At 37.6% G+C, this 71,472-nt stretch overlaps 5 protein-coding genes and 4 long non-coding RNA genes across 14 annotated transcripts; 3 read left to right on the plus strand and 6 right to left on the minus strand.

Annotated features, from left to right (window-relative positions):
• Positions 1-4,354: 4,354 nt before the first annotated feature.
• LOC110907712 lies at positions 4,355-7,354 on the plus strand. The gene is made up of 5 exons (XM_022152654.1): positions 4,355-4,435; positions 5,125-5,223; positions 5,396-6,338; positions 6,410-7,255; positions 7,329-7,354. Exons 1-5 carry the CDS (start codon positions 4,355-4,357, stop codon positions 7,352-7,354), a joined length of 1,995 nt encoding a protein of 664 aa, XP_022008346.1.
• A 195-nt stretch (positions 7,355-7,549) lies between these two features.
• Positions 7,550-9,722, minus strand: LOC118486750 (glutathione S-transferase T3-like). Its single transcript, XM_035983453.1, has 2 exons — positions 8,377-9,722; positions 7,550-8,263 (listed from the first exon to the last, which is right to left on the minus strand). Exons 1-2 carry the CDS (start codon positions 8,845-8,847, stop codon positions 7,700-7,702), a joined length of 1,035 nt encoding a protein of 344 aa, XP_035839346.1. The 5' UTR covers positions 8,848-9,722; the 3' UTR covers positions 7,550-7,699.
• A 1,141-nt stretch (positions 9,723-10,863) lies between these two features.
• LOC110904662 lies at positions 10,864-15,009 on the minus strand. Its single transcript, XR_002572691.2, has 2 exons — positions 11,865-15,009; positions 10,864-11,113 (listed from the first exon to the last, which is right to left on the minus strand). It is a non-coding gene; the product is annotated as an uncharacterized LOC110904662 (long non-coding RNA).
• A 743-nt stretch (positions 15,010-15,752) lies between these two features.
• LOC110904661 (ubiquitin-like protein 5) lies at positions 15,753-16,221 on the minus strand. Its single transcript, XM_022150504.2, has one exon. It carries the CDS (start codon positions 16,141-16,143, stop codon positions 15,922-15,924), a length of 222 nt encoding a protein of 73 aa, XP_022006196.1. The 5' UTR covers positions 16,144-16,221; the 3' UTR covers positions 15,753-15,921.
• Positions 16,222-18,329: 2,108 nt separating this feature from the next.
• Positions 18,330-26,030, plus strand: LOC110904663 (phosphoglucomutase). 2 transcript variants are annotated; one of them, XM_022150505.2, is made up of 17 exons: positions 18,339-18,556; positions 20,647-20,856; positions 21,178-21,244; positions 22,286-22,469; positions 22,619-22,671; positions 22,756-22,844; positions 22,946-23,182; positions 23,262-23,326; positions 23,731-23,791; positions 23,867-23,984; positions 24,064-24,145; positions 24,229-24,301; positions 24,441-24,502; positions 25,019-25,114; positions 25,216-25,370; positions 25,458-25,632; positions 25,717-26,030. In XM_022150505.2, the coding sequence occupies exons 1-17, from the start codon at positions 18,550-18,552 to the stop codon at positions 25,822-25,824; spliced, it is 1,842 nt and encodes a 613-aa protein (XP_022006197.1). In that variant the 5' UTR covers positions 18,339-18,549; the 3' UTR covers positions 25,825-26,030. The 2 variants fall into 2 exon arrangements, with proteins under 2 accessions (XP_022006198.1, XP_022006197.1); XM_022150506.2 differs by lacking the exon at positions 20,647-20,856 and having other exon boundaries at positions 18,330-18,556.
• A 28-nt stretch (positions 26,031-26,058) lies between these two features.
• LOC110904664 lies at positions 26,059-30,879 on the minus strand. 2 transcript variants are annotated; one of them, XM_022150508.2, is made up of 4 exons: positions 30,542-30,878; positions 29,438-29,554; positions 29,149-29,350; positions 26,059-26,575 (listed from the first exon to the last, which is right to left on the minus strand). In XM_022150508.2, the coding sequence occupies exons 1-4, from the start codon at positions 30,657-30,659 to the stop codon at positions 26,287-26,289; spliced, it is 726 nt and encodes a 241-aa protein (XP_022006200.1). In that variant the 5' UTR covers positions 30,660-30,878; the 3' UTR covers positions 26,059-26,286. The 2 variants fall into 2 exon arrangements, with proteins under 2 accessions (XP_022006200.1, XP_022006199.1); XM_022150507.2 differs by having other exon boundaries at positions 29,149-29,554; positions 30,542-30,879.
• A 1,851-nt stretch (positions 30,880-32,730) lies between these two features.
• On the minus strand, positions 32,731-36,543 carry LOC110904665. The gene is made up of 3 exons (XR_004879735.1): positions 36,293-36,543; positions 34,280-36,153; positions 32,731-34,071 (listed from the first exon to the last, which is right to left on the minus strand). It is a non-coding gene; the product is annotated as an uncharacterized LOC110904665 (long non-coding RNA).
• Positions 36,544-47,277: 10,734 nt separating this feature from the next.
• On the plus strand, positions 47,278-50,209 carry LOC110904667. 4 transcript variants are annotated; one of them, XR_004879739.1, is made up of 3 exons: positions 47,278-47,436; positions 48,835-49,390; positions 49,517-50,193. It is a non-coding gene; the product is annotated as an uncharacterized LOC110904667 (long non-coding RNA). The 4 variants fall into 4 exon arrangements; XR_004879738.1 differs by having other exon boundaries at positions 48,835-49,264; positions 49,391-50,193; XR_004879736.1 differs by having other exon boundaries at positions 48,835-50,209.
• An 18,463-nt stretch (positions 50,210-68,672) lies between these two features.
• On the minus strand, positions 68,673-70,621 carry LOC110904668. Its single transcript, XR_002572696.2, has 3 exons — positions 70,342-70,621; positions 70,158-70,264; positions 68,673-69,306 (listed from the first exon to the last, which is right to left on the minus strand). It is a non-coding gene; the product is annotated as an uncharacterized LOC110904668 (long non-coding RNA).
• Positions 70,622-71,472: the final 851 nt, after the last annotated feature.

Raw genomic sequence — 71,472 nt, forward strand, 5'->3', positions numbered from 1 at the left:
AGCTCATGAGATTTCACAATACGCTCAGCAATCTACAAGAAACATTCAGAAACATAAGAGAAACAATAAACAAAAAAAAACAAAAGTGAACATGTATAAGAGAAGTTACCAAAGGGACAGCGCGAGAAAAGAGCCATTTGCAGTCAGCAGAAATTTCCTCAGAAAGGAGTTCAGCAGCTTTGCACTCCACAACCTTCTTTTCACCAAATTCCTCCAACCTAGCTATACACTGAACATACTCTTCTTCCTTCTTCTCATATGCAACGCGCGCTTGCTCAGCTTCTTCGCTAATCTTCTTCTTTTCCCCAGATAGCCTGACGATAGCATCGCGCTTAGATTGCATTTCTGCATTAGTACGCTCGCAAGCAGCCGCCCAATCCTTTTGCTTCTGAACATTGACCTGCTTCTCTTGCGCAAGTTTCTGCTCAGCATCCGAAACCCTCCACAATAACCCCTTCTTCTCAGCATTAAATATCTCTCTCTCCTCAGCAAAAGCCTTCTTCTCATTCTCAAACTCAAGAGTCTCTTCCCCCATCGACTTCCATTCGTGGACAATCTCCTGGGAGGTGGCAAAGAAGTTAACCCCAACATGAATGTGATCATCTAAGAGATCAAACCGGTTACGCTTTTTCTGGAACAACCTCTCAGCAGGGGGAAGAGGCAAGTTGAAGAATTCCTGATAGTTGACATGGTCATTCATCCGGGAACCTTGGGTTAAATGCCATCGAGGGGCATGCGGCAAATCATCACACGCCGGGTTATGGGTATCCCAGGACCCGGCTTGAACGTGTTCAAAATCCTGACCATGAGGAACCCCAGAAGTACCACCACTAGGGGCCGGATGACGTCTGGTATAAATGGTCTGACGGTGCGTAGCCTCACTAGACTCCGCATCCGTTTCAACACCTTTACCTCGGCCACCACCAGCATCGTCACCGGCACCACCAGCATCACCACCACCACCCTCCCCTGCCTGCTCTACTCCCACAGGAACTTGTTTCTCTTTCTCAACCGAAACTTCAGGAGGAGTGGACAAACCAAAAGTCCTCGAGGGAGGAGAAGAGGGAGGAGTAATCTGAGAAATATCAAACCTCCGAGCAGCCTTAACCGGCTTCACACCCGCTGCAATACAGACAAAACAATCAGAAAAAAGGCAAAGAAAAGACAACCCAAGCAAACAAACAAAAATTTTGGTACCTCCAGAACCGGAAGCCTCATAAATTTTCTCCAACAAGTTCCCATGAGTAGCAGTGAAAACCCCAAGATCAATCTCAGACTCAGAAGGGGCAGGAGGAGTTTCCTTCTGGAGCCTGGCCTTTTTTGACGGAAGCATAGCAGCAGCCTGCTCATCAAGCTTACGTTTCTTATCTTCAAGAGCTTTTTTCCTCATCATCTCCGTCAACGTAGCGCGGTCTTCAGGATCAGACCCACGATGTTTCTCTCCAGAACCTAAACCAGACAATGTATCAGAAACGACAACGTAATCTAAGACAGGAATGGTAGAGGGTCTTTTACGAGGAGTCTTAGTGGTTTTTCCCTCAACCCTCTTCTCCTTCCCCTCTGGCTTGCCAGCCTTTGTCTTCTTCCTCGTTTCCAACTGAGCAGTAGTCTCAACCGGAACTTCGACATCATCATCAACGGGCTCACTAACGGGCTCATTGATAGCCCCTCGCGCCGGACCTGCACGCGCGTAACGAGAAGTTAGACCTTCAAGAGATCTGCCAGAACTTCCACTCGAGAGAACAACAACTTCCTCTCGGGTGGGATCAATAGCGTCATCTTCATTAGCTTCACCTAGAACAACGTTGGCATAAGCAGCAAAACTCTCGTTTGTAGGATCCAAAAAACGGGGGAATCTGGTCCAACCAGGTTGGTTTCCCATATTCCTGGATCGCTTCAACCATGGCACCAGCGGCCTTCGGGTCCAAAACATTTAACAAGCTGTACCTAACTGTGGAAAACAAGAAGATAAGGAATGACACACACACAAAAAAATAATAATAATACATTATGAAACATTACATACGTTTGCCTTGGTAACCATAAACAGGAATACCCAGAGGGTTCTTCGGGAACCAACGCAAACTCATACCAGCGCCAACCAAAGCCATTTCTTCCAACTGAGAAATAGCAGTAGCTTTGTGCGTCACCTTCTTGTACCACTCCTGCTTTGCAAAATCCACCAACACGTCTATCTTTGGGATCCATTCACTCACTGGCCGGTAATGCATATCCATAGGAATAACACCACGACGGATGTAGAAAAACTTTTGCTTCCAATCATGCAAGCTTTTCAGAGGAGTAGAACAACAGGGGATAACACCACCAGTCCGGGAGTTAAAAGAATAGAAACCGCTGGTGTAAGTCATAGTGTAGAAAACGTTAAACATTTCAAAAGTCGGCTCAACACGGTTAGCTCTGCAAACAAATTCAAAATGGGTAACACGGGGAAGCCCAATAGCGTTGATTTGGGAGATATGGAGCCCATAATTCCTCAACACCTCTGCAGTAAACTTGGTCATCGGGAGTCTGAAGTTACCCTCCCGGAAAAAAGCAGCATACAATGTGAGATAACCGGGAGGTGCGTCCATGGCGGTAGAACCAAGAGTCGAAAACTGGGCACCCCAATCTGGAAGGAAACCCATCTCCCTAACCAAGTTATGGAACTCTTCCTCTTTCCACCCTATCGTGGCTTGATCAGGACCTGGAGGGTTTTTGCCTTTGTTCCTTTTCTTTTTTAACGAAGGATTCGCTCCGGACATATTGAAAAATCAGAAAGATAATATGAATATAGTTAAGAAAAGGAAGAAGCAAGATAAAGGATCAAGAGAGAAAACAAGAGTTCAAATTTTGAAAGTGAAGGAAGTCAAGGAAACCGCCTTATATTTATACCCATCGCATTTAATGTGAGGGTAGTGGGCCGTCAGAAATTCAGAAGGTCATCTAATAAGAAGGAGACACGTCAGCAGGGAGAGAAATCGTCACCTCTATTCACGGGAGCGTGGGCGGCACACACCTGACAAACGTAGAAAAAAGTAACTGACACCACTGAAAAGACGCCTGTTCACCTCCGATAAGACAGGGACATCAGACAGTCACATCAGTTGTCCTTCTCCCAAGACAAGAAACTTCTTTCAGAAGAAAAAACCAACACGCCACGCGCCATGCGCCATGCGTCCAGTTGACTCAAACTTGCTAGCACGCCATGCGCCATGCGTCCAGTTGGCTCAACTTTGCAAGGTACCGACAAACCATACGCCATGCGTCCAGTTGACTCAACCTTGCCAGCACACCATGCGCCATGCGTCCAGTTGGCTCAACTTTGCAAGGTACCAACAAACCATGCGCCATGCGTCCGGCCGGCTCAACATTGCAAAGATAAGCAACACACATCAAACAAAAACCACTCACTTAAAAGTCCAGAATCCCTCCTAGACGATCAACTCAACTAGAAGGCACACTGGACTGGGGGGACTTGAAGAGGTGTGGTCCCAAATCCTTGCCTACATGACAAGGACCACACCACTTTTACATCCTACATGACACACACATCAGCAAGCGAATCCAGAAGCTTCTAGAAGCTTCTGGAATATGGCAAGGTGGCACCAAAGATGCTCCCTCCAACCAAAAGGACAAAACGTGTCACCATTCATCAAGCGCCATGTAGGCCTGTAACAAATCAAGGAGCAGACCGACATCAGCAGTACGACATTCCTAGCATGAGCAAATACAGGCGTGCCACGTGTACCACTACCCTGACCACGGCAGAGGAGACCAAGAGGATATTCCCCTTGGTCGGACAGCTGGCGCCCTATAACAGTTGGCAACACTGCTCCTCCTTCTTCCAGCATCCGGCTATAAATAGGACCCTTCATCATTCAGGTTGAATCATCTTACCCTCTATACTCTCACACTCAACACACACTGTTTATTCCCCTCAGAACAGTACTTATTCTCACGCCGGAGCCTGGTTAAGAGGGAAACCCCCATATTCCCCTCTTAACGAGACTGACGGTGTTGTTTTGCAGGATCGTAGCCATTTCACGAGTAGAGAAGGAGATTGAACCCACAGAAGAGACAATCCCACAGATTAACCTTAGTGTTAACCTGTGTTTCATCACTCCCTTTACTTCTTACACAACCATTGGGTGTCAGCCCAATGGCCACCAGCCCGTATTCTAACCCGGAGGTGGCGGGTTCGAGTCTTGCTCGTTCCCAATGCCCCTACGGTAGCGGATTTACCCCTAGACTCAGGCTTGCTGGGTGGCGGTCTGCGAGGTGGGATCACCTTGGCGGTTGGGAGGACCGTGGAATATCCCCCCCTTACTTCTTACACAACGTCACAATCCTACGAATGGCGAAGAATTCGGATGCTCTTAGAACATTCACATCGGATCACCATATTAATGTGAATGAGTTCTCTATATTATATAGAGTAGTTGCGAGTGGTTGTTAGTGAAAGAAATAAAAAATGTAATGATAAAAGTATACAAAAGTATTAATTTAATTAAAAACAAGAGTGAAAATATAGTGATTTTTAGTGTAATTATAACGTTAGTATTAGATTTTGAAATGAATAAATCTACAGTATTTAAAATAATACAATAAATTGACAGGTGTCTACGAAAACTTCACAAGACACAAGTGACAGGGAAAAGGCTATGAAAATTAAACATGGCATCATGTTTTTTTAAACAAATCACCTTTAACATAATAGGGTGATTAAATTTCATTTTTTTATTCAACAAGACACAAGTGACAGGGAAAGGGTTGTGAAAAATAATTAAACATGGCATCAAGTTTTTTTTTAAACAAGTCACCTTTAACATAACAGGGTGATTAAATTTCATTTCTTATTCAACGACAAACAAGACTATCATTCCACCAAAAAAGACTAGCAGGAAGCCTTAGATTTCAGATGTCATAACACTTGCATAACTTTCTTCAAGTAAAAAGTTTCAAAACATAGAAAACACCATAATTAACACGTTTAATGATTGCAACAACTAAGAAGTGATATTCAACCAATAGAAGATGAGAGATTTGAATACTAAAAAAGTAATGAAAAATCATCCCAGTCTGAGGCTGAAGCTAATATCCTTGTTGAGCCTTTTTCACTTACAGAAATTAAGGAAGCTATTTGGGGTTGCGTTGGGGATCGGGCTCCGGGCCCGGATGGTTTTAATTTCAAGTTTATTAAAAAGCACTGGGATCTCTTTCAAGGTGATTTTCTAAGGGTTTTTCAGGAGTTTTATCATCCCTGTCTGAGGCTGAAGCTAATATCCTTGTTGAGCCTTTTTCACTTACGGAAATTAATGAAGCTATTTGGGGTTGCGTTGGGGATCGGGCTCCGGGCCCGGATGGTTTTAATTTCAAGTTTATTAAAAAGCACTAGGATCTCTTTCAAGGTGATTTTCTAAGGGTTTTTCAAGAGTTTTACAAAAACGGGTCTATTAATAGATGCTGCTCGTCTTCTTTCATTGCCTTAATTCTTAAAATTAAAGATCCTACTTCTCCATCTAATTTCCGCCCTATTAGTCTTATCGGGGTTGTCAACAAAGCAATTTCTAAAGTCCTGGTGAACCGGCTCAAAAAAGTGGTTGGAAAATTAGTGTCGGAAGAGCAGTCTGCTTTCTTGGCCGGGAGAAACATTTCTGATGGCCCACTGATAAAGGCAAAAAAATTTGGTATGATTTTTAAGGTTGACATTAATAAAGCTAATGATTCTCTTAATTGGAAGTATCTTGATTCGGTCTTGGCTCAAATGAATTTCCCGGAGCGGTGGAGGGGCTGGATTATGGCGACTCTTGTATCATCACGGGCATCGGTTCTAGTGAATGGTTCTCCAACTATGGAGTTCGAGTGTACACGTGGGTTGCGTCAAGGAGACCCATTGTCCCCCTTTTTATTCGTTATTGCTATGGAGACGCTCTCCGGTATTATGAAAAAGGCCGTGTCGGATGGTATTTTTAAAGGTTTGCGATGTACCATAAATGGTCCGGTTCTTTCCCACCTTATTTATGCGGATGACGTTGTCTTTCTTGGGGTTTGGTCGGGTGAGAATGCTCTTAATTTACGTAGAATCTTGAGATGCTTTTATTTGGTCTCTGGATTGAAAGTGAATCTTTCTAAGTGTTCCGTGTATGGGGTCGGGGTGGATGATGTAGAGGCACAACTAATGGTGAATATCCTGGGGTGTAAAAAGGGTTCTTTTCCTTTTAAGCATTTGGGATTGATGGTAGGTGCCAATATGAATCTTATTCGAAATTGGAAACCGGTTATAGACGTGTTTAAAAATCGGTTGTCGCTTTGGAAAGCAAAGCATCTTTCTTATGGAGGTAGAATTACTTTGTTAAAGTCGGTTTTGAACTCGTTGCCGACTTATTTTTTCTCATTATATAAAGCCCAGGCAAAAGTCTTGGAGATTTTGGAAAGGTTGAGGAGGGTTTTCTTTTGGGGGGATTGGATGTAAATTCTCACATGAGTTGGATGGCTTGGGAAAAGGTAATAGCTCCTATTGAGTATGGCGGATTAGGATTTGGGTCTCTTCGTGATGCTAATTTAGCTATGCTATCGAAGTGGTGGTGGAGATTCAAGACGGACAAAGATGGGTTATGGAGAAGAGTTGTATGGGCGGTTCACCATAATAATAGATCTTGGGCTCCGGTTCCGGCTAAGGCTTCACTGGCTGGTCCTTGGAAGCATATCGTCGGAATTTGCGAACATCTTAATCAGGTTGGTATAAATCTTCCAGACTCTATTTGGTGTAAAGTGGGTTGTGGATCGAAGGTAGCCTTCTGGCTCGATCTTTGGATCGGAAATCAGCCATTGTATATTAGTTTCCCTCTCTTATTTGCTCTTGAGAAGGATAAAACTTGTAATGTGGCTGATCGTGTTTCGTGGGGTTTAAATATGCTAAATATGTCATGGGATTGGATCCGGCTTGTAATGTCCGAAAGTGAACAGGAGGAACTGATGGATATGTTGCTTCTTCTTTGTGATTTCAATGTCAGAGATGGGCCAGATTCATGGGTTTGGAGACACGATAAATCGGAGGTATTTTCGGTGGCTAGTATCAAAAGAACTTCAGCGTCGGCCTCGAGATCGGTTCCGGAATACTTGTTTTTATGGAATAAGTTCGTTCCGAAAAAGGTGGGGATTGTTCCTTGGCGAGCTTTGTCGGAAAGGCTACCAACTCGGGCTGCTTTGGCAGCAAGGAACATCAACACTGCGGACACCCGGTGCTTGTTTTGTGGTGAGTATGAAGAGACCAGTGAACATCTTTTTGTGTCCTGCCAATTTACTCAATCGATTTGGCTCATTGTTAGACAGTGGTGTAGAATTCCCCCCATAATTGCTTTCAGCTTGAAGGATATTTTAGATTCCTATGTCACTGTGAATAGTAGTAAGGGTGTAAGGGGTGCTCACCTAAGAGGTGAGTCCCCTCTCTTACGCCCAACCAACCAACTAGTGCCACATCAACTCCCCTCTAATACTCCCCTAATACCCCTTTTTGATGGCGGCACTCCCCTCTTAGGTGAGTTCGATTTTTTTTTTTTTTTTTTGTAAAATTATGCATGTTTATAAATTAAATAAAAGACATTTCATTAAATTTAAAAAAAATACATTCAAACTAGAAAATAAAAATCACATTCAAACTAGAAAATAAAAATCACATTAAAACTAGAAAATTAAAATTTTAGAAATCGCATGGCCACCCGTACTTGTTAGCGATTTCGCGCTTTCGGGCGAGGATGAACGGCAACATACTTGGCGGAACATCGTCGTGCGGCTTGAGGAATGTTTTCATATCTCGATCGTAATTGTAGTTTTTCATTGTCTCGCGTTGTTCCGATATGAGCTCGCGAGCCTCCGACTCTCTTTTTTTCCTCAATTCGATCGCCTCCAATTCTACCGCTTGCTTCGCTTCTTTCATGGCGGTGTACACTTTGAATTGTGCCGCCAACTCGGCCGAGCTTCCCTCGGACGATGTAGCTTGACGCTTGTCTCGCCGTTGTGGTCTTTGTGGCGAGGGGTCTTCGTTCATATCCGGTATCGAAGGGTCCACGTCAACGGGCTTTCTTTTATGTGCCGAACCTTCACCTTCCTCACCCAACAATGGGACTTGGGCCCATTTCTCGTGTCTTCGAACGACCTCCCACGCCTCGATGTGTTGAAAACCGTTCGGAAATCTATCTTTAAATTCTTTTAACGCGACTTTCATCACGTCGAGATCCTTACATCCGCTTCCTCGTGTGCGATCCTACATGTTATAAAATAATAAAAATATACAATATTAAATAATAAGTGTTAAAAAAATATGAACTTAGAAAAAAAAATTAAAAATATACAATGTTAAAAAAATATAATTTTTACCGCTTGTTGGTATAGGCCGTTGAAAAAGTTTATTTTCGTCATCATCGGGTTCCATTTAGACCGTACTTGATGAACGGTCCGGTTACTTCCACCGACAGTTTTGTTAAAATGCTCTAAAATCTTACGCCAAAAACTATCGCGGTTTTGTTGATTGCCCTTTTTTTTGTTGGTAGAGCAATGTACCCACGCCTTCGCCAACGCCTCTTCTTGGTCCTTTGTCCATTTTTCGCTCACCATTTTCCCCTTTTTATCCCGAGCGTCATCTTCTTCGTTGCCCGCGTCTTCATCCACATTATATTCATCGTCCTCGTCCTCGCCCTCGTCGCCCAAATTTTGAGTTTCGGGCACTACCTCATCGTCCTCGTCGTCGTAAATAGGTAGAGGACGTTCGACATTTCCTCGTGTAGATGGAACTTGTGGGGAACGAAAAGCATATGGGTCGAAGGCGGGGGATTGAGGAGGAGCGTCCATTGATAACAAATTTTGAAAATAGCCGAAATTGGGTTGTTGGGTGTTGTAAAACGAGGGGTGTGAAGGTTGTTGGAAAAAAAGGGGGTTGTGAAGTGTATCCGAAAGGGGGTTGTGGTTGAGCACTTGCACCGCTCGAACCACCACGAGCCGGTTTCGAGACCCGTCCCTTAGTTTTTTTCTTGGCCTCGCGGGGTTGGTTCTCCATTGCTCGGTGTGAAGGGGGTGTGGTTTGAGAGTATAAAAAATAAAAAGTGAAGTGGGTGTGGTTGGAGAGTATAAAAAATGTGTTAGAATGATATGGTTTGAGTATAAAAAAATGGAGTGAATGAGATGGTTATTTATATATGTTTTAAAAAAGTGATTTTTTTTTTTAAATCGGACCGTTGCACAAAGAGCCGTTCCTCAATTCTCGTGCAAAGTCAGCGGTGAGTCCACACCGTTCTCACCCCCCGATTCGGGTCCCCGCATTGATGGCGGCGGTGTTCCCGATCGGGGACAACCCTCACCGCAACCACTCCCCGCGAACACCCCGTACACCCTAAGAAGAAACAAAAGATTATTAGTGCTATTGTCCAGGTTGTAATTTGGTGTGTTTGGAGGATGCGGAATGAAGTCCTATTCGGTCAAGCTACTCCTAGTATTACGAAGGTTGTTGAAGAATCAAAGTCGATGGCCTATCATTGGATTAAGAATCGATCGGGTTCGTCTCGTTGGTCGTGGAACGAATGGCGGAGTTTTAATTTGGTTATGTAATGCAGTTAGTATTGAACCATTTTGGTCTTGTGGTGATGCGTTTTGTAAATTTGGTGTCTAGCGACTTGATAGTTTGAATAATAAATTTTTTGTTGGCCGTTCAAAAAAAAAAAAAAAAAAAGGGCCTATGATGGATAGCCCTGACTTCAAACAAATCACACAGCCAAATAAGGAATCAAAATTCAAACATAAATAGTTTTTTCTACAGAGTTAATTCTATTGTTAATGACAGCCAGAAGTTCATGATTATGATGCATTTATCTATAATTTTTGTTACATGTATAACATAAGCAGTGAAAACTTAAGAGACAGAAAACTAATAATCATACCCATGGCATTATAGCCTGGTTGTATCTTGGTAGTTGGATAAGACTTATGATCATTAGGTCATTGGTTTGATTCCCACAAAGGGGGTTTTTCCTATATTTATTGGGTTTCCTCCTGAATTGGTGTATAGGCATTATTGCCTAGTGGAGATGGATATGATCGGGTGGTTCTGCTGGTGCACGATGATACTCCAGTGGTCCGTCAGTGACCCAAATTTACCGTTCAAAAAAAAAAAAAAAAAACTAATAATCACTATCAACTTTGTTAGCTCGATAACAAAATTAAGTCGAAACTGAATTTGCTAACTCAATAAAAGCGCATTACATAAAACAGACTTGCAAACAGTATTGCATGTGATAGTTTACTTTGAAGTTTCATCTAAAACTAGGATTTTGACCCGCCACGCGTTGCGGCGGCGTCAAAAGTTAAAGTAACTTGTATCTATATTGTATATTTGACCCGACTCTTTACTTAAAAAAATTACATTATCATTGAATGAAAACGAATTATATCTGACCCGACTTGCTTTCAAATACAGTTTACGAACGTACACAAACTAAGTATAAAACGTATTAGTTTTTACCAGACTCGCTTGAGGAAAACGTTTATGTCAAAACGTGAGCCATTTACATTCGATTTGGGTTGGGATTGTGTTGTAGCTCAAAAGGATCATAAAAAAAAGCTAAAACATGAACGGGTCAAAAGGGTCAGGTTGAAAGTCACCCATTTTAATCAATTAATATTGCAATAATATTGTTTTTTGTAATATCAGTTATTTGTAGAAGCATAAAAAATAAAAAGAAATGGATTAGAAATTGTTTGTGAATCATCCCAACCAAACACCCAGCCAAAAAGCATATAAATACTGCACAGAGACCCAAGGAAACCAAAAAGAAAAGCTGAATGGCCATGGGAAAAAATAGCAGGGACCATACACGTTAAAATAACCGGCATTTCTATTTAAGTTGCACTTAAGATTTGATATTCATTCAAGATCAAAATACTCCATCTTTGCTACGACGATATCAAAACACTACCTTTAATAATTATGGGATTCAACTTTAGATAGCACTGCAATTTCTTGCCCATGACATCCTGTAATGTTTGCAATTTCTCTTGTGGAATCACCTTTATTTATAATTTAATCGCAACATTTTGGTTTCTGTATGAACAAATGTATACAATCCTGAAAGAAAACTGAATCAGTTTGAATGCAGCACAAAAAAATTACAATCTTTAAGGAATTTTAGATCAAAATAACTAAAATTGGGATTTCATAATAGCGGTTACGAATATTACATTTTATTTAATGTCGATCTTCAAATTACGATAATCACTTTTAAACAACATTCAAACAACTTATTAGGCAACATATACTATCAAATATCATACTATCAAATATCATGAACCAATAAAATCCCATCTTCCGGTTGACGCAAACCACCACATTAACATGACATTAAATCAAGAACTTATTTGCCATCATATACTTTGGAATGTGCATCTCCAATCTTTGGGCCAAAAAAATGCTTCCGATCAATCAACCACTTGCTTCAAAACAAAACCCCCCTGCCCGAGTAAAACCCAATTCTGGAACCTACCATCCCCCACTCTCTATCTTCAAACCCTCACTAAGGACTTAACACAACACACATTTAGGACAAACTTTCAAACCCACATCTTTAACTTAAAACCACAAAATATTCAAAGTGTATTTCAGATAAACCTTACATGAAACAAAACCCCAAATATTCAATTTTTATTTCCACTGCAACAAATCCATCAAAATCAAAGAAACCCATTGCAAAGCTTCACTTAAAGAATCACCATATTATAGTAACGTACTATCTCGGGAACTCTTCATAAAAATCCACTAACGCAAACTGTATCTAGACCAGAATCGTGTAAAAAGCAAAAAAGTTAAGCGGCAATCTTACCTAGCCTGAAGCTGTTACAGAGGTTTGGCTGAAGGAAAAAGGCAAGATTAGGAGTTGAGCAGCCGGCGGTGGCGGAATCGAGCCACCAACACCTCCAGTCCCCAGCGGTGCTAGCGGCGGTCCTCCACTGGTTCCAGGCGGAGCAATTGCTCCGTTGTTGTTCCACATCTCCAGTCCGGAGTTGTTCCACATCGTTCGCTCTGTTCCTAAACCCTAACCATAAAACCCTAGGTTTGGAACAACTTGGAACAGTTTACACCGGTGTGATTGATCGTTTGTGTGATGGTTGTGATTGATGAGATGATTGTTTGAAGTGAAATTGGTTGAGATGTAGGGTTTTGGATCTGAGTTATATGTTTCAGTCGAGTGGAAACGAAGGCGGAAATAGAAGTAGGGAGAAATAAGGGGGTGTGTATATGATGAAGGGTGAGGCGGTGTAAAAGTTGAGGAGGTAAAAGACAAAGGTCCACCGACCTTTGTCTTTAATATTATATAAATATGAGGGGAATAACAAGATAGATAGTTATGTTGTTCTAGCTGTAAGGAAGATGATTTATCCTAATCCAACTATTAGCACAGATAAAAACAACACAGGATAACTGGATAACTCCAAGATCCTAACATCAAGAACTAACAAAAACTTGATTAAAAGAATCAACTCAATTGACAATCAACACATTTTCTCTCGCCAACAAAGCAGAATATACACAGAAATCAAGCTGCGGGTATGTTCATAGCCTAAATTGCAATTACATATAATACTTAGTTGTTTTATCAATTAGAAACCTAATGTATCGGCATGATTTCAACCTACACGTTAAAAAGAACCACAATGAAAAGTTGCTAAAATCATGAATCATTTGATCATCAGATGAACCCAGTAAAGAATTTTTGTACTGTCTAGAAAGAAGTGAGCAGACACAACTGTACTGTAAATTCAATAGCATGTCAAACCGATAAAACAACAATCGAAACTAAGAAACGCCTCGGCCTTAAAAAACGAGACCCTCACAAAATCATGGATGATAAGTAAGAAGGAACGTGAACTTTGTGGCCTAGAAGGAGCTGGGTCTGTGATCACCTTTACTTGGATTTCATAGCACTTATAAAACTTTTTTAAAGTAAAAAAATTTCAAAGCATAGAAAACACCATAATTAACACATTTGATGATTGCAATTACCAGGAAGTGATATCCGACCAATAGAAGATTAAGAGATAGTCCTTCAAAGCAATGAAAAAGACCTATGATGGATAGCCTGACCCACAGTTATTAAAGGCGCTAGGCGCACTCAAGGCGCATAGGCCTCCCCTGGGCCTATCCACAAGGGGCAAAAAAAAGCGAGGGTTTGAGAAAAAAGCACACAATGAAAAAAAATTAATTTGTATTAGAAAAATAATAATATTCTTCAAATAAAATAAACAAAATAATTTTCTTCAAATAAAATAAACAAAAGCTATTATATAACATTTGATATCATCTATTAGTACCAAAAGTTCTAAAATATTAGCGTATTGGTGTATAAAAGTAGTTTTCCTTGGATAAAAGTAGAAATCTGTCTAGAATCTTGCCGGAATTTAGAGAATTTGGCTGGAAACTCTCTGGAATCTACGCCTAGAGAATTAAAGCACAATTGCCTCAACTTAAGACGCAATTGCCTCGACTCGCCTGAAAAATGGGCCTAGGCGTAAGAGGCGATGGCTTTTAACAACTATGCCCTGACCTCAAACAAGTCACAAAGCCAGATAAAAAATAACAATTCAAACAAGAATAGTTTAACTACAGAGTAAATTCTATTGTTAAAGAAAGCCATAAGGTCAAAATCTATCTATAATTTTTGTTACATTTACAACATATGTAGTAGAAATTTTGCAGACAAAAACTAGCAGTCTTTTATCAATTTTGTTACTTCTGCTCAATAACAAGATTAAGTCAAAGCTGAAATCGCTAACTACACAATCTATTGTCTTATCGTCGAATGAGCCCCCATCTCAATAAGAGCTCATAACAGATAACACCGACTTACAAACAGTATCATATGTGATAGTAAATAGTTTACCTTAAAGTTTCATCTAAAATCCAAAGAAAATAACAAGATAGAATGATAGATACATATGTCGTTCTAGCTGTAAGGGAGATGATCTATCCTCATATCAACCATTAGTAGGTCAAAACAACCATGGGTAACTCCAATTCATTATACAAAAGAAGAATCATTACTGACAATCAACACATTTACCCGAAGCAAGATACACTGAAATCCAGCAGCAGGTATGTTCATAGCCTAAATTGCTACTACATATAACATTTAGTGGTTTTACCGTTGGAAAGCTAATGTATCAACATAATTTCAAGTTTTCAACCTACAAGTTAAAAGAAATTACAACATGAAGTTGTTGAAGTCGAGAATCATGTGAACAACAAATGAACCCAGCATAATAATTCTGTACTAGAAAGAAGTGAGCAGGCACAAATGTACTGTAAATTCAATAACATGTCAAACTAATTCAGTGCAACTCTTATACCCTATTATGAACACCGAACAACCAACCAATTTGATTAGCTTATCGCTCTAAAGGCCCAATCAAGTCAAAGCTCAAGCATCTACATTTAAGCAACTAAGACAATCTAAACCAGTCAGAGAACATAAAGCATAAGATTATGCAACTGAAGCATTATAGATTGTATGCATAGTTGTTAAAAGCCATCGCCTCTGGCGCCTAGGCTCATTTTTCAGGCGAGGCGAGGCAGTTGCGCCTTAAGTCGAGGAAATTGCGCTTTACTTCTCCAGGTGATGGTTCAGGTGCACGTTCCGACGAGATTCCTAAATCCCGAAAAGATTCTAGCCAGATCCGTACTTTTATCTAATGAAAACTACTGTTTTACACTAATACACTAATATTTTTGAACTTTTGGTACTAAATAAATGATATAAAGTGTTACATGGTAGATTTTGTTTATTTTATTTAAATAATAGTATTCTTTTTCAAATACATAATATATTTTTTATTTTTTTTTTCATTATGCGCTTTATTTTTCTCAGGCCCTTGCTTTTTTGCGCTTTACGCCTAGGCCCTAGGCGAGGCCTATGCGCCTTGAGCACGCCTAGCGCCTTTAATAACTATGATTGTATGGTTATATTTTTATCGCTACCTGGAATGTTTTCATGGAGCCGTGAGCCTCAGCGAGAGCAGCCTCTCTATTCCTTGAGACAGGGGTAAACTGGTAAGTTTGCCCCCATCACACCCTCCCCAAAAGCTATGCTATGAGTGAAATTACAGTGTATGTTTGGTTTGGTTAGATAACTGAAGCATTACATAGTTTTTTGAACGGCTAACTGCTTTCCACGTGTAAACCCACCCTTTCGGAGCTATGTCTACTCGACCACCGCTAGAAAGTGTAGCACACCTCTGATGCGCGGGAACCCCGTGGAATGGGTAAATCCTCGCCCCCGAGATGAATCACGAGCCGAGCCTTCACCCGGATGTCTCACCCTGCAGCGGCCAGGGATCGAACCAGCGCCTCTAATGGAGACAGCCAGCCAACCCACCAGCTGAGCTAGAGATTGTTATTAGCCACATTCAAGAAACATACAGTCCAGTTACATACATACTTAATACTTTACCAAATATTAACATATATATTTGCCATAGTTCCCACCAAAACAGTGTAACTTGAAAGGATAAAATGGAATAAGTGTTAAAAAATAAGATCAAGTGATCAGCAAATGAACCAAGTTTTAATCTTTTGTACCATTCAAGATGAATAAACCCCACACAAATAATCATAACCTGAACGGTTAAAAGAGCAAACACATGGTGACTCAAAATTAATTACTTTAAGCAGTCAAAAAAATAAAAAATAAAATAAGAAATAAACTAAGAACACATAGCGTTAAAACTCAGCAACCAAATTATAAAAAAAGCTAAATTTCAATTACAAGCATATATCATAACAACTGTTGCACAATTCAAAATTTATTCATTCATACACGATCAGATAATTATTATCATTCATCAAATCAAACTTACGTAACCGGCATCATAATAACTACAGACTCAATTGTAGTAGAGTTCAAGACCCATGCCATCGTGAATCTCGTAGTCCTTAAGGGTGATATGATCCTTGTAGATGTTGTACCACTTCTGGATCCTAATCTTGTCAGCACGGGTACCGGTCTGCGCTGCAACGAGCTTCTTCAAGTCGCCGATGGTGTCGTCGTCGTTGCACTTCACACGGACCTTCTTCCCCAAACGATCGTTCAACACCACCTCGATCATCTTCGTTGATCTTTGATTGATTTTCTCCTGCAATTCGATTGGGTGTATCGAGCGTATTTTGAAACCCTAATTTCTAATTTTATGACCGTCACATAAATACCAAATTCAAGGCGGTGGAGGGCCTCTCGTTTCATGGAATTCCAGATTCACCCCTTCAACTTTACATTTTCTGATTTGTTATTCTTAAAAAATATTTTGTAAAGTTTTTTTTTTTAATTAAAAAAAACTAGATTATAACAATCCAAACTTTAACATTTTACCTGGATTAATTCCAACTTAAAAAATGTTTACATAAAGTTCAAACTTTGAACATTTTTCTTCAGCCATCGGCTGATCTCATACCAACTGAAACTAAAAGTTAAACTCATTTAATTTTTTTAACGTAGGCTGCTTGTATGACAAAAGAATCAAAGTTTTGATGACATGGGTTGTTTATGTGGCAGTCCACGTCAACAAAGTCAAAAACTAGTTGTATTAACTTTTAGTTAGTTCGAGATTGCTTAAAAAATTATGTTCAAAGCTTGGATTATTTATAAACATTTCCTAACTTGGGATTAAAGCTGACCAATAGGTCCTGAGATTATTAGAATCTAGTTTTACTTCTTTTTATGTATTAACTTAAAAAAGGCACATGTGCGCCAAAAATGTGATTTTTAAAGACTTTTTATAGACATCTATTATATATTAAATATAACATGTAAAAAGTGTGGTATATGAAGAGTAACTTATTAAATTCGTATTTTACGTGACCTTTTTATTTTTCTAACCATTTTCTACTTCTGTCACCTCCTATGATCTTTGCAAGCACATTTCTACTTCCTTCCATTATCCAACAAATTAGCCTCGTCTTTCTATTCCATCTCTTTCGCTCGTAAACCTTAACTCGTATAAAGTTTCTCTACAACAGATAATAAGCTCCGATATTTTTCTTCTCTTAAACAAAACTCATAATTACTAACTAAAAAAGATAGTGATAGGTATGGTTATAATAGTCCAAAATAATAAACTTTCTTATTAGTTGAGACCTATTTCAAATATCTGATACATTTCAAAATATTTGATATATTTTATTGGAAATGTAGTAGGTGATAAATGCAAAACACATGTATCATTGTTATTGTATGTTAAGGTCATTTTATTGCTATAAGGCATTATTACTACTATATTCTTAAAACAAAAGGTCGGTGGAATTAAATTACAAACAACCCTTCAAGTTTTCAATTTGACCAAAACAGCCTATCAACTTTTTAACTTGACTAAAATAGCCTTTGAGAAAAAGACAAAACGGCTTATAAAGTTTTGAACTTAACAAAAAAACCCATAAACTTTTAAAATTGATATTTATACTTCATACGTCCACTAAAACTTTATAAAGTGGTTGTTTTCACCCCCTTAAGCTTCAACTTTTCAAATTCACCCCTAATAATATTCATTCTTAACAAAACAAAAAACTATTTTCCCACGTCGTTATTTTCATGTACGTGTCGGTGTAAATTTATGTTTCGACTTGGACTTCAACTTTTTCGAAAACGAACATGGTCAAATGTAATGCGTTTTCATGTTTATTTTTATATATGTTTTCAGTTGGTCTACATTTTGACATTTTAATATACGTGTCGACATAAATTCACGTTTCAACGTAAACGATATAGATTCAAGTTTCGACATAAGTTTTTTTTCTGGAAACGAGTCAGGTCAAATATAATACGATTTTATGCTCTACGCTTTGACGTAAACTGTGTTCGGAAACGAGTCGGGTCAAATATAATACGTTTTCATTCGACGTTCTAAATTTGAGTTATTGTATGTTTTGACACCGCCAAGTCTAGATGCAAAGGTAAAGGTGGTGTAGTGGCGAGGTGGAATGCTTACTAAATGAACCAACTTGGGTTCGATTCCGTTTCTTTTACAACTGCAAAGCTTTAGAGCAAATACGTCGGGACACACATTTTCATATGATTTATATATCACATAACGTGTCACAAGCTATAAACAACTAAGGCGTAGCCGCCGTAACGCCCGGCATACGGAAACAATCTAGTTACACATTGTTACTAAACATACTTATCATGAAGAAAAAGGGAGTGTTTGGGACTCCTTTTGAAACCTTCGTTTTGACTTTTGCAAATGTGTGATTTGGGCCTGTTTATTCGTACGAATCGGGCCAAGAACTCAAGACCCAGAAGAAAAAGAAAGGGTAGGTGAGGGAGGAGAGGGTTGGAGTCTTGGAGATTCGGAGAATATGACGCACGTGCATCGCACGCTAAAGTGGCTATACACAGTTTAGTTTTGTGTCGCTCGTTTTCTTCCTCTGCTATTGTCTTCTTCTTGTTCCCATCATCAGCTTCTCCGCCCATTTCTCATCTCTCTATATATCACCAACACACAACAACTTCTCTGATTATAATGGCAGGTTAGCTACTTCTCTCTTCTGTGTATATATACGTATATGCTTTTCTGTTTATACAGTTATACATCTGCCCGAAAGGCCGAAATTAATTAGCCAGAACTAGGGCTCGTATAATTCCATCATACTTGAATATTATGGTTTTTGTTTGGTCGATTGATCTGTTAGGTAGGGTAAACGTTTTCGAGATCGGCTGATAGAATTAACGACTTTACTTGTAAATTACTTGGAATACAAAATCAAGGTTTGGTTTGGTTTGGTAACTACATGAAGAAAACGATTATTGTTTACTACACAAATGAATAGCCATTCAGGATTTTGAGTTTTATGTTGTTTTAAGAGTATATTTTTTGTATTGATCTGATTGAAGCATAGTTAATTGGAGTTCTAGGAGAGTAATAACATTACTGTTACATAATTTAGTGTAGCCACAGTGTGTGTGTGTGTGTGTGTGTTGAATTGATTGAATTCAATGTTCTGTGTATCAGTGATGATCAGCTCGATGGTAAAAGTCAAACCATGACTCTTGATCTCACATGAGTACGTTTTGTTATCGACGGAGTTCTAGTATAAGCTATTAAGCTAAATATATATGATGAATTATAGGAAGATCAGTAATAGCTTAGGTGAAGTCTTTTTGGGATTTTCTAGGTTGATATTAAAAAAACTAGGCTGGTTAATAAATAAGCAATGCATGAAGTTGTCTTCTCTGGTTTGTACTTTGTATGTTCTTTTTTGTCGCATTTGATTGCCTTTCTCTTAAGACTATGTGTAATGCTATGCAGTTATAGCGGTCCAAAATCGAATAGCGGTCAAGGTCCGCTATATGATATATAGGTTATAGCGGTGTTATTGCGGTGATATAGCGGTAATTTTTATACCATGCATAATTTATGTATTTTTATATATCTTTGAAAAATATTAATAGTAATATCAAAATTCATAGTAATATCATTCCATTATCAAAAACCTGTTGCAAATCAAATACTAATAGTAACTTTGAAGTATTTAATTTAAGAATTAACACAATCAAACGCTGTTACTGCTATAACTGCCATAGGCCGCCGCTATAGTACCGCTATGGCGGTATTTAGCGCCGCTAATAGCGGAACCGCTATTTGTACCGCTACACACCCTGAGGTCTGCTAACCGCTATAACACCGCTATTGACTGCTTAGGTGTAATGGGCTCACGCCCCACGCCACATCATCACGCGGCATGGGACACCGCCCCTGGGGCGTTTTGGGCGCGAGTGTGGGGCACGCAACTCACACACAAACCATGTTTATTTTATTTTTTTCACCCAATCAAAATCAACCACGACACACTCATTTTTATTTTTGTTTGTTCATATAAGTTGGTTAGTGAAACCATTACACACTTTAGTGAAAGTGGTTAATGAAACCACTCCTGCCTACGTGGCACCACCCTTTTTACTTTTTAGTGGAACCAATACACATAGCCTAATAAAGATTACAGACCAGATGCGTGTTGCAAGATAATATATATCGTGATTATCCTTAAGATTGCATTTGAGTAAAACCTTGTTAGTAGTGGCATTATGTGAGCAGCTGTTTGTCTTGGTTGCTATAGTTCTTTTCCAAAATCATACCTCCCTTCTGTTGTTCTTCAGCTCATGTTTTTCATTCTTCCTCCCTTATCTCTCTGAATTTCGTCGCAAATTGTTCATCTGTTTTCAGTTTAGCTTCTAAAAGACTCTGTAACAAGTCTTTCTCGATCTTATTGTTAGTTTGTTGTATGAGAAAGTACAAAGTTCTTCTCAAATGGTAGTTGGTCACTTATTCATGGTTATTGGACTTGTTGCAATAGAGGGTGATGGGATTTTGATCTTGTAAGACTTGTATTAGATCTTGAACGTAGCTTTATGTTAGTAGCAATTCAGATTTGAGTTTAAACTTTCTTTTCTGATTAAACTTCGGTTCAATGTCAACAAAACTTCAGACATTGGAACTTAACGGAATGTAATTTGAGAAAAATAAAAAAAAACAGACAAACATAACCACTTAACGGAATCTGGCTTTTACTTGGAATACTGTTAATATGAAATCTGATAAAACTCCAAATCTTTTATGCAGAAATGACAGGGAAAATTGTTCAAAATTTACCAAGTGCACAATGCTGCCAACAAAATAGGCAGTTTGGCTCCCTATATAGAAGGGACCAGTGTGCCCGATTTAAAAACAACTCGCTTCTCTTTAAAGGAAGGAAGCTTACATGGACGGGAATCTCGGCCATGCAATTGCATAATATGTCAAACATTAGCAAAAGAGTTGTTTACTGCAATGGTCTGTTCTAGACTCTTACTATCCAGATTAATATCTATTGCAAATATATAGTGTATAGTGGAAATGGCGAGAGGGAGAGACGATTTTGGCATTTCGGAAGATAAACAATAACGATATGAGTGATTATAATGCATCTAGATACTCTTTAGTCCATATTTTAGTTATACATGTACATCTATGTTTGAGAATGAGTAACATAGGATATAAAGATTTAAACTTCAATTTGTGTATTTTAAGAGTTATGATTGTTTTCATGTGTTTTTCCGCTTTTGTTTTTTTCTTTATCCAATAAGTTTGGTTTCTAATAGACTTCTCTTACAGCTTTGCCATCAGCTACTGTAGTACCATCACTTGGAAAAGTAGATTTTCTCAAACTTCAAAATGGCAGGTAAATTGAACACGAAGTTTATTGTATATTTAGGCAATTTAGTTCGCTACTTACTATATTTAGGCCTGTAAACGAACCGAACGAACACGAACATAGGCATGTTTGTGTTCGTTCATTTAAATTTAACCGAACACGAACACGAACATATAATCGAAGTTCGAACGCATTTTTTTGTTCGTGTCTGTTCATTAAGAAATCGGGCATGTTCGTGTTCGTTTTTGTTCGTTCGTTTAAGCCTAAAGGAACAGTTCACGAACATAAACGAACACAAACGAACATAAACAAAAAAAACTGAACATATATGAATAAACATAAATTAACATATCTAAGCAAAACATAAACGAACGCAAATGAACGTAATTGAACAAATATAAACAAACATAATTTAACATTAGTGAACACAAATAAACAAGTCTAATATAGTACAGTTCATCCGAAAACACATCTAAATTAGGGTTCATAGATACTGAAATTATTCGTATCTTCTAAGAATAATGGGTCTTGTTTTTTATATTAGATCTTTGTTCATGATTTGAAGACTTGTAATTTGTGCTTCAAAAGTTGTACGTGTGTCCAAGACTATACACTCATTTTGGGTTTTTTTTATTTATCTTCCAAGATAAATGGGTTCAATTATTTTATAAAAATATTAAGTGATCAGTTACGCTATAAGAAAAATTTTAAAATTTCATTTTTTATTACTAGAAAACTCAATTACTAGTTAGTTATATTTATATAATTAGTTAGAAAATCTAATATTTATATAAATATAACTATTTATGTATCTACTAAAATTTAAGCGAACATAAACGAACATAAATGAACGAATATAAACGAATGTTCACGAACATAAACGAACGAACACAATGTGTGTTCATGTTCGTTCATTTAATTAAACGAACAAATATTTTTGTTCGTGTTCGTTCGTTTATTAAATAAACGAACATAAACGAACTTCCCGCCGAACAAGTTCACGAACAGTTCATGAACGTTCGGTTCGTTTACAGGCCTAACTATATTTACATACATAACTTAACACAGTGATATACGTGGTGTTGCTGTCGATGGTGTTGCTGGAGAACCTATTAATTTAACAGAGCCAGTGACACAAGCCATAGCAGCTGCCTTTGCTGCATGGCTATTAGATAAGAAAAAGGCTGATGCATCTAAACGTCTCAAAATTTCTATCGGTCATGATTCTCGGATTTCTGCACAAAAGTTACAGGTATCAAGTAATCAATCCCTAATTTAATTATAAATGAACTTTTTGTTGGTTTTGATGAACTTTATAACTTCACTTTTTCCATTTATATGCATGTGTAATGCTATATATTTGTGTGTTGTGTTTTTAAAGGCTTGATTTGCTGGTTTCAGGATGCAGCTTCTCGGGGAATTGCTGGCGCGGATTTTGATGTTGTGCATTACGGGTAATATCATTTATTCTGTGATGTTTGCTTTTCATTCAGGATATAATTTACTCAAACTCCTTTAATATATATTCTTGTGTGTAGATTAGCGTCCACACCAGCGATGTTCAATAGTACATTGACCAAAAACGAGGACATTTTATGTCCTGTTGATGGAGCTATTATGATAACAGGTAAAATAACTGGAACCGAGTATTATATAATCTTGAAAGAACATTGTTATGCACCTTACGTTTTAATGTTTTACACATCATACGTTTCTTTCTTTTGACAGCAAGCCATCTTCCTTATAATAGAAATGGATTTAAGTTCTTTACTAATGCGGGAGGGCTAGGGAAAGCTGACATTAAAGACATTCTAGAGCGTGCCGCAAACATATACAACGGTTTTACCCCAGAATCTTTAAAAGAGGCTGAAAAAAAGGCTTCGCTGTCCATCAGTAAAGTTGACTACATGTCTGTATATTCATCTGACCTTGTAACAGCTGTTCGCAAAGCTTCCGGAAACATAGGTACCCATCTTGGTTATTTTATTAATTTTCACGGGGCAGTTTCGTCATCTTGATTTTGTCCCCTGCTTTGGTTTACCAGAAAAGCCGTTGGAAGGATTTCATATAATTGTGGATGCTGGAAATGGAGCTGGTGGTTTTTTTGCTGTAAGTTTTTTTTTTTTTTTAAATCATAAAACATGAGTTGGGGGCTATTTGGCAACTTCTGAATGGGTAAGTGCTAAACCAGTAAGAGGTCTGTCTGAACCATTAAGTGTTGAACCAGTAAGAGGTCTGAACCATTAAGAGCTACTATAATGCTTAACCATTCAGAGACAAATGTCAGACCAATTCAGGTAAGAGGTCTTAACCATTCAGACTCAGTATAATGCTTAACCGTTCAGAGGCAAATGTTTGAATCATTCAGACATCTGCTCGCGAAACAAACAGTCTAAACAATTAAGTGTTGAACCAGTAAGAGGTGAGGTCTGAACTAGTAAGAGCCTCACTAAGAGCTAAACAAACAGCCCCTTATTTGTCAATTAGTTTAATTTTGTTTTTTTTTATTGCAGGGAAAGGTGCTGGAGCCTTTAGGTGCTGTTACTTCTGGCAGTCAATTTCTAGAACCAGATGGTAATAAATTAACTGACTCTAAACTAATTTGGATTTTGTATCGGATTAACTCAACTTACATTGACTGATGTTTAGGTTTATTTCCGAATCATATTCCTAACCCTGAGGATAAGGCAGCAATGAAGGCGATTACACAAGCAGTGCTTGATAACAAGGCTGATTTAGGGATCATATTTGACACGGATGTCGATAGGTTATTAATATTTAAATAATTCTATTATCAGAAATTCTTGGGCATTATGTAATTTTGTCGATGATGGTGTCTGAATCAGATCTGCCGCTGTGGATTCCACTGGTCGTGAGTTTAATCGAAATCGTTTAATTGCGTTAATGTCTGCTATTGTTTTAGAGGAAGTAAGTTTTTTTTAACCTGTCATAATGTATAGTTGCTTTTCATGAATTGAAGTTTAATTAAAGGTTTTCTTTGCTCCTAATAGCACCCTGGAACTACTATTGTCACTGACAGTGTTACTTCAGACGGACTTACGACATTCATTGAGAAAAAACTAGGTAAGAAAATGGGTTCATGTGTTTTATCGGATTATTTAGTGCCTGTTCGATTACTAAATTAAGTTTTCTTGATATTGTTTATAGATAAGTGGATCAATTTAGATTTGACAATGTGCTGATATTTTCCAAATACTTGCAGGGGGGAAACACCATCGGTTCAAACGAGGGTATAAAAATGTCATCGATGAAGCTATCCGTCTGGTATGACTCAACATACAAAAGTTAATGATTTTATCAAAAACAATGATAATTTTTAAAAGTAAAATTCCATTTTTGTTCTTGCAACTTTCGTCCAGCGGTTTGTTTTTCCGCATCTGGATCCAAAAGGGTTAAAATCTTGCCATTTTCATCTGGCTCGTTAACTCCATCCATTTTTCTCCATTAAGTCAGGGATATTTCCGTTATTTTTGTTAACTTAAAGGGCAATTCGGTCTTTTTCACTTTATGTAAAAAGACCGAATACCCCTGAAAAAAGACCGAATTGCCCTTAAAGTTAAAAAAAAGATGGAAATACCCCTAACGGAGAAAAATGGATGGAGTTAACGAGCCGGATGAAAATGGCAAGATTTCAAACCTTTTGGATCCAGATGCGGAAAAACAAACCTTTGATGAAAGTTGCAAAACTGGCCAAACCTCAGGGACAAGAATGGCGTTTTAGTCAATTTTAAAGCATGTTCAGATCAGTCTACTGTCATGCTGACCTGTCTTCTATTACAGAACTCTGTTGGTGAGGAGTCACACTTGGCTATTGAGACCAGTGGCCATGGAGCACTCAAGGAGAATCATTGGCTTGATGACGGTGCATATCTCATGGTAGGTATTCTTTTTTATTGATCTACCAAACATGTTTTTTTTTTTGTCAAACGTTGAGTGATAGTAAAGTTTATTTTGTCTTTATTGTACTTCACTTGCAGGTCAAGCTATTAAACAAGCTTGCATCGGCTAGAGCTTCGGGTCAAACTGGCGGTAGCAAAGTTTTGACTGATTTGGTAGATGAGTTGCAGGAACCAGGTGTTGCTGTTGAGCTTAGATTAAAAATAGATCAAAATCATTCAGATCTCAAAGGAGGGTATGCCAATTTAGTATTTTATAAGTTGCATAATTACCACATACACCTTGAGAAATTTGAAAATTATCAAGTAGTTTTGTTTTACAGATCTTTTCGTGAATACGGTGAAGCAGTGTTGAAACATTTGGAAAATAAAAGTGAATCGGATCCTAAGCTTCAAAAAGCTCCCGTTAACTATGAAGGGATTCGGGTTTCCGGTTATGGTGGTTGGTTTCTTCTGAGACTTTCGCTTCATGACCCTGTTTTGCCCCTTAACATTGAGGTAAATTACAAGTCATGTCATGAATTTTTTTTTTCAAGTTATCCGTATATTAAAAAATCTGAATAAACATATTAAAAATTTTAGGCCCCAAGTAATGAGGATGCGGTAAAACTTGGATTAGCAGTGCTTTCGGCTGTAAATGAGTTCTCAGCTCTGGATGTTTCAGCATTGGCGAAATTTGTACAACAGTAACGAAGCTCGAGTTTTCTTTATTTTCTTTTTTTTTTACAAAATAACTTTTTTGGCGATTTTTTTTTTGTAATAAGGGGTTATTTGTGGTTTGTGTTTTGAAAGCTATATATACTGATAATGTGATAATATATAACCAAACTCAGATATCATAAAACCTATAAATAATTGTCTTTTCCATAATTTTTCATCTCTTGAAAAATGAGACACAATTATCAGGCATAGCTATATACAATATGGTTAGAAACGGTTTATATAGGTCCTGTGTACCAAAAACAATCTTGAAACATATAAGTTAATATGATAATGTACATTCTTCAAAAATATAAGGAAAAAAAAAACAGAATTTCCATTTATCTTACATGAATAAGCAAGTACTAGATTATGAAAATATACAACAGTTGCTATACTTGACTCGCTCGATTAACTTTACCTTTTCAAACATTAGTGGTGCATCAAACGAATCTAACTGGTTCGGTTTTTATGGAGGAGTTTCATCATGAAGTTGAACTGCATATCAGGCGAGGTTCTGGGCTGCGGCCACTTGGCTCCTTCGGGTACCTTGATATCTCTAAAACCCTGACTTCGGTATAAGTTGGTGGCACCCGGGTTGTTTAGGTCACAATGCAACGCAATGGACCGACAACCCCAGCTTATGGCTTGCGCTTCAGCTTTTGCTATCAGCTTTTTAGCTATTCCCTTTCGTCTAAATCTTTCTCTAACTGCGACATTTGACACGTACGCAATGCCAGTCCTGAAAACATGAAATCACATGTGATTAAACAATATAAAACTTGAGTAAATTACAAGTTTTGTCCTTTATGTTTACGTCAAATTATAGGCGCTGTTCTTTTGGCCAAAAGTTTACAGGCGGTGTCCTTAACCTTTCAAAATCTTACATATTTTGTCCTTTAGGCCAAACCTGATTAGAAATCTCAGTTAAAAACTGTCATGGTAATTTCCCTCTCAATCCTTTCTGTTTCGCCATTTATAACCCTCACCAACCCCTTAATGCACATGAGGGTAAAATGGTAATTTCCCTCTCACTCTAAACCTGCGATCAATAACAACCACCGCCATCCCCTCATCTTTAGTTCATCTCTAAGAAACCTGAAAAAGATCCCAAAACTGGAAACTGATGGATGAAATATGTTAAAAACAGGGTTTGTTGGTACAAAAACTCCAATTACGGTCGTAAACGAGATTCGTAAAAACCTATCTCAAATCACCACCACCGCCGTAAACCGCAGTTTCATCAGATTAGGCTTCAATGTCGACTTCTTCTGCTCCTCGTACAGCAGGTCCATGGGGGTTTTCTTTTTAATTCCCTCTTTTTTTTTGTAGGTAACCGGAGCAGTCACGATGCGTTGACTGTAGACGACGCCGTTGGCTATACCGGATTTTTTTTTTACCAAAACAGAGCCTTGTCTGCCCCGTTGATTTTGATCCCAGTTCACTACAATTAGCAATAATGATGAACAGTTCGTATCGTTCTGATGATTAACTCGTATTGAACCGATATCGGAATTTTTTTCCTTACCAAAACGGAGCCTTGTCTGCCATTTGATTTTAAATACAATTCATTACAATCTAAGTAGCACTGGAACGGGTACGGGATCAGGGTACGGGGACGATACGGGAACGAGGAACGGCATAACTCAAAATTTCAAGATACGGGTAAGGCAAACAAAAATATAAAAAAATAAAAATATATTAAACAAATTCCAAAAATACTACATGGGTAATTAATTATCAATAATCAAATCATTTTCAAATTCCGGTTCATCTAGTGAGAGATCGGCAATCGGTAGAGAATTAGAGATAATGAGACTTGAGAGTTTAGAGATTAGAGAAGCCGAATATGATAGGTCTATTTATTTAATAGCCGGTTGTGGAATTTGAAAGGGTTAAAACCCTAAAATTAAATGGAAACGGGCTAGATACTTCTACCGGATACGTCCCCGACATTGGAAACGTTTAGGAAACGTCCCCGACGAGTACCCATGGTGTTTCCGTCCCCGACAAGTACCCGATACGGGTACGGCCACATAAATGGAGTCCCCGTGCTACATAGATTACAATTAATAATAAATAATGAATACAAGCTTTAAATATACATATGTATTCCACATGACAGTTTTTAACTGAGATTTCTAACCAGGTTTGGCCTAAAGGACAAAACGTGCAAGATTTTAAAAGGTTAAGGACACCGCCTGTAAGCTTTTGGCCAAAAAGACAGCGCCTACAATTTGATGTAAACATAAAGGACAAAACCTGTAATTTACTCATAAAACTTGTTACACTTCAAAGAGCTACATAGTTTTCCATTTCAAGCTTAGTACTCGTGATTAAACAATATAAAACTTGTTACACTTCAAAGAGCTATATAGTGTTCCATTTCAAACTTAGTACTTAATAATCAATATACAAATATATAACACATCCATATTATTACTGATGTATTATAACTTTTCTGATTTGTAGTATGTGACCAACATTCAAGATATTCTTGCCATTAGTATTGGTGAAACATTTGATGATTCTGGTCAAAAGAATCATCATTAAGATCCTGCATCGTATAAGATTCAAATTAAAACTAGAGGGGGTTAAAGAAGGCCACAACAGTGTTATGCTAATGGTTATATCGTATGAAAGGAACTATGCAGTTAATGCGGTAAAAGAATCAAATATCGGTCAAGGACCGATATTTGAGATATCGGTTATCGCGGTGGGATATTGGTAATTTTAATATCTTGCAGAACTTATATAGATAGCAATTTAACCCTAACAATTTAGTATACTCTCCTACCATTAACAAATTAACCTTTTGCAACTTGCAAAACACTAACAATTGTAGCAAGTAGGAACTGATTAAGACTTAAAAACTAACAATTAAGAATGGTAGAAGTGTAGAACTATGAAGAAAGGTACTGATATCGGGAAAATTGGTGATACATCACCACATCGGTCAATATCGCCGATAATATCGGTACCGATATTTTGCACCCATATCTCACCAGGGGATCGATAACCAATATATTGGTGATATATCGGCAATATTAACTGCATAGGAAAGAAATACTACCAATAACAAAATTTTAAAGTTTTTTTTTTGGACGGCAAATTTCTTTACTCCTGTCGTCTGTGAGACTTGAACCCAAGACCTCTCCCCCCAAGGTGTTTAAAGGCATTGCCTTTGCCAATGGACCACCACCCCATTGGCACTAAATTTTAAAGTTTAAACTGTCAAATCATGTCATTAATGATAAAAAGAACAACTACTTTGACCACAAAAGGTAAAATCATCATCTTTGAAAAGAAGCTCACCTTCGCTGACGAAGAGGTCCTTTTCTAGGAAGAAAGTCAGCAACGGTGTCTAGAGTCAAAATTCCAGCAACGTATCCCTTATTCAGACTAATCTTTGCACCAAAACCGGCTATTTTAAGATCTTCATCACCGATACAGAAAGTATCATCTTCGGAAGCACCGGTGACAGCAACCAAACATGTTCTTCTACAACCATTTGGTACTGATAATCCAAAAACGAGTGCAAGTAGTCTATCAAGCCTTAAAACAAAGTCTAATGGGAATGAATATTCAGGGAAGAAGGAGCTACAATGTGTTTCCGCAACTTCCCAACAATCCTCGATTCTTGCCTCACGAACAACGATTTCAGGGGATACGATCGGAAATATTTCGACCGCTTGACTCGCTTTGCAAATCCCTGTCGTATCTAGACAAAATAAGACGTTTACAAAAATTTCTAATCAGAAAAGGGTGATCAAAAATCGAAAAGTAAGAAAAACAATCATTAAAAAAGCTAAAGAGGTAGACTTTTGACATTTGAGGTCAAATGGATGACTTTTTAACTAGAAGATTTGGTAAATGATGCTCTAAATTTGGTAGAAAGTTTGTCTTTTTTTCGGGTATCATACAATAAATATAACATTTCTGTTTTCGGAGAAGTTGTAATCCAAGCCAAGATTAACTCTTTGCCCATAACTAATTATTACAGTTTAGTTTTGCTTCATAATATTAGTCATTACTGATGTACTTCAGATACATCTAACAGATAAACCAACAACCATAATCAACCACGTGTCCAATGGAATTACGAATATGCCGTAACCGTAAGCCTGAGGTCACAATAATCAACTCCGGTATCCAAAGTGTTGGTTTCTAGGGCCAAAATAACAAGATACTGAAAAACAGTTGCTTGCAACTAAAATGATGATCCACTAATACTTAAAACAATCTCGGTTATTCGGTTAAGCTATCTATCTATCTTGGTGAAATGTCTCAAATTTCACTGGATGGAGTGATAACATCAGAGGTACAAACAATATCATCATCATCATCATCATCATCATCATCATCATCATCATCATCAAAACCAAAGTTGTACCTCTTTTTAAAAATAAACAGTTTTTGATCCTCAATATCAAACTCTACACACCCCAACATGAATCTATTATTCTTTCAATTCAACACCAATCATTAAACATCTTGCAAAAATTTCAAGCATACCCATAAAATAAATTAGGGGCAACACATGATTCTCGTTCAACCCAATTCACAAAATCATTAAAAACACAATAAAGACACCTGACACCGTTTAAGCTCAAATAAACAAATTTCATCGGATCAGAATAATACCCAATTAGACTATGAACCTATAGATACATAAAAAGATATGTACATATAGAGAGATAGAAAGTACCTGATGATCTGGAGATGTGATGAGAGAGAGAAGATTGGGGAAACCTAGAAGAAGGAGAGAAAAGGGGCAACTTGTTGAAATTGGGAGAGATTGAGATTCCCAAAGGTATGGTCCACATTTCTTGGGATTCTTGAACCCTAGCGACTGATTTCAGTTCAATCGATTGAATAAAGAAGAAAGGGGGTGTGATTACTACTGCTTCTGGGTGGTATCAGACAACATTTGTTATTCTCGTTGTACACTCAACAACTACTGGTGGTTTCTGTGTTGTACCAATCTGTGTGTTCTTTGTTTTCTTCTGTGAGGGGCTATAGAATCTAGGTGGTCAGGTCGGGTCGGGTTATCAGGCCATGTGTTTCCAAAAAGGATATATGTTTTTTTAATGTTATCCTTTTTTCTTTACAAATCAGAATATCTGTGAATATCAAATGTGTACGAGGTATACCAAACACCAACGCTTTTTAAAACCGAGCTGAAAATCTTAAGCTGGCTAGGGATCTCGGTTTGGATTTGAAACCGAGCTGAAAATCTAAGCTCGACTTGGCTTGGTTTGACTCGATTTTTAAAAGAACAATTAATTAATAGCTCTTAAAATCAGTAGTCTATAATATTATTCAGTACTTCAAAAGAACAAATTCAAAATAACTTCAACATAATACATTACAAACTAAAATCAAGTTCAACAACACAAAATAAGTTTTAAATATCAACGAAATACAACATTAGTTCATTAGCATACGATGCGTGCATGTAAATAATAATCAACCTTTAAATATTTCATAGATATTAAATTACATTACTAAATACATGTAAAGAATAATTAGTTTTATGTAATATACTATAAGTGAAAGTGTAAGATACAATTTTCCCTAACGTATGATGCGTATGATAGGAAATTATAACGTGTGTAATTTTTTTATAACATGCGTGATTAGGTTTTGCCCATGCGTGATTTTGATTTTGTGCATGCGTGATTTCTGATTTTGTTCATGCGTGATTATGTGTTTTTGTTCATGCTTGATTTAATATCGTACACATCGCATGTTAAGGAACATTGCACGTTAACGTTCCACTATATTATAATATATATTATAAGTAAAATAATCCGAGCTAAGCCGAGTCGAGCTACCAAGCGAGCCAAACCGAGCCAATCAGGTTCGTTTACGAGCCGGGCTGAGCTAGGCTCACTTTCTAACCGAGCTGAGCCGCTCAGTTTTAAATCAAGCCATTTTGAGCGAGCTTTTTCTGAGCTAAATCCGAACGAATTTCAAGCGAACTACAAACCGCGAGCTTTTTGGACAACCTTATCATGGGCCAAAATATATATTTTTAAACAAAGGTTAATATCATCAGCATCAATATATAAATCAATATAAAAAGTTCTCGGTCACTCCTCAAACATGTTAAAAGAATAACTTCGGAAATTTTGATATATTAAAATTTAAAATTTATAAACTTATCCATTGTACTTATGAACTAGGGTTTCCTCATCGTGAATTGTGGCAGGGAATCTATGTGCGAATGAAACTGTAAAAGCCAGTATTAAGCTATAAAATATAAATATGTAAAACAATCAAAAACGAAATAAAATGTAACAAATAGGAGAAAAAGCAGAGATATATACCTATGATGTAGCTTTGCGACCCGACACCAGAGATTACCAACCCATATTAGCCACTATCGGCACCACTCGCAGTTGTGGCCGACAGGGCTCGCTGACTGAGAAGTTGTGTTTTAATATTACTTATTATTATAGCGGCAGGTGAGACCTGAATTTTAACAAGTTTTACATGTAAACGTATTTTTTAAAAAAAATTAATATTTTTTTTGTGGGTACTAGGTTGGTCCGTCTAGAAATAAAAATTTATATCGTATGTAGTTTTTATATAATAAAAACTAAAGAACAAAAGTTATAAGTGGAAACCAAATTTATTAAGTTAAAGGCGCATAACTGCTTTCCTTTAAAGGTAGCAAGTGATTGAAATGACAAGCTTGTAACTTATATGAAACTAGAATTTAGACCCGCGGGCGTTGCTCTGCGGGCCAGTAAATTTTACATTGTGTGAGCGAGGCGTTTTATTCATATGATTTATTCATACAACTTATTACAAAGAACACGGTGAATAACAATTCAACTTAATGATGATAGATCCTATCCTCAAAAGAATATTACAGGGAAAATGGTGAATAACAATTCAACTTAATCATGTTAGATCATATCCTAAAAAAAATAATCGGTTCTACCCCACGGGTGCTTAACGTATCAAATGAAGTTACAAAACCAACGCAATTAGTTTCTTTTTTACCAACCAAAGCAAGCTTTTATTCACTCAAAGAAGAAAACAAACATAAAGACTTAGGAAGCATTTAATGCATGTAGAGTACAAAACCCAAAGGGGCCCAAAACCGACAGAGTCAACAGGCGATTCTCTCAAACTTGCTCCAATCTTATAGGCTTAAGGTTGCACACTTGTATCTTTTCGCCATCCACGAGTAACTGTCCTCTTTTATCTCATCTACAACACCAGTGGCCCGAGACATTTCTGGATTTAAAGACTTTTTTGTTCCTTCGAATCCAGATTCTCCAAGTAGTCATAAAGAAAAGCGGTGTAAATCATCTCTTTTTTCTTGATCAACATATTTTGATTGAGGCTATGCTGCAACATCTGACCCATAGATTTGAACCTTGGATGGAATTGAAATCCCGAGCCAGACACAAACTTACCAACACGCTTAGTTAATTTTACTTAATATGTATAATTGGTCATTATCACTAATATACTTTTTTTTGGAAGGCCAACAAAATTTTTTATTCACAACTGGTTAGAATGTTACTAACCAAATATTTACAAAAGGTTCCCCAGATCAATCTTGCATGCAACCACTAACAATACAACAAAAAACCAAAGCCAAAACAAACAGATCAATCCTACAGCCACCAATAACACAGCAAAACCCAAAACCAAAACAAACAAAGAAATTACCATCCTACTCTGCGAACATAAAACCCGCGCCAAATTTCCCAGTCGAGCCCCTCTTGCTTTGACCTCGCCTTTACCCATAGAAAACTGAGGGCCTTAATTTCACCCGCAATTTTCTGAACTGACCATCTAATCTGGTGGAATACTAATTCGTTACGTGCTTTCCACACACACCATAGTACCGACAAGCATATGGCGTGTCCGTTTTCTCAAGTGGATCCATCGCTCATGCACAACTAAATATTTCATTAATTAGCCTAAACACTGGTTGTTACAACTTATAACCTTCCAATAATGGCTCATAACACCTCATTAACCCTGAACTTCACTATGAAGACAAAAAACTGCCAAATTACAAATATACTTGCCTATTTTGTTATAAACATGAATCATTGCTTTCAGGTTCACATAATTCACAAAAGAGAGTTATGACAACAAATTCCCTGAATTAAAATTGCAATCACTGAAGTAGTTAAGCAACATACCTGTAGTAGGTATGTTAACTCAGCCCTAGGCTTGTTAAGAAAGAAGAATAGAAGTCCAACCTACCTGCAAAAATGCAATAAAAAATATGAGAAAACAGGAGCTATCCAAGGCGTAATTAAAGGAGCTCGTCCATGTTATATTTCACTGCATAAATGTTGGACCCCCGGCCCGAACCCAGGAAGATATCTTACACCGATATTCTTCACAAAAAGACGATAACTAATAAGAAAGTTAAAAATTTACACGTTTAAGATTTTTAAAAGAGGGATACCTTAGAAAGGGTGCTTCCAATCGGCTGAAGATGAAAGTAATCACAATTGACACACTGGTAAACATATGAAAGCTTTAAAAGTACATTCTTCATTGCACTTGCTGAAGTGCTTTTTTTCATAGCTCCCAAAAATTGATAAAAATGTTCAAGTGGCACAATTTAATAGTTATTTAAAAAAAACTTGGGCTTCTCAATCCTTTTAAGGCTTCAACCAAAAAATATATAGGGAAATGGAAATAGTGGCTGATGTAAGAAAAAGAGAAGAAAAGTTTTTAACTTAATGAAGTGCAAACTTAATGGAAATGGGAAATTATAAGGGAAACCAGGGAATTTTATTCAAACTGAAATGGAGTACAAGATAAGATGAGGAGAGAAATTACAGAGAGAATGGGGTGGGAAGAAGAGACTCACAACTTAACAAATACTAGCATAACTGACTCTCTCTCTCATACACTCCTTATACATGCATTCATCATGCTTCCCTGGCCTAATTCTTTCTTGCTGAGGTGGACGGACCCACATAATCTTTCAAATGGTTGGGTACCTGAATGGGGCGAGTACCACGTCTGGGTTGTTGTTGGTTAATGGGCTGGGCCACGCTAGTGTCGTTCATAACAGGCTGATGTAAGAAAAAGAGAAGAAAAGTTTGGTCAAATCAAGCCACGAAGACCTCTCTTCCTCATCATCACCCTCTACTTTCTTCATCAATATTCTTACTATTTTCCCTTATTCCACTTTGATTTTTCTTCAAAAACTTCCAATAACATAAATTATTTATGCCGGCTCAAACGTTTTGGAGGCTCAAAGCAAAGTTCAAAAGCAGTGCCCTTTAATGGTTCTTAAGAGAAAGATGGTGACTCGTATTGCAGGTCAGAGTAGTATGCGTCAGATGGTAGCTTAGGAAAATAATCCTAAAGACATGCACATTAGAGTAGTAGACAGTCCGATTTTATATATAAGGATTATGAGCTCGAGCATGGGCAGGAACATCAATGTCAGCAAGGACATTAATTCCCTTTCTTTGGGCGTAAGTATAACCACACAATATAACAAAAATAAAGAGATGCACATTAGAGTAGTAGACAGTTTGATGTATGTAGATCAAAACTGTATAGCATCCGGGCGTCATATCCAGATTTATCAAGGAATGACTGCGATATCTCATAGATGAAGCCCCCTCAAAGTTATCAGTAGTAGTGAGGAGTTCCATAAGTATAAATAAGAAATCTAAAAAACATTTATCAAATTGAAGTGTAAAAAAGATAGAAATATGTACCAAATTCCTTTATCACTTTATTAGTAATGCTGCATGTGGTAAGCTTTGATTTCCTCATACCTTTGGAGAGAGATGCATATGAGATCAATCGAAATAAATACTGAAAATAAAGATTTTTAAAGACACCAAAAAGTATGTACATTTGTAATTAAGATTTCACCTTTTTGGAGGCAAAATCCATACACCAGGTTTATGAATAAGTGGATTAGGCCAGGAACCAACGTTTCCAATTGCCTAAATTTTCATGTTACACATTCTCCTTAAAGTGTTCCACATCAGATTATAACAATAGAACACAAAAGTGCAATATCAGTAACCTAAACATAGATTGGGTAAGCACGATTTTTTACAACTAACTGTAACAAAAACCAAAAGCAGTTGACCTTTGCATCCAAAGAATGCCACCATATCCATTTGATATGGAAGACGAAAAACTAAAAAATGCCCGTCCCAAACAAACAACATGGTTACCATACAAAACCCACTTCACCAACTTATAAAATAAACATTAATATTAAAAAACAGAAATTATACCTTTTTAACATCAGCAACGCACTCCAGAGCTTGCATTAAATTACCAAATTAAGTGGAAAAAACCCTAACAAAAAAGACTGATCATCAACACATTAATAAAAACCCTCATTCATCAGTCAAAATCATTAATTCATTGGATATCATGAATCTTAGTAAGCACGTGAATGTGTTATGTTGCTAACTAATAGGAAACAAAAACTTACCTTAACTGTAGTGGTAATGTTGGATTTTTGGCTTGCGAAGCAGCGGTGGGTTCAAGGGTGGAAGTGATGGTGTCCCGTGGGTATGAAAAATGAATGGCAGGCAAACACTCAGATTTTGGGATCTGGGACTGGAGATAAACACCGAAGACGTGAAGTTGGAGGAATGGTAATGGAAGCTTTGGACAGTTGGTTAAACACCCTAAAGTAGATAAAGCACCGTCGTCATCGATACCACAGCGGCCGCCGGAGTGTGGTCATGAAGGGGTATGGTCCCAAAAAGCCGCGTAAACCTCCGTTGAGGTTGCGCGTGAGACCATACTCCTTATTTTAATAAACTTCCTACCAAGAGTGCCGCGCGAGCTACAACACTTCTGCTCGCGAGGCCTCGCCCACAAGAAACTCCGATATCAGCACTTAGCATAAAATAAAGGAACAAATGGGCACACTAACCCCGCGCGGGCTAGTTAGATGCTCAACAAGAGCCTCATAGGAAGGCAGCGCAAGGCTGCCTCCAGTGGTACACAAGGTACAAGTGGCAGGGAAAAGAGCCAATGAGCGTCCAGCAGGCTCTGGTCAATCGTGCGCCACGATCGTCTAACGGGTCACACCCCAAATTTCCACGTGTCACCGGTGGGCCCGGTGGGGGAGTATCGTGACGTAGTTGATACCATCATTGTCAAACAACACAAATTATAATGCACAGCGGAAGCAATAAAAATAGATTTACTTCAACCAACAAATGTAATATCAAAGTATCACAAGTAGTCGAAATAGATCCACAGGCGGATCGGAATAAAAAGGAGAAAATTGTTTAACAGATAAATGCATCCCAAAGTTTGCGAGACTCTATGATGCTAAGGAGAAACCAGCCTATTTCGTGTAGCACCTGCACTTAATCTTTTTGGGGAAAATACGTCAGTTTACACTGGTAAATACAATTTAACTGACTCATTGTGAAAACATTTTAGAAAATTGATTTGAATGCACAAGGCACAAAACTTTTTATAACTTGGGAGTAATTAATCAAATTTAATCTTGTAAAAGAATTACATGTTCGTTATGCGTTCAGTCGCCCGGTTCGTGCCGGGTTTAAGGTTAATTGACACACCACTTAGTATAAATCCGCGGCAGGAAGCCAACGTTTATACCTTAATAAATATGGACACAATGTCGGGTGTACGCCTACACCCGCGTGTCAAGGTCGTGGCCATTTCGTAAAATGATGCCAAGGATATCCGGGACATGGTCATTAAACTCCCAAAGGCGTAAAACAAACAAAACAAATTTTCAAACGGGTCACATTGATAATACCCAACTACTAATGAGTTAGGGTCAATTGCCCGACCAAGCGGTATTTTATATACCGTACCCCCAAGCCCGTATAAGGGAAAATAAGTTAAAAGTATTTACCTGAGCAAGTATAAACCACAAAAGCAAATGCAAGTGTCTTTTACTGGGCTCCTATTCTGGAACGAAGGTTTATAATAACCTATTAGAATCCTAACGGGTCTTTTAACATAGCCTAAGCTTAGACCGGTTAGTTTCGAAGGATAACAAGTTTGGATACTTGTATAACATGGGTAAACTAAACACATTCTGGATTTAGAGACTAAGATGATACGGTTTGACCCGTTTCGGCTAATGTGCGTAAATTAGCTACATAAGCCGATCCGAACGCGAAAGTGCGTAACGGGTAAACATATAAGTCATATACAAGTTTCCTGAGATTATATGCACCAAATATGTTGTAATATCAGCAAGATATGTCCTATTATGCCCCAAATGATTTTAAACTCCAATTACGCCTCATAAGGGCATTTTGGTAATTTCACATAAGCTTAAAAGGTCAAAACGGGAAATCTGAGTTCTCAACTTTAGTTTACTGCTATAATATGAAATTTCACTAAATATATCGGTAGGTATTAAACCTTATGTATATAAACTAGTTTTAACATATACTATGTCGTAAAAATGCCTAAAAAGGCGATTTGGAGTCATTTCCGGGTTTTAAAAGAAAAGCTGATACTTTTATAATTCCAGAAGGCTCAAAATAATATATTTAACATAATAAATCAGTAGAAAAAGGTTTGGGGTCAAAAGGTTTTGTAAAACTCATTTTATAGCCGAAAAGGGCAAAACCGGCATAAGCCGAATTAAGCTTAAAACCTTAAGTTATGCTCAGCTTAAAAATAAATAAAAATCTTTAAAATTCCCAAAATATTATTATATAACAGTGGGTATAAAGTTTTGATATAAAATTTAAGCTTAAATAGACTATGCGCTAATTACGCTAATTATTTACTAAGAAAGCTTCAAATTACGCTAATGAGCATAACTCTTAATCTAGACCTCAAACTGATGTCAAATTTTGGGGACAAGTCTATAATTTAGTAACTAAGATGTCTACCCTTTTACATTTTCAAAAATCATGATTTTTGGACATTTGGGCATAATGGTCAACATATGGGCATTTAACGGAAACATGTATGTGAACAAGATATCTAATGAACCAAGTTGTATAATCATAGGAGGATATACTAACATGTTATTAGGTCCAAAAGAAGCTCTAAGGCAATCTTAATCTTGACTAAAACGGGTCAGAACTGAAAGTTAAGGCGAAAGTCAAACTATGCGACTTTCGGTTCCAAACCGGGTCTAAACAGCAAATTGTCGAGTTGAACATGTTGGAACATGTTCTTACCTTAGTTACCAAGTTATATTAATGATAAAACAGGTTGCATGCATCCTACATTGCTAATTATAGGTTAATTTGAATTTAAGCTTTCTGTTGACTTTTTATAGTTAGCTTTGACTCGACAATTGACATGCTTAGAGTGGGAATCTGGAAATACCCTTTTAAGGGTTTGTTACCCACATAATTACCTACTTAAAGGTATTTTTAATTCGTGATTTGACAGAGCACATTTTAATTAATCACGAAGTCAAATCTTAATTACGACGGTTTGACTTTTAGCTAATTAACTAAGCTAAAATGGATTAAGGGAGGTTAAGGTCACTTACAAGGATCCTAAATAGGATTAGAGACTTAATGAGCACTTGTTGCTGTCCAAGGAAGTTCCAGAGAATAAGCTCCAAGTGAGTGACACAATGAATGATCAAAGTTCACCACTTCACTTCCGTATATAGGGACCAAGATGCTCTAGGATCAAGACATGGAAGTCTAGGATAGTTACAAGATCACCCCAGGTGTCCCTAATAGGCTAAATACTGCCTAGAGAGTCCCTTGTTTCGAAAACCACCTCAATAAGGCGGTGCAACAGGCTGAACAGGCAGCTATCCATTTTCTGCTGCCAGCGACAGCCTTACGGACCGTAAGCTTAAGGCCTTGCGGTCCGTAAGCGTCCCTTGCGGACCGTATGCTGAAATGGCTACGGTCCGTAACCGACCCTTGCTGAAAACGCCCAGGTACCCTCCTTACGGACCGTAAGCCTAAGGCCTTGCGGTCCGTAACCGTTGGTCAGAAGACAAAAATTTTTAAAATCTTCAAGTCTTGACCATGAAACCTCGTGGATTCCGAACCTCATGCTACTTTTTCAGATGTGGGACCATTTTGCTCAGCCATTGCATGCCTAGCATGCTCTTACAATTTTGGCCTCTTGCAAAGGTTTTAATTTGACGGAAACTTCAAAGTCTCAAGTCTTTGGATCCTCTTAAGGTTTGAACAAGCTAATTAACTATTCTTGATTTCATTTACAAGGATTTTATTTAACATTCTCAGTAGTAACAACCTACAAATCCGAAGTCCTTAATAAAGATGGAACTTTATTTATTTGGAAACAACCGGTTATCATATAAGATGTTTATCAAATGATTTAAGGATCTTGGGATTTATAAAATTCGGGTCGCTCAGAGGTGATTTAATAACATGTCGTCCTTGGGTCGTTCAGAGGTATTTTTAATAACATGACGCCCTTTTTACTAAAATCCTACCATACATCTTTTTATTTGATCCGGTTTTCCTGACACATCTGACTCTCATGACACGTGTCTTTATTTTAATAGACAGGAATTTTCGAGGTGTTACATCCTCACCCCCTTAAAAGAAATCTCGACCTCGAGATTTACTGAAATAATTGAGGGTATTTCTCTTTCATTGAGGATTCTAACTCCCATGTATAATCAGGACCTCTGCGGCCTTCTCATTTGACTTTGACGATGGATACATGTTTCATTCGAAGCTTCTTTACCTGTCGGTCCTCAATCGACACAGGTTTTTCTACAAATTTTAAGCTTTCGTCTATGTGCACATCTGTATGCGGTATGACTAGTGATTCATCAGCTAGACATTTCTTCATATTGCAGACGTGGAATACATTGTGAATACCACTAAGTTCCTCTGGTAAGTTTAACTTATAAGCCACCGATCCTACACATTTGATGATCTCGAATGGTCCAACGTATCTTGGGCTTAACTTACCTTTCTTACCAAATCACATTAACCCTTTCCATGGTGATACTTTGAGCAAAACTTTATCACCAACCTCGAACTTGAGGGGCTTTCGCCTTTCATTAGCATAGCTCTTCTGCCTATCACGGGCAGCTTTCAGGTGATCACGAATCTGGACAATCTTGTCCGTCGTCTCTAAAACTAAATCTGGTCCTGATAATTGAACTTCTCCTACCTCTGCCCAACAAATGGGTGTTCTGCACTTTCTACCATATAGTGCCTCAAAAGGCGCAACCTTAATGCTGGTGTGGTAGCTATTATTGTAGGAGAACTCGATCAGAGGTAGGTGCCTATCCCAACTTCCTCCTAGGTGAATCACACATGCACGAAGCATGTCCTCCAAGGTTTGAATAGTACGCTCACTTTGCCCATCCGTCTGAGGATGGTAAGCCGTACTAAAATTCAATTGCGTACCCAGAGACTTTTGGAAACTCTTCCAGAAATGAGACGTGTATCTGGTATCCCTATCAGAGATGATAAATACTGGTACGCCATGCAAGGATACAATCTTATCCACGTACAGTTGGGCTAGCATGTCGGAACTGAAAGTCTCTTTAATGGGTAGGAAATGTGCTTACTTAGTCAGTCGATCAACTATCACCCAAATAGTGTCATTTCCTTTCTGGGTCTTAGGCAACTTGGTGATGAAATCCATTGTCACCATTTCCAGGTGGGAATTTCAGGCTGTTGCAGCAAACCTGACGGTTTCTGATGCTTAGCCTTGACTTGAGCGCACGTCAGACATTTAGCCACATGGGTGGCTATAGACTTTTTCAAGCCTATCCACCAATAATTTGCCTTCACATCCTGGTACATCTTATCCGCTCCAGGATGGACGGAATATCTGGAACTGTGGGCTTCCTTAAGTATGACGTCTCGAAGTCCTCCATAAACAGGAACCCATATTCTTCCATTTAGCCTCAGGATTCCGTCTTTGCCATAGGATAACTGTTCTTCAGTTACTCCTAGCTTTTCATTAGGGTAGTTAGCTTCTAACATGGCCTCCTTCTGTGCAGCTAACAACCTTTCGTTCAAACTGTTCCTGACCTCAATGCTCTTGGCATTGATCCTGATCGGCTTCACCCTCTCTTTTCTGCTCAAGGCATCTGCGACCACATTGGCCTTTCCTGGATGGTATCTTATTTCACAATCATAATCATTTAGAGTTTCCATCCAACGTCGCTGCCTCATGTTCAAATCCTTCTGATTGAACAAGTGTTGAAGGCTCTTGTGATCATAATAGATCACACACTTAGTTCCATACAGATAGTGCCTCCACAGCTTTAGTGCAAATACAACAGCACCCAACTCCAAATCATGGGTGGTGTAATTCTTCTCGTGCACTTTTAGTTGACGTGAAGCATAGGCAATGACTTTGCCTTTCTGCATTAACACACAACCCATCCCGGTGTGTGATGCATCACAATAAACCACAAACTCATCAATCCCTTCAGGTAACGTTAACACTGGAGCGTTACTCAGCTTCTGCTTCAATATATCGAATGACTCCTACTGCTTAGGCCCCCAATTGAACTTGCTATTCTTGCGAGTCAGCAAGGTTAGGGGTGCTGCAATTCTAGAGAAGTTTTCAATAAAACGCCTGTAGTATCCTGCCAATCCTAGAAAACTGCGAATTTCCGTAGGCGTCTTTGGTTCTTGCCAGTTCATGATAGCTTCTATCTTAGCGGGATCTACTTGGATACCACGCTCACTGACAACATGTCCAAGGAATTGGACTTCGCGAAGCCAGAACTCGCACTTAGAGAATTTGGCATGGAACTTTTCTTGTTGAAGCAGTTTCAGAATGCAACGGAGGTGCTTCTCGTGGTCAGCTTGATTCTTGGAATAAATGAGAATGTCGTCGATGAAGACGATGACAAATTTGTCCAAATATGGCTTGCAGACGCGATTCATGAGATCCATGAACGCGGCAGGTGCGTTAGTGAGCCCAAAAGGCATCACCAGGAACTCGTCATGACCATAACGAGTCCTAAACGCAGTCTTGTGCACATCTTCATCCTTAACCTTCAATTGATGATATCCTGACCTCAAATCGATCTTGGAAAAGTAGCTTGCTCCTTGAAGTTGATCGAATAGATCGTCGATCCTGGGCAAAGGATACCTATTCTTAATGGTAACCTTGTTGAGCTCTCGGTAATCGATACATAAACGCATCGAACCATCTTTCTTCTTGACAAATAAGATCGGTGCTCCCCAAGGAGACGAACTAGGTCTTATAAAGCCTTTGGCTAGCAAATTGTCTAGCTGCGTTCTCAATTCCTTCATCTCCGTTGGTGCCAACCTATACGGTGCTCGGGCTATAGGAGCTGCTCCTGGAATAATGTCAATCCTGAATTCCACTTGCCTGTCTGGTGGCAAACCAGGCAGTTCTTCTGGGAAAACTTCAGGGTACTCCGATATAACGGGAATGTCCTCAATCTTGGGCTTCTGCTCATCAATGGTCACATGTGCCATATAAGTGACACAACCATTCTTCAAACATTTGGATGCTTTGAGCATAGACACCTGCTCAGGCAATCCATGATGTGTGTCTCCCTGAATGGTGAGTGGCTCACCAGATGGAGTCTTGATTATTACTTGCTTCCTATTGCATACAATCTGGGCTTGGTTATGCGATAACCAATCCATGCCCAATACTACATCGAAACCGGCTAACTTAAAGGGTAGCAGGGATAGAGGAAAAGAGTGGTTCCTAATGGATATGGCACATCCATCTAGCACAGTCGAGACGGATTCTAAAGTCCCATCTGCTAACTCTACCTCATAATTTACCTTCAAGGCTTTAACAGGCAATCTTAATAGTTCACAGAATTTATCATCTACGAAGGATTTATCTGCTCCAGAGTCAAACAATACTCTTGCGTAAACGTCATTAATGAGAAACGTACCAGTTATGACGTTGTCGTTCTGGATGGCCTCCTGCACGTTCATCTGGAAGACCCTAGCGTTGGTCTTCTTCCCATCTTCAGTCTTACTTTACGATTTTTGGGCAATTAGTCTTGATGTGCCCTTTTTCATTGCAACTGTAACAGGTTGCATCCTTCAACTTTTTGCACTCAAGAGTTCTGTGCTCAGTGGACTTACATATCCCACACGCCTTGGGTTGGGATTTCTGTTCATACATGCACCTCCCAAAGTGGTGCTTCTTGCAAACCTTGCACTTGGGCCTATCGCCCGACTGTTGATCATTTTTCCTGGCTTCAGACCCTCTCTTGTGGTCGCGGTTCCCTCTATGCTTCTTGCCTGACCGGCGTGAATTGTCATCTTCACGTTTCCTCTTTTCAGAGTCCGCATTTCTTAATGATCTCTGTCTCACTGCATCTTGAGTAAGAGACAGAGATAGATCAGCTACAGACCTAAACGTTGTAGGTCGAGAGGCTTTCACGCTAGCCTTGATTTCTGGGGCCAAACCCCCAATGAAGCGCGCGATTCTCTTGGGTTCCGGGGTTACCAGGTATGGAACCAATCTGGACAAGGTGTTGAAACTGGTGAGGTATGCCTGGCAGTCTAGGTTTTTCATAACCAGGGATAGGAAATCAGACTCTATCCACTCAACCTCATGCTGAGGGCAGTAGTTATCCTTGATAAGAGCAACAAATTGCTCCCATGTCATCTTGTACAAGGAAACCTTTCCAGAAGCCTGAATCAACGCCCTCCACCAAGCTAGGGCCTCACCCTTAAATGACTGGGATGCAAACTTAACCATATCCCTCTCAGCGCAACCACTGATGTCCACAACTGTCTCTATCTCATCAAGCCAAGTCATACAATCTACTGCCCCTTTTTCCCCATTAAAATACCGGGGTTTACAAGACACAAAATATTTATATGTGCAACCCTTAGCACGTGGGGCATCATCAAACACAATCTTCTTGGGGTGAATACTGTTTTCATTTGAAGAAAGTCGGTCATCATCTTTCTTAGATTTGGGTGGGGTAGGTGGTGGTTTGCTGTGAGCCTCAGAATGATTCTTTGGTTTAGCATGCGGTGTAGATAGGGTTCTACTACGGGTCTCACTGTACTCACTGCACTGCCGTTCTAAGGCTTTTGCGACCGCATCATCAACAATTGCTTTCAGCTCAGCACCCGTCACTTGGAATTTAGCATTATCACGGTTTCCTACCGAATGGCTATTGACTTCATCCGACCCAGCCATGTAGCTTCAATTGCTACATATAAATGATGGACAAGGTTTTTACTTAAGGGCTCTTACAGTATTTTATATTTTATTAACCAAGGTTTTAAATTGCCATTTTAGGTTAATTTGTTAGAAATCTTAGGATTTTATTATTATCCTATGATACTCTATTATTAGCACATAAGGCCTAGTCACAAGGACAGTTTTTAAAATTTTATTAATAAACTAGGATTTTATAGCATCCAGGTGTACTTTTAGGTTTGAACCACAGTTCACTACCATTCATTAACAGGGAGTCATAAACTACCACTGACCTTAGTCACGGAGGACATTTAGTTATTGCCCATAGGCACTTCGCTTCGAAGAAGCGGTTAAATAATTAAGGGAATTTAAAATTAACCCTTTATGAGGGATGGCCTATGTGACTTTACTGATTCACAGTTTGCCAAAACTATTAACATACTAACAGATGTTAATAATTGGAATCTATTATGTGGGTTATACCATCTTGGCCATGTCTGCAACAACATAGAGGCTAGGTTTTACCTCCAAGATTCATTTAATAATTAACGCAGAATAGTCCTAAATTGAGATGTTAATATGGATCTTAATCTAATTATAGAACTACCATCTTGGCCTTGTTTTATGATAACATATGGCTAGGTCTTTGTTCTCTTCAGATTTTACCATTTTAATATAATGGCAGATCTTTTTAATTTTCATTTATTTTTCGTGTTTTAAGCATATAATGATCAATAATAAATAAAAATGAAAATTTTAACTAAAACATCTCATAAATGGTTTCAAACAAGTACAACATTTGCCCAAAACAGGACTTCTACGAAAATAAATGCCCACGCAGGGGCGGAAATCAAGAACAAACCCACGCAGGGGTTAACTAACAATCATGCCCACGCAGGAGCAGAGTACAAAATGACAAGCTCACGCAGGAGCTGAATACAGAAACTAAAAGTCCACGCAGGGACTGGATTACAACCAAATCAAAATAACAAGGATCTTCAGTAATCCCTTCTTTTGGACTTTCCTTTGATCAAATCTGATAGTCCTTTGAAGAATCCTCTGTTGTGTCTGCGCTCAGTCTGAATTTCCCATTCACAACGGTCCAATCTCTCAAGGACTTCCTGCTGGCGCTCTGGTGGAATTATCTGCGGCTGCGGCGGCTGATACACAGGTGGAGGAGGTGGATGTTGGTACCCATAAGTCGGGTAACCAGTGGTCCAAAGTCCTCCATAAGGCCCCTCAGGGTGACTCGCATTGTAGTCCCATGCCTCTTGGTATGGGTCCACACTAGCATAGTTGTAGTTGTAGTGGGTATGCGCCGGCTGCTCAAAGGGGTTATACGCCGCTGACCCGGCGTAAGCAGGGATTGGGTTATCAAAACCCAATGGTGGTGCCACAGGTACTGAGTTGATTTCTGGAATGGGGCTTGATGGAGCTCCCATCTGAGGATCTTCTTCTTCCTGAAGTGACGGATAATGGCTGCCACTTGAAGGCTGGGGAGTACTGATTCGGACTCCTCCTCGCACGGACATCCGTGCGTTCGACCTTCTCCGCCTCGGTGGCTCCGGAGGCGGTTGCTGCTCTACTGGCGGTGGTGGCGGCGGCGTGACTGCCCTGAATCGAGAATCCTGGGAAGGATCCTGCTGCTGCTGTTGCTGCTGCTGATGGGGAGACGAATGCTCAGACGGGGTGAAATACCAGTCCCACTGTTTGAATCTCTCTTGATAACTGTCGGGACCACGATAAGGTGATCCGTGAAACGATGACCCGTCGGAGATCTCAATCGGGTGGTTGGGTGTTCCAGACGCGGGCTCCACTGGATCCGTGTCTTCGTTCATGTCATCGGCGTGGTCACCTGAGAAATGATCCTCATGTCCAAGTGGGTTATGAACCACGAGTTCAGGGAAGATATTAGCCGGGTTGAATCGGCTCTGGAAGATCGGAGTGGGGTCGCCATACTGTAACACCCCAAAAACGGGTTTGGTAATTTAAACCCGGTTAATATAAAGGAACGGGTAAAATACCGTTAGAGGTAAAAGTGAACCCGTAAATGAATATTAACTAGGAATAATTAACCTAGTTGAATATTAGTATCGTTGGTATTAAACGAGGGGTTGTAGCCTTATTTAATTAAAACGAAACATGGGGGCCAAAGTGAACAACTTGAAAGTTGTTTTCTTAAAATGTCTAAGTGTTTTATATAATTAGATAAGTTTAAAAGTATCAAGAAAGTTTATAAAACTTGGAAAAGGGTTATTAGGTGACAACAATGGATAGCATGGGGGTTGAATGTGTAAGATTGATAAATAACAAAATAAAAAAAAAAAAAACCCAGTAGTTGGGTGCGTGGTGGGTATCGCGACCAGGAGGGGGAAAGAAAGGGTGAAACCCTACTTGTTCAATCAAGGTCAAAATTCAGCAAATTAATGGTGGTTCTTGACACAAATCGAATGCATGAGACTGGATACAACTTAACCTAAGTATATTGATCATAAGGTAAGTTGCAATTTATGATTTGATGATCTTGTATGAAGTGGTTTAGGTTTAATCCGTGAAATTGTGTGAAATTAATCATGTATATGTGTTAGAATCACCGTGTAGAACATGAACTATGTAAGATTCTAAGCAATTTGATGTTTTGGGATAAAACCCACTTGTGCTAGTAAGAATGGTGAGATGAATGAATTACCATGTTCAATTCTTGTATAATTTTGATGTATGGCATGCTATATGATCGATTCTTACTAGTTAGATCGAGTAGGATTTGAAAGAAATATGATGTAGTGTTATTGTTGAGGATTGGAAACAAGTGGTAGAATATGAGCATGAAATACTTGTACATTGTGCCTTTTTGTTGTACGCCCACAAAGTGTTTGATAAAATGCTTACACGCAACTTGAATTGATTTAAGTTTGTGTTAAAAATTTAGTAAATTCGTCATTTTGACAGCCCTAGATAGCCATCTTGTAAAGGCCGTATCTCATTCGTTATTAGGAATTAGACAACGAGCCTTATATCGTTGGAAAGCTTGTTTCGCATGTTACAATTCTTATTTGGTCACAAGATGCTGGTTACGAGATTTAGTGGGTCAAAACAGCATGAAAAGTTAGTAAATTCGTCATTTTGACAGCCCTAGATAGCCATCTTGTAAAGGCCGTATCTCATTCGTTATTAGGAATTAGACAACGAGCCTTATATCGTTGGAAAGCTTGTTTCGCATGTTACAATTCTTATTTGGTCACAAGATGCTGGTTACGAGATTTAGTGGGTCAAAACAGCATGAAAAGTTAGTAAATTCGTCATTTTGACAGCCCTAGATAGCCATCTTGTAAAGGTCGTATCTCATTCGTTATTAGGAATTAGACAACGAGCCTTATATCGTTGGAAAGCTTGTTTCGCATATTACAATTCTTATTTGAAAGTCGAAGTCGGATTAGGTGATTAAAAAGGGGGAAAATGACCCCGAACAGCTGCTGCGTGAAGAAAAAATGCGGCAATGAAAATAATGTGTTTTGTGAACTTAAAACATATGATTTTCTAGTCACCAATTTACTAAACACTAAATATTGCTTCGGGTGAATGTTACAGTTGTTAAGGTGTGTTTAAAGCGTTACTATGTGTAAAACTGGCGTTAATGTACAGCATGGTTAGCCTCTCGGATATGATTGTAATAGTAGAGAAGTCAGGCGTATTGTAGTAGATAATCTATGTGTCGCGTATGATGATAATTGAGTTGCTTGAATAAGGAACAAGGTGACTTTTAGTCTATATGCCTTATGTATGTGGTATTTGGTTAATAAAAAGTCAAGTAATGTATGAATGGAAAGAAACGAATGTAGTATGAATGAGCATGTGTGCTAACCATAATGTAATTGTGATGACATGAAAGAATAGGAATCACATTAGCAAGGACTCGAAAGCGGAAGGTTAACGGGTCAAGCAGAGGCGAGGAAACAAGCGTGAACACTAACGCTCGAGGTAAGTGACTTTCGATTCACTTCTTAGTATACATATAGAGTTTTCTTGTTATGGTTGAATGGGATGATTGATGTATATAAAATGGCCGACAAGTAGGTATGTGTGAATGCATTTAGGAAAATTATGTAAGTACATGCACGTGTGAGCTAAGGTATGCACGGGTATAGTTATGATTCACTTTATGAATGTATGTAAGTATGGAGTTATGTAAGCATGTATGTATATATGTAGGTATTGGTGTATGTATGTACGTAAGTAGTTATGTATGAGCATGAGCATTATGTAATTGAATATGAAAGTACATACGTGTGTAGGTACGAACGTATATATATATATGTGGATGCAAGTAAGTATGTATGTATGTATGTGAGTAGGTATGTGTGTATGTAGTTATGTATGTATGTATGTAAATACATATGCGAAGATGTAATCATGTATGTATGTAATTAGATGCGTGGGTATGCAAGTAAAGGTATGTATGTATGTATGTATGTGAGTAGGTATGTGTGTATGTAGTTATGTATGTATGTATGTAAATACATATGCGAAGATGTAATCAGGTATGTATGTAATTAGATGCGTGGGTATGCAAGTAAAGGTATGTATGTATGTAGATGTGTATTATGCGTATGCGAAGATACGTAGGTATATATGAATGTATGTAGAGAAGTAGTAATGCATGCGCGAATGTGGATATGGGGTTGGTATAGAAGAAGGTACGTATGAGTATATGCAGGTATGTAGAAATATAGGAGGACATGTACGTATGTAGACGCATATGTATACATGTAAACATGTACATGTGCATGATTTAGATACGTAGAATTTTAACGTTACTAATTATGCGTTTGAGGTTGGTATGTGATGCAGGAACAAGTACACCGGATTCTTACGAAACTTAAACCGAACCCGGAATAAGAGGATGAGAAAGAATAATTGGATGAATTAATGTTAAATTGACGACCGTTATTCAATCTTTAATTACATGAGATTAATGTTATATGATGTTGCCTTTGACTAATGGTTAAGTTGTATGTGATGCCCACAGGTGTTACACGGACTTCTTCTGTTGCTATGGAAGTGAAGCGGACGTAGATCGAGTCAAGAGCAAGGATTGTACGGATAGATTGGTCACATAGTTGAAGTATATAACGTTTGGAAATCTAAATTTTAGTATGAATGTTGTAAAATTATTTTATAGTACGTTTAACATTTTTAGGATTTGGATCCTTCGTGAAAGAAATGTTGTTAATACGGAAGAAAATTTTAAAGCTCTTTTTCCGCTGCGTTATTTTTTTAGGTTAAACGTGTTAGGGTGTAACACATACACGTGGTGCAAGTTTGATCTCTGCAGTGGTATGAAGGACGTCGGTTGATTGTCGGGCTCGTTCTCAGATTGCGGCCCGAAGGAGTGCAGATAAGACGGCGAAGAGCTTAAGGAGACGAAGCGCCTCCCTGGTTCAACATACATCCGCCATGGTTCTTGTGGGCTAGTGCTCATGGTGATGGACGGGGTACGCCTGTGCGAAGGTCCAGCTTCGTGGTCGTGACCCGTGACTGGGCCTTTGCCTCGTCCTCGGAGAAATCTCGGCGGCATTCTGACCTGCAAACATTATAATGCAACAACACATATATATAAAATAACCCAAAATAAAACAAAACAAAACAGAGTTTGTCCTATGTTCTTTGTCTAGACTTGGAACTCGAGGAATGTGCAATTTGTGCACTGAGATTAAACACAAAAGGCTAGTGTTTAATTCACTCAGTGTTGGCTCTGATACCAACCTGTCACACCCCAAATTTCCATGTGTCACCGGTGGGCCCGGTGGGGGAGTATCGTGACGTAGTTGATACCATCATTGTCAAACAACACAAATTATAATGCACAGCGGAAGCAATAAAAATAGATTTACCTCAACCAAAAAATGTAATATCAAAGTATCACAAGTAGTCGAAATAGATCCACAGGCGGATCGGAATAAAAAGGAGAAAATTGTTCAACAGATAAATGCATCCCAAAGTTTGCGAGACTCTATGATGCTAAGGAGAAACCAGCCTATTTCGTGTAGCACCTGCACTTAATCTTTTTGGGGAAAATACGTCAGTTTACACTGGTAAATACAATTTAACTGAATCATTGTGAAAACATTTTAGAAAATTGATTTGAATGCACAAGGCACAAAACTTTTTATAACTTGGGAATAATTAATCAAATTTAATCTTGTAAAAGAATTACATGTTCGTTATGCGTTCAGTCGCCCGGTTCGTGCCGGGTTTAAGGTTAATTGACACACCACTTAGTATAAATCCGCGGCGGGAAGCCAACGTTTATACCTTAATAAATATGGACACAATGTCGGGTGTACGCCTACACCCGCATGTCAAGGTCGTGGCCATTTCGTAAAATGATGCCAAGGATATCCGGGACATGGTCACTAAACTCCCAAAGGCGTAAAACAAACAAAACAAATTTTCAAACGGGTCACATTGATAATACCCAACTACTAATGAGTTAGGGTCAATTGCCTGACCAAGAGGTATTTTATATACCGTACCCCCAAGCCCGTATAAGGGAAAATAAGTTAAAAGTATTTACCTGAGCAAGTATAAACCACAAAAGCAAATGCAAGTGTCTTTTACTGGGCTCCTATTCTGGAACGAAGGTTTATAATAACCTATTAGAATCCTAACGGGTCTTTTAACATAGCCTAAGCTTAGACCGGTTAGTTTCGAAGGATAAACATGGTTTAATCGCGAGGAAGGCGAAAACCGAAAAGGAATGTGACTTAGACCCAACAAGTTTGGATACTTGTATAACATGGGTAAACTAAACACATTCTAGATTTAGAGACTAAAATGATACGGTTTGACCCGTTTCGGCTAATGTGCGTAAATTAGCTACATAAGCCGATCCGAACGCGAAAGTGCGTAACGGGTAACCATATAAGTCATATACAAGTTTCCTGAGATTATATGCACCAAATATGTTGTAATATCAGCAAGATATGTCCTATTATGCCCCAAATGATTTTAAACTCCAATTACGCCTCATAAGGGCATTTTGGTAATTTCACATAAGCTTAAAAGGTCAAAACGGGAAATCTGAGTTCTCAACTTTTGTTTACTGCTATAATATGAAATTTCACTAAATATATCAGTAGGTATTAAACCTTATGTATATAAACTAGTTTTAACATATACTATTTCGTAAAAATGCCTAAAAAGGCGATTTGGAGCCATTTCCGGGTTTTAAAAGAAAAGCTGATACTTTTATAATTCCAGAAGGCTCAAAATAATATATTTAACATAATAAATCAGTAGAAAAAGGTTTGGGGTCAAAAGGTTTTGTAAAACTCATTTTATAGCCGAAAAGGGCAAAATCGGCATAAGCCGAATTAAGCTTAAAACCTTAAGTTATGCTCAGCCTAAAAATAAATAAAAATCTTTAAAATTCCCAAAATATTATTATATAACAGTGGGTATAAAGTTTTGATATAAAATTTAAGTTTAAATAGACTATGCGCTAATTATGCTAATTATTTACTAAGAAAGCTTCAAATTACGCTAATGAGCATTACTCTTAATCTAGACCTCAAACTGATGTCAAATTTTGGGGACAAGTCTATAATTTAGTAACTAAGATGTCTACCCTTTTACATTTTCAAAAATCATGATTTTTGGACATTTGGGCATAATGGTCAACATATGGGCATTTAACGGAAACATGTATGTGAACAAGATATCTAATGAACCAAGTTGTATAATCACAGGAGGATATACTAACATGTTATTAGGTCCAAAAGAAGCTCTAAGGCAATCTTAATCTTGACTAAAACAGGTCAGAACTGAAAGTCAAGGCGAAAGTCAAACTATGCGACTTTCGGTTCCAAACCGGGTCTAAACAGCAAATTGTCGAGTTGAACATGTTGGAACATGTTCTTACCTTAGTTACCAAGTTATATTAATGATAAAACATGTTGCATGCATCCTACATTGCTAATTATAGGTTAATTTGAATTTAAGCTTTTTGTTGACTTTTTATAGTTAACTTTGACTCGACAATTGACATGCTTAGAGTGGGAATCTGGAAATACCCTTTTAAGGGTTTGTTACCCACATAATTACCTACTTAAAGGTATTTTTAATTCGTGATTTGACAGAGCACATTTTAATTAATCACGAAGTCAAATCTTAATTACGACGGTTTGACTTTTAGCTAATTAACTAAGCTAAAATGGATTAAGGGAGGTTAAGGTCACTTACAAGGATCCTAAATAGGATTAGAGACTTAATGAGCAATTGTTGCTGTCCAAGGAAGTTCCAGAGAATAAGCTCCAAGTGAGTGACACAATGAATGATCAAAGTTCACCACTTCACTTCCTTATATAGGGACCAAGATGCTCTAGGATCAAGACATGCAAGTCTAGGATAGTTACAAGATCACCCCAGGTGTCCCTAATAGGCTAAATACTGCCTAGAGAGTCCCTTGTTTCGAAAACCACCTCAATAAGGCGGTGCAACAGACAGGCAGCTGTCCATTTTCTGCTGCCAGCGACAGCCTTGCGGACCGTAAGCTTAAGGCCTTGCGGTCCGTAAGCGTCCCTCGCGGACCGTATGCTGAAATGGCTACGGTACGTAACCGACCCTTGCTGAAAACGCCCAGGTACCCTCCTTACGGACCGTAAGCCTAAGGCCTTGCGGTCCGTAACCGTTGGTCAGAAGACAAAAATTTTTAAAATCTTCAAGTCTTGAGCATGCAACCTCGTGGATTCCGAACCTCATGCTACTTTTTCAGATGTGGGACCATTTTGCTCAGCCATTGCATGCCTAGCATGCTCTTACAATTTTGGCCTCTTGCAAAGGTTTTAATTTGACGGAAACTTCAAAGTCTCAAGTCTTTGGATCCTCTTAAGGTTTGAACAAGCTAATTAACTATTCTTGATTTCATTTACAAGGATTTTATTTAACATTCTCAGTAGTAACAACCTACAAATCCGAAGTCCTTAATAAAGATGGAACTTTATTTATTTGGAAACAACCGGTTATCATATAAGATGTTTATCAAATGATTTAAGGATCTTGGGATTTATAAAATTCGGGTCGCTCAGAGGTGATTTAATAACATGTCGTCCTTGGGTCGTTCAAAGGTATTTTTAATAACATGACGCCCTTTTTACTAAAATCCTACCATACATCTTTTTATTTGACCCGGTTTTCCTGACACATATGACTCTCATGACACGTGTCTTTATTTTAATAGACAGGAATTTTCGAGGTGTTACATGACGAAAAGTACGTAAGGACGCTTACGTGGCACCAATCAGGGGACGGAGACATCTGTCCCACGATCTCCACTTGTCTGCTGATGGCAGAAGAACAGCAGGGCCGACAACAACGACACGTGGCTCCAATCAAGGTGCGCCAGCACCGAAGAGCTTCTAGAAGCCACTAAACGGTCGACACTAGTGAGACAAAGAGCATATCCGTTATGTTGTCCATTTCCGGCCCAAGGCCCATCAGCCCATATCCTCTTACACCTCTCCGGCTATAAATAGAGACCTCATTTCACAGGTTAAACATCCTATTCCCTCTACTCTCACTCTTAGCACTTAATTATCCTCCTAAAGCAGTCGCTTATTCTCATGCCGGAGCCTGGTTAAGAGGGAAACCCCCACATTCCCCTCTTAACGAGTAACGGTGTTTTGTTTTGCAGGATTAAACCTCAAGTCGGAGCTCAAATATTCATAAGAAGATTAACCATTATGGTAGAAACATAAACAAAACCGATTAGTCACTATAATTAGTTCAGTGTTTCTTCAGGTCAGATCTCTCTCTCTTGATTCTCTTTCTCCCGATCTCTCTCTATCCAGCCTGGTGTGACAGTGTGAGGAAGATGATTAGGTTTTCATATGACGGAGGATTAATGACGGTGCCTGTGTGGGCTTATGTGTCTTCCACCGCCCAATCTACCCAATGGGAAAACAAAAGGAGCAAACTGGTATAACATATTATTAAAGCACAATGTACAACTGTCTTTGCATACAAATGTTGCAAATTTATATATATAAATAGGAAGACACTAAGTTGGACGAGAGCTCATGGATGAGCAGTTGGTCAGATCTAGTATGGATCGTACATGGACGGTAGTTGGAGTTGGCCGCTCTTCTAAGGTTCCCTTATCGGGGATCCCTAGGGAAGAGGATCAAGTTGGCCCTTGAGAACAGCTTGATGTACTATCTCCTTTCAACCCTTTGAAGGAAATACGACAAAAGGAAGGAAAATTCATGGACCGAGCCCATCATCTCCACCCTGTAGGATTACAAGATTACCCCAAGGACGCCTTCGGCATCCATGGGTCGCGGACCGACCATAGAACCCTGTTCAATAAGTGGAACGCATTAGCCGTCCGCTCTCAGGTTGGGCAGTAAGGGTCGGAGAAGGGAAATTACTCATTCTTAAAACCAACGTTTCCCATTGGTCCAACCAATTTACAATCATATCCCCAGTTTAAAATTACGGTTTCACCCTCAGTTCAGAATTACGGTTTTGCCCAGTTCAAAATAAAATTATATTTTTACCCCTAGCTAAAATTACGATTTTGCGCTCAGTTCATAAATACGATTTTGCCTCTATTTCAAAAGTTATGATTTCGCTCTAGTTCAAGATTACATTTTTGCCCCAGTTCAAAATAAAATTATACTTTTTCCCCGCTCAATCATTTATTTATAGTTTAAAGGGTTGGTTTAAAACTTTAAAAACTTCAAAAAAAAAACATATAAAAGAATAAAACTATGGCACTGTAGCGACAAATTAAATTTGTGATATGTTTAAGTATAATAATGACTTATTACTCCCTAATTTGTGACCTGTTTAAACATAACAACTAGGTTAGTTTCCCGTGTGTTACACATGTTGAACAATATAAACTATATAATAAATATTTTCTGTAAATATAAAACAAAGACGGAGACATTTATATACCAGATTGACATAAATGAGTTAATATAAATGTAAGGTTATATGATTAATAATAAAAAATAATGTTTTAAAAAGTATATGCATTGCACGGTTGAATAATAATTAAATAAAATAGAATATGATTTATTAACCTATAGAATTGTCAAGGTATGTATTTAAGAAAATGAACATTCCCGTGACAATTATGAATTGTGTTAAGTTTATTTTTAAACATTTACCATCATTTTTTTTAATATTATATCAAGGTAAAAAAACCTAAAACAATTTTTTAATACTATTAATGATATACGGTAAATTTGCTTCCAGGATGAAAGGCCACAAGAGGTCAAGACACAACAACTGATTATTCAAATATTTTGAAGTCATCATCTTCCTCCCCCTTCAAGGTCATAACCAGAAGCGAGATAGTAGCATACCAGAAAATTCTTGTATCGGTTCTTCACTCAGAGATACAAACAAAAATGGTTAAACATGGAAAAATAATAATAATTGTCGTTGGGGTGGGTTAAACGTACCCCTTGTTACTTGTCGTACCCTCTTCTTAAAAATCATTTTAAAAGTTATCAAATTTCCCCCCTAAAGAATCTTAATTTTCTAATACGTTTTGTTAAAATAAAAATAAAAAAATATCCTTGAAAACATGACAAAACTTTGATGATAAAATCCTAATACATGAAAATTATTTTAAAAGTTGTCAAATTTCCCCCCTAGAAAAGTATCTTATGTCAAGTTTCAACGATTTAACATAACAAATTGGGTTGATAAACATTTTGCGTGTTTTTTAAACATATATAGGGACTTAATCGTTAATACATGAAAATTAGGTTCCAGAACTTTTTCAAGAAAAATAAATAAGTGGATCCTTTTTTTGTCCATTAATCAATAAATACAAGACTTAAATCTTTAGCATTTCAAACACTTGATTAATAAACACAAAAGGATCATTGGATGCAACTAGTTTCATCTTTACTTTGAGCATCTGTATCAGGGTGCTTTTTGTTATACTGTTCAACTTACACAAAAATTATTAGGTTTTAGGTTAAGGTTATTTTGTATTTGGGTTAATTAGTTTAATACGACATACGTGTCACCTCTGATCATTTGGCTATGTGTTAATTCCATGGTTACTGCGTCTATAAAATGTGTGGCTTAGCATTAGTCTCGTAAAAATTTGAAAATGAATTTGTTGGCGAGTTGTCGATCAACTTAATCCATTTGTCACAACAACTCAATCCATTTGTTGACGAAAGTTACAATACAATAATGAATTTTGAATGGGATTGTTTCATTTCATTTACATTTACTTTTGAGGCATATTTTAATATATAAAAAAGCTATATTGAGTTAATTTTATATTTATATTTAATCACGGTGGAAAGGATTGAAAGAAGGATTTTCCCAATTTTCTTTCAACTCTTTTACACTCAATGCCTTACAACCGGTAAAAACGGGGCTTGAACCAACAAACTGACGATTCTAACAAGTCAAGAGGTTCAAGATTCGGATTCTACCTATGAGGTTCACCGATTCCGGATTAAACATTAAACCGACGTTCCAAATAGTTCACCGGCCGGATTTGGGTGATTCCTGTCCGAGCCAGTGGGACAAGTAAGGACCCGTGTTCTATGGTTCAACTCGTTGTCGAAATACCTCAAAATCATATCAAAGCAACAACCAAGTGTTAGACAAAAGGCCGACCAGGTCAGAAGTGCTGGCCGAACGACTAGGCTGTTCTAACGAACAACCCAGCCGATCGAACATACCAGCCGATCGGCCGGGCCAGCCGATCGGCTAGCACATGGCCCCACACTTTTCAATTCTATGAAGTATGCTATTGACGAGGTGATGTTCGATCGAACACGCTACTCGATTGTAAACATTACTGTTCGGATCATGAGATACTATGCTTCAACACTTAACCGTTTTCACAACTCGTTCATAGTAGGGAATGCCAGCCGATCGAACAGACTGTTCGATCGAGTGACATTCAGTTGAGGACTAATTCTGAAGTTCCTAGCCGATCGAGTGAGCTAGCCGATCGAACAACCCGTTCGATCGATCGACTTGAAAGGTAGGAACACTTCAGTGTTCTCAAATGCTGCAACGAAAACTTCAAAAGTTCAAATCCTCAAACACAAACACACCAGAGGAAGAAACAATCCACTCGAATGGTCCAGCCGATCGAGCCTACCGGCCGATCGAACAGGACTGTCCAACCGGACATACCAGCCGACCGAACAGCCCGTTCGATCGAACTTACCGTTCGATCGACCAGCCCATTCGAACTTTTCACACTTGTTTACCCTTCTGCGTTACTTATCGTTGTGCTATCGAACTATACAGGCTAATCTTACTCTCAGCGCTCCCTTCAATCCATAATCAATCACTGTGAGTATACTCGATCCCTTTTTGCTTTCAGCACTTTTGGGTGTTACATACGTTACCTATTAAATCACCATCAAACACAAACTATTTGAACCTAACCAAATCGCATGTATTACTTGACTAAATGAATGCTGTTTATTATGTTTACACGTGGAGTGCTATCTACCTGCCTTAGCAACATAGTACTATAGTTTGGACTCAGCACCCGTTCACACGGGGGTTGTTAAGGACAATTACTTACATGGATTACGGTGGTGTTCATGTATTGCGAACTGTCTCGGACAGTCAACCCGCAGTCGTTGGTACTGATGGTTACATGTCGATAATTAACATGCTTCGTTTTCCTCTGTGTACATGCCTGGTTATGCGTAAACTATTCGAACTCTATATGCTATTATCAAACTTGTATGCTCACCTTTACATTTTATGTATTGACTTTATTTTAACGTATGTGACAGGTGCTTAAGTTGCTAGGATGCTTAGGCGCGTGGTGATGAAGTCGAGGCTAGGGAGTCTAGAAATAATAAACAATTGTCTGTAATAATAATTGAATCTGAGTAGTCGGAACGGGATTATTTGCCTGGTTGCTTTCTATGATAACTTGTTTATTTATTTGGGATACGGTATTGGACGTATCATTTAATTGAATTTGTAATAATAGTTGTTGTGGAAACTTCTGGACAATCTGTTTCGCTCAGTGTCGCGCCCCGATGATTCCGCCATCGGTTGGGGTGTGACAATTGCACGGTTGAATAATAATTGAATAAAATAGAATATGATTTGTTAGCCTATAGAATCGTCAAGGTATGTATTTAAGAAAATGAACATTCCCGTGACAATTATCAATTGTGTTAAGTTTATTTTTAAACATTTACCATCATTTTTTTAATATTATATCAAGGTAAAAAAACCTAAAACTACTTTTTAATACTATTAATGATATACGGCAAATTTGCTTCCAGGATGAAAGGCCACAAGAGGTCAAGACATAACAACTGATTATTCAAATATTTTGAAGTCATCATCTTCCTCCTCCCCCTTCAAGGTCATAACCAGAAGCGAGATAGTAGCTTACCAGAAAAATTCTTGTATTGGTTCTTTACTCAGAGATACAAACAAAAATGGTTAAACATGGAAAAATAATAATAATTGTCGTTGGGGTGGGTTAAACGTACCCCCTTCTTACTTGTCATACCCTCTTCTTAAAAATCATTTTAAAAGTTATCAAATTTCCCCCGTAAAGAATCTTAATTTTCTAATAGGTTTTGTTAAAATAAAAATAAAAAAAAATATCCTTGAAAAATGACAAAACTTTGATGATAAAATCCTAATACATGAAAATTATTTTAAAAATTTCCCCCTAGAAAAGTATCTTATGTCAAGTTTCAACGATTTAACATAACAAATTGGGTTGATAAACATTTTACGTGTTTTTTAAATACCTATAGGGACTTAATCGTTAATACATCAAAATTAGGTTCTAGAACTTTTTCAAGAAAAATAAAGAGTAAATTGCCATTTTAGTCCCTGAGTTTTGTCTAAATTTGCTATTTTAGTCCAAATAGTTTTTTTGCCTCTGGGTCCCCGACTTTTCGCTTTTGTTGGCATTTTGATCACATACACTAACTCCATCCAAAAACTCCATCTTTAACCAGGGGTATTTTGGGGATTTTCATTTTAAATGTTTTCAATTGCCATTTTGATCTAATTCCAAAAAATCAAAAAAAAATTCCAAAAAATCAAAAAAATTCCAAAAAATTCTAAAAAATCATAAAAATTCTAAAAAATAAAAAAAATTCTAAAAAATTCTAAAAAAAATACAAAAATCTGTTTCGGCGCGAACCGTTTCGAGCAAAACAGTTTCGACGCGAACCGTTTCGACCCGTACCGTTTCGACCCGAACCGTTTCGAGCTGAGCCGCTTCGACGCGAACCATTTCGACCCGTACCGTTTTGACCCGAACCGTTTCGAGCTGAACCGTTTCGACCCGTACCGTTTCGAACCGAACCGTTTCGAGCTGAACCGTTTCGAGCCGAACCGTTTCGAGCTGAACCGTTTCGAACAGAACCGTTTCGAACTAAACCGTTTCGACCCGTACCGTTTCGAGCTGAACCGTTTTGAACCGAACCGTTTCTAGCTGAACCGTTTCGAACTGAACCATTTCTAGCTGAACCGTTTCGACCCGTACCGTTTCGAGCTGAACCATTTCGAGCCGAACCGTTTCTAGCTGAACCGTTTCGAGCTGAGCCGTTTCGAACCGAACCATTTCGAACTGAACCGTTTCTAGCTGAACCGTTTCGACCCGTACCGTTTCGAACTGAACCGTTTCTAGCTAAACCGTTTCGACCCGTACCGTTTCGAGCTGAACCGTTTCGAGCCGAACCGTTTCGAGGTGAACCATTTCGAACCGAATCGTTTCTAGCTGAACCGCTTCGAACCGAATCGTTTCTAGCTGAACCGTTTCGAGGCACGGTTCGCGTCGAAACGATACGAGTCGAAACGGTTCGGCTCGAAACGGTTTGGCTCGAAACGGTTCAGCTCGAAACGGTACGGGTCGAAACGGTTCGCGTTGAAACAGTTCAGCTCGAAACGGTTCGGGTCGAAACGGTTCGCGTTGAAACGGTTCAGCTCGAAACGGTTCGGCTCGAACCGATTCAGCTAGAAACGGTTCAGCTCGAAACGGTTCGCGTCGAAACGATTCGGCTCAAAACGGTACGGGTCGAAACGATTCGGGTCGAAACGGTTCGTGTCGAAACGGTTCTGCTCGAAACGGTTCGGCTCGAAATGGTTTAGCTCGAAACGGTTCGCGTCGAGACGGTTCAGCTCGAAACAGTACGGGTCGAAACGGTTCACGTTGAAACGGTTCAGCTCGAAACGGTTCGGGTCAAAACGGTTCGCGTTGAAACGGTTCGCGATGAAACGGTTCACGTTGAAACGGTTCAGCTCGAATTTTTTTGGAATTTTTTAGATTTTTTCTGGTCGAAACGGTTCACGTTGAAACGATGTGAGTTAAGAATTTATTAGAATTTTTATGATTTTTTAATTTTTTTTGGAATTTTTTTGATTTTATGGAATTTTTTTGATTTTATGGAATTTTTTTGATTTTTTGGAATTGGATCAAAATGGCAATTGAAAACATTTAAAATGAAAATTCCCAAAATACCCCTGGTTAAAGATGACGTTTTTGGATAGAGTTAGTGTATGTGATCAAAATAGCAACAAAAGGGAAAAGTCAGGGACTAGAAGCAAAAAAAAAAAAAACAATTTGGACTATAATGACAAATTTAGACAAAACTCAGGGACTAAAATGGCAATTTACTCAAAAATAAATAAGTGGATCCTTTTTTGTCCATTAATCAATAAATTCAAGACTTAGCATTTCAAACACTTGATTAATAAACACAAAAGGATCATTGGATGTAGCCAGTTTCATCTTTACTTTGAGCATCTGTATCAGGGTGCTTTTTGTTACACTGTTCAACTTACACAAAAATTATTAGGTTTTAGGTTAAGGTTGTTTCGTATTTGGGTTAATTAGTTTAATACGACATACGTGTCACCTCTAATCATTTGGCTATGTGCTAATTCCATGGTTACTGCGTCTATAAAATGTGTGGCTTAGCATTAGTCTCGTAAAAATTTGAAAATGAATTTGTTGGCAAGTTGTCAATCAACTTAATCCATTTGTCACAACAACTCAATCCATTTGTTGACGGAAGTTACAATACAATAATGAATTTTGAATGGGATTGTTTCATTTCATTTACATTTACTTTTGAGGCATATTTTAATATATAAAAAGCTATATTGAGTTAATTTTATATTTATAAGCAAATTAGATTATTAATAATTTAAATTATAAGTTATGATGATAATTCATACTAAAAAAAATGGCCAATTACACTTATAACATTCACTTCCATTACTAATGATTTGACATCTACTTCAATTTTTTTTTTATTATTTCTTTTGCAATATGGTTATTAATATTTCAAACTATAACTCAATGACAAATAATAATTCACATTGCCAGTTAAACCAATAATATTTTTACCTTTACTTTCATTGTCAAGGACAATCATAGTAACTTTGCTTAGGTATGAAATTTTAGGCCAATAAAAAATCTAACAACATGGGTTGAATGGCATGACTGTTGTCCGTTCTTGCAACTGTCATGTCGGGCATAGGTTCTCAGATTTAGTAATATTCCACATGGAGTAAATAAAAAAACACATGATATCAAGGAAAGTAAATATAGAATGGTTTTTAAATGAAGTAAAGTATGATGTTTTATAGATGAAGTTTTATAATCTCGGTTTCATAAGAGTATATGTAAACTCACAAACTACATAAACCACCAAAAGATTGATGGAATGGATAAATGATACAAAATTAATTTCGTTTTCAGATTCCAGCATTCCACCTAGTTTACAATCATGCACTTGTTCATAACAACCTCATCTTCCCTCATGCAGATAAAACCTATATAGATCAATAGGTGTTTGTATTTCTGATTTTGTCGTTCAGAAAATGAAGTTCAAAAAATAAAGTAGACTAAAATCTAAATGGCGTATACGTTAGTAGAGACAGGCCCAATCTAAAGCCCACATTATCATGTTCTAAGGCCCATGAAGGATATGTGTTCTCCAGAGTCCAGTCTCGCATTTTTTTTTCTCTCTGACGACAGTCGGACTGATCCTACAATCTTAATTAAACACATGCTTGACTGATTTTTGACCCCAAACTAATAAGCAGACTATTAGCAATTTAGCATGGCATCGGTATCAATACCATGATAGCATGGCATCGGTATTATATAGTCAATACCATGACAGATGTAACGAAAATTTTCAGAGTTAAATGTTATTTTAGTCCCTGTGGTTTGGGTCATTTTACAAGTTTAGTCCAAATGTTTCATTTTTCCCTTGTGGGTCCAAAAAGGTTTCACCATTGCTATTTTAGTCTACTAGGTTAACTTCATCCATTTTTTCTGTTAACGAGAAGGGCAATTTTATTTGTAATTTTGTTAACTAGAAGGGCAATTCGGCCATATAAAATGACCGAATTGACCTTCTCGTTAACAGAGAAAACGAATGAAATTAACCCAGTGGATTAACATGGAAATGGTGAAACCTTTTTGGACCCATAGGGGAAAAATGAAACCTCTGGACTAAACTAGCAAAATGACCCAAACCATAGGGACTAAAATGACCCAAACCACACATTTAACTCAAATTTTCATAATAAAATTATGTAACTTTGAATCATTGCGATATTAAAGACTAGACGACGACTAAAATATGGATGTTAGATGGTGACCCTATACGAGGTCTAGTCTGGTATGTTTCAACTTTCAAACTCTAGTTTGATGCTTCAAACTCAAGACCATGAGGAGCGGTTCAACATGCTCGTTCATACCATCCTAGTGAACTCATGCTTCAACAATGGTTTTGTATATCGCACAACCTCATATAGTAAAAACTTAATTTAAAAACTTTTGTAATTGGAATCTAAATTTCAGTAAACTAGTTTTAAAGAAATTCCACTTGAACTTCTTTTGTTATTTAGCCTATGTTTACATGTGTTTGAAATCACTACGAGCGCGTTGTGAAAGGAACCGCTTACAATAATAGAAAGAAAAATGTACAAAAAATACTAAAAGATAACCGAAAGAAAATCAACAAAAAAAGTTGTATGGTAACAATGTTGTTCGTATGAAACCCATGGTCAGAGATGAGTAAATGTTACTGGGTACCGGCACCGAATTTCCCGAACCAAAAGATCTTAAGTACCAATTCGGTACCGACTTTTGGCGTTCCTGATACCGGTTCGCTACTGGTTTTTACCTTCGTATACCGATACCGTAACCGGTTTTTTTGGTACCAGTACTGATTCGGTATCGGTTGGCCCCAAGCTCATCCATACCCTTGAAACTACATAAAAATAAATAAATCAATAAAAGTTGAAGAAGATCAACAAAAAAAGTTGTACAATACCATTGTTCGTACAGTACCCGTGATCAGGGATGAGGAAATAGTACGGGGTAACAGTACCGAATTTCCCGAACTAAAAGATTTTAAATATCAATTCGGTACCGACTTTTGGCGTTTCCTGTACCAGACTGGTGCCAGTTTTTACCTTCATGTACCGATACCGAACATGATCGTACCGGTATTTTCGATACCAGTACCGGTTCGATACCTGTTAACACCATGCTTATCCCAACCCGTGATACAAAAAAATCATTAAAGTTTAGAAAAATGCAAAAATGTATTTAACTTAATAATAATAATAATAATATAATTATAAATAATATAATATTAAAATAATAAAAGTTAAAAAAACGATATATATTATTAAAATTACTATTCGTTAGCTTCTATCATATATATATATATATATATATATATATATATATATATATATATATATATATATATATATATATATATATATATATATATATATATATATATATATATAGGGGCTGGTTAACGTACAAATGCGCTTATCGTACATTACGTACGCTACAATCTCAGCTGTCAGATCATCTTCCCGCATTGAAAATCGCATGTTGTTTTTTTGTAACAATTTCGCATGTTGGTTTTTTAACATGCGATTTCTTCAAAATTACCACATGCGAAATTGTTACAAAAACCAACATGCTATTTCATCAAAATTATCACATTCGAAATTGAATTACCACATACGAAATTGTTACAAAAACACAACCTGCTATTTCATCAAAATTATCACATGCGAAATTGAATTACCACATGCGAAATTGTTACAAAAAAACAACATTCTATTTCATCAAAATTATCACATGTGAAATTGAATTAACACATGCGAAATTGTTACAAAAAACACCTGCTATTTCATCAAATATATCACATGCGAAATTATTACAAAAAAAAACATGCGATTTTCATTGCGGGAAGATGATCTGACGGCTAAGATTGTAGCGTACGTAATGTACGATAAGAGAATTTGTACAGTACCCTTTACCTATATATATATATATATATATATATATAGGATAAGAGTTGGCCAGAAAGTCCAAATTTCCTAAAAAGTGTAAAAAGTCATAAAACACCATAATATCAACCATAAAACACACCAAAACCCCACAAATAATATGATGAAGATTACTAAAACATCATGTATGTGGGTTTTGTGTTGTGTTTTAGATGTTAAGGCTCTGATTGTGGAATGACAAATATTATTGTGTTTTATGCTGTTTAGCATTGTGTGTTTTATATTCATAGTTCTACGATGGTGTGTTTGAAGTTTTTATGGACTATTAGGCAGCGTTCGTTTCATGGAATGGAATGGAATGGAATTAGGAAGTTTTTCTTTGTAAAATTGATCTTGGTTGGGGGAGAGAGGAATTTGAAATCCCATGAATTTCTTTAATCAATGAAATTTGAGACTATTTCAACATTCCTTAGAAATCCTTCACTTTAATGAAGGAATGGAATGGAATGTTGAAATAGTCACAAATTTCATTGATTAAAGAAATTCATAGGATTTCAAATTCCTCCCTCCCCCAACCAAGATCAATTTTACAAAGAAAAACTTCCTAATTCCATTCCATTCCATTCCATGAAACGAACGCTACCTTAGAGTTTGAATATGGTGTTTTAGTAATATTCATTCTATTATTTGTGAGTTTTATATGTGTTTTATGCCTGAAATTATTGTGTTTTATGACTTTTTACACTTTTTAGGAAAAACACACTTTCCGTAGGATCCCCACTCTCTCTCTCTCTCTATATATATATATATAACATTCATCTGATCATATATCATCCATATGTATTAGAGATGTAGGTAAGTGGGAACGATAAAAAAAATTAGTTTTATTTTCACCCTTTATACTATAAATAAGATTTAAATGTGATTTATTTTCATTATTGCCATTTTAGTCCACTGTGTTAACTTATCCATTTTTCTGTTAACGAGAAGGTCAATTCGGTCATTTTATATGTAATTCTGTTAACTAGAAGGGTAATTCGGCCATATAAAATGACCGAATTGCCCTTCTCATTAACCAAAAAAATAGATGAAGTTAACTAAGTGGACTAAAATGGTAACACTGAAACCTTTTTGGATTCACAGGCGAAAAATGAAACATTTGGACTAAACTAGCAAAATGACCCAAACCACAGGGACTAAAATGACATTTAACTCTAAATAATATATACAATTAACTAATTTATTTATCATTTAAATCAATTTATATATTTTGTAATACACAAAATTTTCTATCAAACTAATACCGCCTTCACATCAGTACCAATATCATTATTCATTTTCATGGTTTTTTATTTCAATGTTTACTTTTATGATTTTTTCTTTTATACGAGTCAGTTTCAGTATATTTTAGCATCTTTTCACTACCCGTACCATTATGTAACTTTGGTTACCATATTCCTGTTCCTGCCGCAACGCACTGAAAAATTCCGCTAGTTATGTTTTAAATACCATTTTTTCAAACTCATTATGAACCTCTCATTGGGTTGATAAGTACAAAGCAATCCACAATTGAACATTGAAATATGTGTCTACACAGACACTAATAGGCATGCTAGATTAATGGACCATATCATATTGATGAGACATTTAGTCCAACAAAAGCTCTATGGACTATAATTTCTCAATGATGTAATTAGTGGCGGACGAGAAACGAGGCTACCTTCGACAATAGAAGACCACAAGTGATCAAGTTAGCTAAAGACATTAAGGCAACAAGTTTTTTATGGGTTAACAATAGATCCCACATTCAAAGTTGGAGTGAAAAATATGGTGTATGCTTGATTTAGATATTGTGTTGGCCATGTATAATTTTCTTTTCTCCTGTCTAGCATCTTGTTAGTCGGAGCGACAAAGCCCGTTCAATAAAAATCTCTTCGCTTTTCAAACAAATGGAGCCCAAATAAAACTTACAAAACTACAAAACACATAACAAGCTTGAAACACCTTAGAATATAAAATTTTCTTGTAAATTAATAGAGTAAATTACATGGAATGGATGGTCCCTGTGATATTTTGGATTTGATCCCTAACTTAAAAGTACATGGATGGTCCCTATGGTTTGCATTTTCTAACGCATTTAGTCTTCAACCAATAAATCTAAAGGTTAAAGCATGTCCAAGTTAGGGACTAAATGCGTTACAAAGTACAAACCACATGAACCAACTGGGGTAGCCCAGTTGGCCACCGACACCCACCTCTTCCCAGAGGTACCGGGTTCGAGTCTTGGGAGTGGCATATGTCGCACAGGGTAAGAACTCGGCATGGGAAAGTCACCGCGGAGCTAGCTTGGTCGGGTAGCGGCTCCCGGAGTGAGATCACTCCGACGGTTGGGAGGACCGTGCACTATCCCCCCCCCTCCACATGGATCATCCATGTACTTTTGAAAAATGCTGGGGAGTAAATGCGTTACAAAGTGCGTACCACAGAGACCATTTGTGTACTTTTGAAAAACTAGAGACCAAATCAAAATTTTGGTAAACCACAAGGACCATCCGTGTACTCTGCTCAAATTAACATGATGAGAATAGATTATTGTTGGGTGTGGTCAATGGCAGAGTTAGAATTTTGTTTTTGTTTTTGTTTTTTTTTTTTTTTGTATATGGATTTATAACAACCAGGTGTCAAAATTTCCGGGTTAGTTCTGGTCAGGTCGGGTCACATAACATATTAAAAACCAATATCATAAAAAAACTACAATGTCCTTGTGAAAACTCATGTTCAATCGTCCTTGATTCCCTTTTTTATCAGAAATTCAGAATCAATCATTCCTGTCTCTTGAGTTCGAAGTAAAAACGTAATCATCCCTAAGTTATACCGATTGTTACTTAAAGTAAACAAAAATCAAACGAAACCTTTTCTTGACTACTATATTTATACAAACTTTAATAACATTTAATGTTGATAGCAGGCATGAGTCATAACCTTTTTTTTAACGGCAAAGGATACTACTAATCTACTTTAAATTAATTATATTCGAATAACACCTTTTACTTGAGTCTGAGACTTCTCCTTTAAAACATATAACTCTAACAAGTGTGCTAGCCCACATGATAGATATAAGTCATAACTATAACTTAGTCAATTGTTGTTGGTTTATTATATTACAAATGGTATATTATATTACAAATTGAGTATTTAATATTGTGTTTTTTATTACACTAGGGGTATTCAACCGTTCGCGCGTTGCGCGACATTCGATGTTGTTTTCTCTTGTTTATGGCAGCGAGATTTGGTTATGTCGATAAGTTAATATCATTAAGTTATTATGCTATCAACAAACACAGCCATCAAAAAATTGTATGTTCAGGCATATATGTTGGTGCGATAAACATTCGACCTAATTACATGTTTTATAATGCTAATGCTTTAGCAGGCAGTCTGCATCATCTATACAAAAGGAAATAGTTCTTGACTTCCATCCTCTAAATGGATTTATCTCTCAAATCTTACTCCACACTTTCATGGATTACAAAGCATTTAGATAACAAGCCGAAGCTTCAAACAAATAAACACGTAACCCAGCCCTACAAATAAGCAAAATATGCATCCTAATCTTTCACTTTCCCAGATCCATAATTATCAGGAGTTGAATTACCCACTAAATCATGACTCTAAAAACTTTGTTGATATGTGATTAAATACAATAAACATTGAGCCATATCCAGCTCCTAACCCGATGACACGTGACCTACCAACTTGAACAAAATCAATTAACCCAACGCTAAGTTGCACAATTGGCATCATTGGTTTAATCCAGCTAAAAAACCTTGATTTTTTTAACAATTGACATCATTCGTTTAATCTCATAAAGGTGTTAATTAACACAATAAGATTTGGAGCAAAAGCATATTAATTCAAGGCCAAATGGTTCTTTGACAAAACTTGAGAGATGGAGACCTAACTTGTCACACCTTAAATAATTTGTTTCCTGTTGTTTGGCCAATTCCAATTTGTTTCCTCAGCTAGAGTCGGGTGCGCCCTCCTCGCCTGCAATTTTAAAAAGAAAACATTAGCTCAAGAAGCTACCATATCTCATTCATGCAAGCGGAATACAAATTCAAGTCTTCTTAATTGGAGATTTTTTTTGTGAACACAATGCTTTTTAACAAATTTCTACCAGTTATAATAATGTTAGTATCAGCAAAGTTTATATTCATTAATATGAGACGAAAAGTTGAAAATTAGTTTCATCGATAATTAGTAGACACATAAACTAATTTTTTTTTAGTAATCCATTAACATTCAAATGTCTTCCTCTAATGATCCAATGCAGGACAAAGAGCGGATCAAGGCTGATGCTTAAGTTTTCTTTATGATGGGCCAGCCCTGTTCATAATTCCACCATTTTTTCCTTATCCGCTTTCTATTCTACCAAATAAACACACAACTTTATAAGGCTCTCATCCGATCCAAATATTTATCATATCTTACATGTACAGCGAAACGTTAGTTGTGTGGACAGACCTAAACCGTTAGTCGTTTTGACGGTTAGACCTGAAACTGTTAGTCGTTTTAGCGGTTAGACCTAAAATTGTTAGTCGTTTTAGCGGTTAGACCTAAAATTGTTTGTCAATTTCTTAAGTTGTTGTGACCTGTCCATTTTTATACCTCTACCAATAACCATTCTAGAATTTCCAGAAAATAAATATTACTTTTTAAATAAAAAAGGCTTTGTATATTTATTTCACACACCAACTATTTGTTAGTAAAAGTTATAATTTTCAGACAGAAACCTGTCGGCCTGTACCAAGATAAACCACCCTTAAACGTTTTGATTTAACCAAAAAACTCATGATGTGACCAACCCATATAACTCACTAAAAATAGCACCGTCATACGTGTAAAGAGACAAAAGGTTACACTGAACCATTGTCGTTCACCCCACCGTCGTGGTCGGAAGCTTTGGTTGACCGGAATGTCACCGGAGTTCATACCCTATTCACACCTACAACGTTCACCAATTCAGACTCGTGAGGAGCCGATCTAACCAAAAGTAAAACATACAAGCGAAACGAAGGTTACCGCAAAAATCGTCGTAGTTAATTGAAGTATCGCCGGAATCGCAAACCCTCAAAACGCTGACGTCATCCGCGACCTTGGAAAAAAGGTTGTAGATGAATATGTGTTCAGGTTTGAAGAAATGAAATGAGGATTATTGAGATGAAGGTGTTGATTGATGTGATCTGTTGCCCCTTTGAAGTGAAGGTTTTTAGGGTTTTAATTTGTTTCCCCTTTAAAGGTTGGGAGTTTCAGGGTTTCAATCCTATTATATGAAAGCAGGTAGTAAATGGTCCAATAACAACCTGCCAGGCACAACTCATTAACTTCTATAGAAAAAAATGTAGACACAGAGCGGACTCGAACCCGTGCCCGGTCGATGAACAAACAGCCAGCTAACCACTTTACTATATCTGAAAACACATGGAACTATCAAGACCATTTTTATTTAAACAATTATAAAAAGGGAAAAGACCAATGAGAACCTTCCATGTGGCAGGAAAACACTGTTCACAAACTTCATGATTTAATAGATTTATAATTGTTCCAGTTTCTATTTTTTAACCTTTAAAAACACCCGAATCAAATATGTCATCTTTCTTATTATATATTTCATAAATACCGACTTTTTGATATAAATAACAAATTAACAAGTGATATGATATTTTCTGTAAACAATTATGTCATTATAAATATATATTCAATATATTAGTTCAGAATAATTCTTTATTCCATGTTGACTTCTGTAAAACCTGTGTATTTGTTTTACATACTATTTCTATGTTCGAACTTATTTAACGTGCTTCTGATATATTAAAACTTAAGCCTTGTTTAACGATACGAGTTTCATGTAAATAACTTCTATTGTAATAACAACTAACTGTCGTATGTGTCTTATTTGTTAAACTTGTATAATTCTTTTGCCTACAAAATAAAATGTGCAATTATTAAACATAGCCTAACCCCTAATCAATATATAAGTTATTACTACTGAAAACTATTAGTACCAAAGAAATATAACCATCTAGTTTCTTTTAAATCACACTAACAATGTATAACGTATTGTTGATGCAACAAACACGGGACCAAGGATGGTAGCTGGACTGGTCAGGCAAAAGGGCTGAAAGGTTTGATTTTGCCTAACGCAGGTCGCGG

Source organism: Helianthus annuus, chromosome 14, assembly GCF_002127325.2.
Source record: "Helianthus annuus cultivar XRQ/B chromosome 14, HanXRQr2.0-SUNRISE, whole genome shotgun sequence".
Lineage (NCBI taxonomy): Eukaryota > Viridiplantae > Streptophyta > Magnoliopsida > Asterales > Asteraceae > Helianthus > Helianthus annuus.

Bases quoted from the DNA above. Each gene is read 5' to 3' on its own strand.
- LOC110904664 (XM_022150507.2), bottom strand. From the start codon at position 30,659: ATGTGGACCATACCTTTGGGAATCTCAATCTCTCCCAATTTCAACAAG. The intron at 29,555-30,541 runs GTACTTTCTATC...TATTTTGTCTAG, and splicing joins TCACATCTCCAGATCATCAG to ATACGACAGGGATTTGCAAA. The intron at 26,576-29,148 runs GTGAGCTTCTTT...TCATGTTTTCAG, and splicing joins GGACCTCTTCGTCAGCGAAG to GACTGGCATTGCGTACGTGT.
- LOC118486750 (XM_035983453.1), bottom strand. From the start codon at position 8,847: ATGGACGCTCCTCCTCAATCCCCCGCCTTCGACCCATATGCTTTTCGT. The intron at 8,264-8,376 runs GTAAAAATTATA...TATAACATGTAG, and splicing joins ACGGCCTATACCAACAAGCG to GATCGCACACGAGGAAGCGG.
- LOC110907712 (XM_022152654.1), top strand. From the start codon at position 4,355: ATGGCGAAGAATTCGGATGCTCTTAGAACATTCACATCGGATCACCAT. The intron at 6,339-6,409 runs GTAGAATTACTT...TATAAAGCCCAG, and splicing joins AAAGCATCTTTCTTATGGAG to GCAAAAGTCTTGGAGATTTT. The intron at 7,256-7,328 runs GTGAGTATGAAG...GCTCATTGTTAG, and splicing joins CACCCGGTGCTTGTTTTGTG to ACAGTGGTGTAGAATTCCCC.
- LOC110904661 (XM_022150504.2), bottom strand. From the start codon at position 16,143: ATGATCGAGGTGGTGTTGAACGATCGTTTGGGGAAGAAGGTCCGTGTG.
- LOC110904663 (XM_022150505.2), top strand. The intron at 24,302-24,440 runs GTAAGAAAATGG...AAATACTTGCAG, and splicing joins ATTCATTGAGAAAAAACTAG to GGGGGAAACACCATCGGTTC. The intron at 25,371-25,457 runs GTATGCCAATTT...TTTGTTTTACAG, and splicing joins CATTCAGATCTCAAAGGAGG to ATCTTTTCGTGAATACGGTG.